Raw genomic sequence first — 72089 nt, forward strand, 5'->3', positions numbered from 1 at the left:
GTGTCGAGACACCAGCCTCCTGGGCCAGCAGCCACGAACAGCTATCTCCTTACTTGCAAACAGCCGACTCCAACACCAGCCACCCTACCCTTCATCCCTGGGAGTTCCTTTAGCCCAGGACCTTAATCAAAACCCCTCCTCCTCTGGATGAGAGTCCTAGGAGGCCTGTGACCACAAGAGGCTCTAGAGGAGTCTCTCAACCTGCTCCCACTGGGTACCCAGGCCATGACATGAAGCCCAGAATATCACCTTCTAAAAGTAAAGTTGTGGCCCAAAGTTTAGCTCAAACCCTTGAGCAAAAAAAACCTAAGCAAGAGCTGGAGGCCTTGAGTTTTAGCACCCTCCCCCCAATACACACGCACAAAGTCAACGGGTTAAATTATAAAGAAATAACCTTTAAAACTTCATAATAAAAATGCTACATCCTGGACCATAATTGCTGCGTACTGGTGGCTCCATCCTGTTATCCTTGCTACCCAGGAGGCTGAGATCTGAGGATCAAGGTTCAAAGCCAGCCTGGGCAAAGAAAGTCTATAAGACTCTTATCTCCAATTAACCAGCAAAAATCTTGAGGTGGCTCAAATGATAGAGTGCCAACTTTAAGTGAAAAAGCTAAGAATAAGTGCTCATACTTTAAATTCAAGTCCCTAAATTCAAGCACACAAAATAAACAAAACTAAAACCAAGGGCAGTTGGTAGTGAGCAGTGGACAAGCAGGTCATTTGTGGGTATCTGCACATCACCTTATAGATCACAAACTTATTCAACTTACAAATCCCAATTTTTCTCCTTGCAGCCCAATACTGAGCACTAAGAGATCTCTGGAGTGTGTGTGTGTGTGTGTGTGTGTGTGTGTGTGTGTGTGTCTCTGGAGTGTGTGTGTGTGTGTGTGTGTCCTGTGCACTGTCCCCAAGTTTTTTTGCTCAAAGTTAGCACTCTACCAACTTAAGCCACAGCTCTACTTCTAACTTTCTGTGGTTAATTGGAGATAAGAGTCTCACAGACTTTCTAGCCCAGGCTGGCTTTGAACTGTGATCCTCAGATCTCAGCCTCCTGAGTAGCTAGGATGACAGGCGTGAGCCTTGTGACTCGCCCAGACTTAAGAGATCTTTTATACACACAATTGGTTATGATGCGGAAGAGAGTTATAGCCTGTCATTGCAACTGTGGGATCCTTTCTGGACATAGCCAGTCCCCTCTCTCCCTCCCTTCACAATAAGGAACACAGTTAATTCAACGTCCTGGAGAGCCCAAACCAGCATGAAATGAGGTAAATTGTGGTTCTAAATTCATAGAATCTTATTGCTTGAATTGGGTGACCAGTCCTGAATACATTGTTTGCAATTTTCACCTCTGCCTAAGTTGCAGCCCTGCCCCATTTCCAAAGTATGCAAAAGGGGAAATGCAGCGCCACCTGCTGTCCATCCACGGGAAAGTCGAAGTGGCTAAGGATTTCTATTTTTCCAAAGCAATTATCTCCATTATAAAAATAACAAGATTTGTTTGCTACCTTATGAATTTGTATGTGCCAGTCTGGGGCTTGAACTCGGGGCCTATGCACTGTCCCTGAGTTTTGTTTTTTTTTTGCTCAAGGGTAAAGTACTCTACCACTGGAGCCACAGCTCCACTTCTTTTTGGTGGTTAAATGGAGATCAATGCTTGATAAGAAATGCACTCATTACCTTGCCCATGTAGTTATAATCCCTCTGTATGGTATTTTCATAATTTAAAAAAATTCTTAAAAACTAAAGGTATGGAAGCCAATAAAAAAAAAAGAGTATCATGGATTTTCCTGCCAGGGCTGGCTTCAAACTGCAATCCTCAGATCTCAGCCTTCTGAGTATCTAGGATTACAGACATGAGCCACTGACACCTAGCCTATAATAGGTATTTTAGTATACATATTTGTTTTTACTTTTGTCTGACAGTCTAGATTTTTATCAAGAAGAATACATTTGAAATATTAAATCTAGTTTGTAATACCTTAACTTATTTACTTTCTAGAAACAGGGCATATACATTTTACGATAAAGTATCTAACCCTAATTAGAATGCTTTCTTTTGCATTAATTTAAAACACCATAAAATCAATTATTATATCAGGAAAGCCAATATATATGCAAATATAAAGGGACTTATTGAACAGGCTAAATATATTCAAACAATGTTATAGAAGAAATAGCACTTTTGTGGTAAGAGAAACATTTATAAGATAGCACTGGAATGAAAAGCAATTGATTCAAAAGCAGTCTTGCTTTCTTAGAAAGGCGAGAAGAAAAAGAAAAGAAGAGAATGATTTGCACTGGTGGCTCATACCTAGAATCCTAGCTACTTAGGAGACTGAGGTATGGAGGATCACAATTTAAAGCCAGACTGGGCAGAAAAGTCTGTGGGACTCTATTTCCAAAACAATAAACAGAAAACCAGCCTGGAGTCATGGCCGGAGTGATAAAGCACCAGCTGAGCAAACAATTAGACAAACAAGTGCAAGGCTCTGCTTTCAAACCCTGGTACTGTCAAAGAAGAAAGAAAATGAGAGAGGGAGAAATAGAAACAGAGATAGAGAGAGGGGGAAAGAAAAGGAGGAGAGAGCACACACAGAGACAGAGAGAGGGAAAGAAAAATAGAGAGAGAGAGAGAGAGAGAGAGAGAGAGAGAGAGAGAGAGAGAGAGAGAGAGAGAGAGAGAGAAACAAAGATAGAGAGACACAGGGAGGGAGGGGGAAGAGAAGGGGCCAAAGTCATAATATCCCCGGCAAGGACACAACCTCATTGGTCTAACATCCTTCCACTAAGCCCTATCTCTGCAGCAGGGGTGGGAAACGTCAGCCCATGGACCGTAGAGGACTGGCAAAGTATTAGGTATAGAACAGGACACACACTCATGCTTAGTATTGGCTTCTCATCAGCTCCCCACAGTTGTCTGCTGATATCACTGTTTTCTATGACCTGTAAATGATGTAACAAAGACCTAAATGACCGTTGGCAGAGAAAAAGTCACTGCCACTGGGTGCCATTACCTCCTGACTATTTGGCAAGATGGTGGTGGAACCGCTAACACAGGGCCTTTGGGTTACATTAATCCAAACCATAATCAACCAGGCACCGGGTGGCTCACGCCTGTAGTCCTAGCTACTCAGGAGGCTGAGATCTGAGGATCACAGCTCAAAGCCAGCCCAGGTAGGAAAGGCCGTGAGATTCTTATCTCCAATAAACCATTAGAAAACCAGAAGTGGAGCTGTGGCTCAAGCCTTGAGCTGAAGAGCTGAGGGACAGCGTCTAAGCCCAGAATTCAAACTCCACAGGGAGCAAAAAAAAAGTTTCTCATCCTCCTAGACTAGTTAAGCATCTGTCAAGCTTTTCTTGATGTAATTGCTATGTAGATAAAAACTATAGATACAATTAACATTTTCATACATCAACTAATAGACATGCTTTGTGACAATAAGTCAAACTCCATTTTTTTAGTACTACTCCAGGCAATAACAGTGCACGCCTGAACTACCCTGCTATGCTGTTCACACATCTGAATTCTAAACCCAGAAATCAGAAAGAAAAAAAAAAAAAAAAGACCTGGGGCTCAAGCCTGCAATCCTAGCTATTCAGGAGGCTGAGATCTAAGGATCACCACTTGAAGCCAGCCCAGGCAGGAAAGTCTGTTCAACTCTTATCTCCAATGAACCACCAAAAATAAGGACAGAAGTGGAGCAAGTGGCTCAAGTAGAGCACTAGCTTTGAAGAAAAAATCTTAGAAACAGCTCCTAGACATTGAGTTTAAGCCCCAGGACCAGCACACACGCACACGTGCGCACACACACACGCGCACACACACACGCGCGCACACACACACACACACAGACACACACACAATCGTTTCCTTAGGATTGCTGAAAATAAACTTCTTTTCAAAGCTGTAAATAGTAACCACAGCTAAACATCAAGGTCCAATGAGGCAGAAAAGAAGAGCGATTTGTAAACTCTGAGTTTGGGCTTTCAGGACCCAATTACTGTAGCAGGGACAATCATGGTGTCTTTATCTGGAATTTGAGAGGGCTATTTACTTCAAGGTAAACCAATTGATGGCTCTCTCGGTGTAATTGAGGAGAAACCTCCAGGATCACAAATCCATCCAGTAATTACTTTGGGATTCCACTGAGAAAGTGTCTACATAATTTCCTTTGTATGTGTTTTCCAAAAGGACATGGGTCTCCTAGCCAGTGTTCTCGAAGTCACAAATGCACTCCATTGATTTTCTCCCATCTACAGTGGGTTGATTTCTAGCCCATAGTGTACAGAGTGAATGAAACAATGACCGAATTGAGAAGATATTGATTGGTGACCATTGATTTCAAGGCCCCAGGGTGTCAAAAGATTAGTTACTTTTAAGAGAAGTACGAAAGGTGACTTTGAACTACTTTTTTTTATTGACTAACACAGACCTGATAAAACATTCTGTTCAGCCACACACTTATTCAAAAGCCCCTATGAGCAGATCTTGTTACTTCCTTGTTGGAGCTCAATGTAACACTAGGCCAAAAAGCATTGTGTGTGTGTTCGTGTGTGTGTGTGTGTGTGTGTGTGTGTGTGTGTGTGTGTGTGTGCGCACTGTTGAGGTTCTAAGCTAGGGCCTCAAAAACACAAGGTAAAAATGGAGCTGTGGTTCAAGCGGTAGAGTGCCAGACTTGAGCAAAAAAGACAAGAAGAACATAAGGTCCTAGTTCAAGCCCCAGTATACATGTGTATACACACATGTGTGCATGCATACACACACACACAAACACACAAAGCAAGCACTTTACATATCATTGAGCTACATTCCCAGTCTAAGACCTGTATAACCCTATCAACATAATTTCCAAATATAAATGTATGATGCACTTTTTGCATCATGGTATTTTAATAAGAATGATAACATATATTTAGTGATTTTACACCTATTATCTTATTTAATCTTCACAACACTGCTCTGAGATAGGTACCAATGTTATCCATGTCTTAAGGAAGGAACTGAAGCACAAAAAGATAAGTGATCTAAAGTAACACAGCTAGAAGTTGGATGCTGGTGACTCAGACCTGTAATCCTAGCTATTCAGGAGGATGAGATCTGAGGATCGAAGTTCAAAGCCAACTTGAGCAGGAAAGCCTGTGAGTCTCTTATCTCCAATTAACTATCCAAGAGCTGGAAATAGAGCCATGACTCAAGTGGTAGATCAGCAATCTTGAACAAAAAAGCAAAGGAACACTGCCCAAGCCCTGAGTTTAAGCCCTGGAACTGGCTCCTCCCCCTTGTCACATGACCAGAACACAGGTAGGCCACTATCCTTGTCCAACTAGATATTCTCATAGCTCCAAGGCCATTCTAAATTAATTTCTCCACCCACTTATTTTAGAAGGAAAAAGAAATCAGCAGGCTGAGATACCCATTCAATAACTGACATGATTAGAAATTAAGATATAAATGGGTGACTCACAATTTCATTAGCTTACAAAGATGGTGGATCCAAGGCCATTCTTATGGCGTGGTTGACTCCTAAGCATTTTCAGCTTTGGAGCTCTTCATTTGCATCTTTTACAAGCATTAAAAAAGAGTTCGCCACAGTCTAATCCAATGGTTAATTAGCAACACCTGCATCACGGTGCTATTAGCATCTTGCTACTAGGTTACTGTCTACATTACAGGGGAAGTGATTATGCCTGTCAAGTTGTGACAGGACTTGCTTAGTTTGTCAGTTCATGTATAAATTTAAATGTCATCTTTTTAATAGCTTGCCCCCAAAAAATGTTTAGACATGACAATTGCTATTTTTGCATTTCACTCACAGATTGCCCTTGTCGATGACAGAATTGCAATTCAATTCCTAAAGATTAAGAAGCTATATTTACATGCATGAGTGTGCCTTTTTAATTGTGTGTGTGTGTGCTGGCACTTGAACCAGGCAGGGCCTCTTGTAGGTTTTTCACTTAAGACTAACTGGCAGACTGGGAAGGTGGCTCAGTGGTAGAGTGCTTGCCTAACATGCATGAGGCCTTGGGTTTGATTCCTCAGTACCACATAAAAGAAAAAGCTGGGAGTGGCACTGGGACTCAAGTGGTAGAGTCCTTGAGCAAAAAAAGCTGAGAGACAGTGCCCAGGGCCCAAATCAAGCCCCAGGACTGGCCAAAACAACAACAAAAAAGACTAACTAGCACTCTCTCTGTGAAGCCATACCTCCACTTCTGGATTTCTGTGGGTGAATTAAAGATAAGTCTCCTGGGCCTTCCTGCGAGGGCTGACTTCAAACTTGGATCCTCAGATCTCAGCCTCCTGAGTAGCTAGGATGACAGGCATGAGCTACAGGCACCCAGTTTAGGCTACAGTCTTCTACCTTCACAGATACATGGACATTAATACAACATGTTCCATTTTAACCTTTGCTCAAATGTTCTATTTTTGCAATGTATTTGCCCCAAGAACCACCTTTCACAATACCTTGAATATTAAATAAAATTAAAACAAAAACAAAACACACAAAAAAACTCAAGCTGGGCTCATGCCTGTTGTTCTAGCTACTCAAGAGGCCAAGATTTGACACGTATAATTTGAAGCCAACCCAGTCAAAAAAAAAAAAAAGGTCCATGATACTCTTATCAACTATTAACCAGCAAAAAGCCAGAAGTGGAGCTGTGGCTCAATTGGTAGAGTACCAGCCTTGAGTGAAAAAGCTAAAAAACAGTACCCAGGCCCTGAGTTTAAATCCCAATACCAATACACACACACATACACACAATCTATCTCCAAAATATTTTGTAGTCCCCTCCCCCTTTTTTTTTAGTTAAAGGTACTGATGGCTGGGTGCCAGTGGCTCACACCTGTAATCCTAGCTACACAGGAGGCTGAGATCTGAGATCACAGTTCAAAGTCAGACTGGGCAGGAAGGTCCATGAGACTCTTATGTCCAATTAAGCACCAGAAAACTGGTGAAGTGGTGCTGTGGCTCAAGTAGTAGAGCACTAGCCTTGAGCTGAAGAGCTCAAGGACAGCTCAGAGTTCAAGCCTCAGGACCAACCAAAACAACAAAAACAGAAACAAAATAAGATCCACACTGTTACTATGAAGATGGGAAAGCTGTGGTGAGGTAGGCCCCTCCCTGGGACCCCACTGCACCCTGTGATAAGGGTCCTAGTTTCCTGGGAGGCAGACTCAGGTTTTGCCTCCAGCTGTGCACTACAGAGCCCTGTAGACACCCTTTAATAAATTACTATTAAAAGTACAAGAATTGCCAGGTGCTAGTGGCTCACAGCCATCATCCTAGCTACTTGAGGAGACAGATCTAGGTTCAAAGTCAGCCTGAACAAGAAAGGCCATGAGACTCATCTCCATTTAACCACCTATAAAACAGAAGTGTCGCTGTGGTTCAAAATTGTAGAGTGCTAGCCTTGAGCAAAAAGTCTCAGGGACAATGCATAGGGCTTCATGCATGCTAGGCAAGCACTCTTCTACTAAGCCACATTCCCAGCCCTAAAAGTGTAATCTTTTTTCTTTTTTTGGTTGGTCATGGGGCTTGAACTCTGCTTGGGCGCTGTCCTGTGCTCTTCAGCTCAAGGTGAGTGCTCTACCACTTGAGCCACAGCGCCACTTCCGGTTTTTGAATGGTTTATTGGAGATAAGAGTTTCGTGGACTTTTCCTGCCTGGGCTGGCTCTGCGATCCTCAGAGCACAGCTGCCTGAGTAGCTAGGATTACAGGCATGAGCTTTTAAAATGTAATCTTAACTTGAAAGCTGTAATCATGCTTTCAAAGCCAGGCTGTTTTTACTTTGGAATCTTCAGAGGTTTTCAAGGATAGGGCAGTGTGTGTGTGTGTGTGTGTGTGTGCGTGCGTGCGTGCGTGCGTGCGTGCGTGCGTGTGTGTGTGTGTGTGTGTGTGTACACGCATGCGCGCGCTAGAACTGGGGGCTTGAACTCAGAGCCTTGCCTTGCTGTTGTTCAAGACTGGCACTCTACCACTTGAGCTATAATTCAACTTCAGGCTTTTTTCTAGTTAACTGGAGATAAGACTCAGATTTGTCTACCCAGGCTGGTTTTGAACCTCCATCCTCCAGATCTCAGCATCCTGAGTAGCTAGAATTTCAGGAGCCACCAGTGCTCAGCACAAATAGGACGTTTTAAATTTGCCAATCTTCCTGATATTAAGAAATTAATGATAATATGATTTTATAATACATTCAATGAAAACAATAGATATCTTGCCCTTCTCTGACCCACCCTTCTTTCTCTCTCTCTTCTGCAGTGCTAGGGATAGACCCACAGGCCTCATACACTATGTAAGCACTCTACAACTCCTGTCCCAAACTTACCTTTCATAAGAAAAAAGGCCAAGAGAAGAAAAGCAAGCAACAATTTCAATATTCCTCTCTTCTGGGTTAAGATTTCCAAATACCATAAAGGGGATCCAAATAGGGAAAGAAGAAATAAAATTCTCCCTCTTTGCAGATGACATGATCTTGTATTTAAAGAATCCCATAGACTCCACTCCCAAATTACTCAAGCTGATTCAAAACTTTGGCAAAGTAGCAGGTTATAAAATTAACCCCCCAAAATCAATGGCTTTTCTGTATGCCAACAATGAGAAAAGTGTGGCTGAAATTAGGAAAGCAACTCCATTTGTAATAGCCCCACAAAAAATAAAATACCTAGGAATTAACTTAACTAAAGAAGTGAAGGACCTCTATGATGAAAACTTTAAAATCTTAAAAAAGGAAATCAACACAGAACTTAAAAAATGGCAAAACTCCCATGCTCCTGGATAGGAAAGATTAACATCGTGAAAATGGCAATACTTCCCAAGGCTATCTACAAATTCAACGCAATACCTATCAAAATTCCAACCTCATTCTTCAAGGAAATAGAAGAGGCAATCCAAAAATTCATATGGAACAATAAAAGAACCCGAATAGCAAAAACGCTCCTCAATGGAAAGAATACTGCTGGAGGAATATCAATACCAAACTTCAAACTCTACTATAAAGCCATAGTAATCAAAACAGCTTGGTATTGGCATAAGAACAGACCTCAGGACCAATGGAATAGAATTGAAAACCCAGAAATGAACCTACAGACCTATAGCCATCTAATCTTCGATAAGGAAGCTAAAACAATAGAATGGAAGAAAGACAACCTCTTCAGTAAATGGTGCTGGCAAAATTGGTTAACTACATGTAGAAAACTTAAGCTAGATCCTTATATATCACCCTGCACCAGAATCAACTCCAAATGGATCAAAGACCTTGAACTCAAAGCAGACACTCTGAAAACATTACAGGATGGAATAGGAGAAACCCTAGGTCTCCTTGGCTCAGGCCGAAATTTTCTGAATAGAGACCCAGAAACACAACAAATCAAAGAAAGGTTGGACAAATGGGATTGCATAAAGTTGCAGAGCTTCTGCAGGGCAAATGACATAGCTAGCAAGATCAATAGAAAGCCCACGGATTGAGAGAAGATCTTTACTAGCCATACAACGGACAAGGGTCTAATATCTAAAATATACTTGGAACTCAAAAAATTAAACCCCCAACAACAAATCCTCAAAGAAACAACTGCCCAATAAATAAGTGGGCGAAAGACTTAAAGAGAAACTTCTCTGAAGAAGAAAGAAGGATGGCCAATAGACACATGAAGAAATGTTCAACATCCCTAGCCATAAAAGAAATGCAAATCAAAACAACATTGAGATATCACCTCACCCCAGTTAGAACAGCAAAAATCAAGAACTCTAACAACAACAGATGCTGGAGGGGATGTGGACAGAAAGGAACCTTACTTCATTGTTGGTGGGAATGTAAACTTGTTCAACCACTTTGGAAAGCAGTATGGAGGTTCCTCAAAAGACTTCACATACAACTCTCCTATGACCCAGCAATCCCACTTTTGGGCATTTACCCAAATGTTTACAAACAAGACCACACTAAAGCTACCAGCACAACTATGTTTATTGCAGCATTATTTACCATAGCTAAGATATGGAACCAACCCAGATGCCCCTCAGTAGATGAATGGATCAAGAAAATGTGGTATATATACACAATGGAATTCTATGCATCCATCAGAAAGAATGACATTGCCCCATTTGTTAGGAAATGGAAAAACTTGGAAAAAATTATATTAAGTGAAGTAAGCCAGGCCCAAAGAAACATAAGTCCCATGGTTTCCCTCATTTGTAATATCTAGTATATGTATGAGTCAAGCGGAAAAGGTCAGATAATGTGATGTCAGGAAAATGAACCCTTAGATGTGTATTTTAATGTTTTTTTCTTTCATGCATGTGTTTCTAACACATTTATAAGATTATCTCTTTGTTGCTTTGTATGTCCCTCCCCCACAGTATAACCCCTGCTTTCACTATATTTGATGTCAGTATAACTTATGGAGGAGATGGGGAAAAACCAGTTGATTAAGGATACAGGTGGACCTGTTGCAACAATGAGAAGTACAAGTTGTCATGTCCAAAACGAGCTTTACAACGTCTGTGCGGGGGGGGGGGGGGGGGGGGAGGGGAGGGGAGGAGAAGAGGGGGGAAGGAGAAGGACTGGGATTGGAGGGGGAGGGGGGAGGCTGGGAAGGGATGTGAAGGGTAAACAAAGGAGGAGGCTGCAATGCTTGGTAAGAAATGTACGCATTATCCTGCCCATGTAATTGTAACTCCTCTGTACAGTATGTTCACAAATAAAATTAAATAAAATTTAAAAAAAATTTTCCAAATACACTTCCCTATTGAGATACCTACTTTTTAGAAACAGAACAAAAAAAACATTGGCACAAAGTATAATCCATAGGGTTTGGACATTTTACCCGGACATGCTGACTCTATAAAATGTCCTTCCTTGTATATACTATAAATCATCTAACTGTATTAAAATTAAATGTAATTTGAAATTAATGATGTGAACAATTTATTGCAGTTATCATCGAATCAAACCACTTTGATAATGCAGCCATTCACCTTGGCTTCCCAGAAACGAAAGAAATAAATAGCTTTCCAAATGGCAGAGGAATGGCTGAGCATGTGGTACTGCATAATGCATCACTGACCTCCATATTCTTGACAAGTCCTTTCACCTCCCTGGGCCCTGGGTCTCACCTGAAAACAGCACAATATTACCTGCCCAGGTTATGGTCATCTGCAGGGCAAGTACTTACCAAAGGGCTCAGTAGGAGCAACTCTCCTGCATATTAGAAATCTAATGAAAAGTCAGGTGTTAGTGGCTCACATCTGTAATCCTAGTTACTCAGGAGGCTGAGATTGGAGGATCCAAATTTGAAGCCAGCCAAGCAGACAAATCCTGAGACTCTTCTCTCAAGTTAACAAAAAAAAAAAATAATAATAATCTGGAAAAAAAAAGGAAAAAAAATCTACAAGAGAAGGTATGGCTCAAGTCGAGTGCCAGCCTTGAGGGGAAGGGCAAATGAGAGTATGAAGCCCTGCATTCAAGCCCTAGTAATGGTATGTATGCATGTGTGCACATGTGTTACCTAGGCAACTGGAAGACATGGAAGGTCACCTCTAGATCTGATGTGACCACACCTTTCTCCCACCTGGTCCCACCTCCCTTCACCTGGCCACACCTCCTCCCCCTCCCACCCCTCCCCCCCTCCCTACCCTAGCTAAGGCAAGGGGAGGGCCAGGCACTCTCTTTCCAGCCTCCTGGAGTGCCAATCTAGCCTGGTGCCAGCTGGAATGATGAATAAACCTACCCCTTACCTGAATACCACATGCATGGTGGTGTTCTTACTCCGCAGCTTCTTAAAAAACCTAACATAAATGGTGAAAAACAAAAAAATCTCAAGAAGAGTACCCAGTCCCTGAATATTCAAGCCCCAGTATTGACACATGAAAAAAACAGACAAAAGCTAGGTGCAGCCCCCAGTTGTAAGCTAGCATTGAAAGCTCAATTTGCTTGAAAAAGCAGTTGTTGTTTTCTACTAACCAAAATTTTGGGTTTTAATAGCTGCTTAGGGACAGGGAACAGCCTGTGAACTTGCATAAGGAAGAAATTTGGAATTAAAGCCCCACATAGAACATTCACTGTCAGTTAAAGAAAAAGCTGGGGAAAGGCTGTCCATCCACCATTAGGGAGAAGGGGAAGAGACACAAAGAGGGAGGGAGGGAGAGAGAGAAAGAGAGAGAGGGAGGGAGAGAGAGAGCCAAGAGTGCATGCAGATGTGTCGGGCTTAACCCATATTCAGGGTGCTTAAAAATAAAGATCATGATAGAATTGAAAACCCAGAAATGAACCTACAGACCTATACCCATCTAATCTTCAATAAGAGAGCTTAAAAAAATAGAATGGAAGAAAGACAGCCTCTTCAGTAAATGGTGCTGGCAAAATTGGTTAACTACTTGTAGAAAACTCTCACCCTGCACCAGAATCAACTCCAAATGGATCAAAGACCTTGGAGTCAAAGCAGACACTCTGAAAACATTACAGGATGGAATAGGAGAAACCCTAGGTCTCCTTGGCACAGGCTGAAATTTTCTTAATAGAGACTCATAAACACAACAAATCAAAGAAAGGTTGGACAAATGGGATTGCATGAAATTGCAGAGCTTCTGCATGGCAAAGGACATAGCTACAAGATCAATAGAAAGCCCACGGATTGGGAGAAGATCTTCACTAGCCATACAACGGACAAGGGTCTCATATCTAAAATATGCCTGGAACTCAAAAAATTAAATCTCCCAACAACAAATCTTCAAAGAAACAACTGACCAATAAATAAATGGGCTAAAGACTTAAAGAGAAACTTCTCTGAAGAGGAAAGAAGGATGGCCAATAGACACATGAAGAAATGATCAACCTCTCTAGCCACAAAAGAAATGCAAATCGGGCTGGGAAGGTGGCTCAGTGGTAGAGTGCTTGCCTTGCATGCCTGAGGCCCTGGTTTCGATTCCTCAGCACCACATAAGCAAAAAGAAAAAAGCCGGAAGTGGCGCCATGGCTCCGGTGGTAGAGCGCTAGCCTTAAACTGAAGAGCTGAGGGATAGCGCCCAGGCCCAGAGTTCAGGCCCCACGACCAGACCCCCCCCAAAAAAAAAAAAAAAGAAATGTAAATCAAAACAACATTGAGATTCCACCTCACCCCAGTTAGAATGACTATAATCAAGAACTCTAATAACAACAGATGCTGGAGGGGATATGGACAGAAGGGAACCTTACTGCATTGTTGGTGGGAGTGTAAACTTGTTCAACCACTTTGGAAAGCAGTATGGAGGTTCCTCAAAAGTTTCCACATAGAGCTCCCCTATGACCCAGCAATCCCACTTTTGGGCATTTACCCAAATGTTCATAAACAAGGCCACACTAAAGCTACCAGCACGACTATGTTTATTGCAGCATTATTTACCATAGCTAAGATATGGAACCAACCCAGATGCTCCTCAGTAGATGAATGGATCAAGAAAATGTGGTATAGCCAGGCGCTGGTGGCTCACGCCTGTAATCCTAGCTACTCAGGAGGCTGAGATCTGAGGATCGCGGTTCAAAGCCAGCCCGGGCAGGAGAGACCGTGAGACTCCTATCTCCAATAAACCACCAGAAAACCGGAAGTGGCGCTGTAGCTCAAGTGGTAGAGCGCTCGCCTTGAGCTGAAGAGCTGAGGGACAGAGCCCAGGCCCAGAGTTCAAGTCCCACGACCAACCAAAAAAAAAAAAAAAAAAAAAAATGTATATATACACAATGGAATTCTATGCCTCCATCAAAAAGAATGACATTGCCCCATTTGTTAGGAAATGGAAAGGCGTGGAAAAACTTATATTAAGTGAAGTAAGCCAGGCCCAAAGAAACATAGGTCCCATGGTTTCCCTATTTGCAATATCTAGTATATGTCTGAGTCAAGCAGAAAAGGTCAGATAAGTTGATGTTAGGGAAATGAACCCTAAGATATGTATTGAAATGTTTTTCTGTCATGTGATTGTTTCTAACACATTTATAAGATTATTTCTTTGTTGCTTTGTATATCCCTCCCCCACAGTATAACCCCTGCTTTCACTGTATTTGATGTCGGTATAATTTGTGGAGGGGAAGGGGAAAAACAAATCGTTTAAATAGGGATACAGGTGGACCCATTGCAACAGAAGTGTAAGTCAGTATAAGAAACTAGGCTCCAATTGGAAATGTCAGATAAAGAACACAAAATAAGAAGGCACAAAACAAGCATATAGTTGCTCCAAACTGAAAATCTCAGCCAGGCACTGGAAGCTCATTCTAGAATTGTAGCACCAGGGCAGCCTAAGCAGAAGAGTCTGAGAGATCTCCCATCTGCACAGACGGAGCTACACATGGTAGGGCACATCTGTGATCCCAGCAACAACGGGAAGCCTTAAGTGGTCAGCTCACAGTCCAGGGATGTGCCTGGACAGAAAGGGAGGCCCTCTCCTAAAAAGAGCCAGCAAAAATCAGGGCCAAAGGTACGGATCAGTGGTAGTGCACCAGCCTAGCATGAGTGAGGCCTAAGTTCTACGGAGGAAGAAAAGAAGGAAGAAAGGAAGAAAGGAAGGGAGGAAGGGAAGGAAGGAGGGAGGAGAAAATAAGTCTGGCAGTGATTACACTGAAGTAGTATACTGAAGGAATATTTGAAGTAATTTAAATTGAAGATAGTCAATGGTTGATTCTAAAATACAATGAACCACCAGAGGGTGCCAGTGGTTCATGCCTGTAATCCTACCTATTCTGCAGGCTGAGAGCCAAGGATTAAGGTTTGAAGCCAGCCCAAGCAGGAAAGTTAATGAGACACTTATCTCCAAGTAATCACTGGCAAAGCCAGAAATGGCACTGCGAATTAAGTGGTAGAGCGCTAACCTTGAGCAAAATGAGTCCATAGACAGCGTCCAGGCCAAGTTTACACCCCGGGACCAGCTAAATAAATATTATACAATGGAATTGTCTGACATTGAGTCATTTTCCACACTGTATCTTACAGATAAAATTTATGTATAATAAACTTCAGAAAAATTAGGGTTTGAAAATAAGCTGTTGGAATAATCCCTCTTTTTAGTGAAATAAAGAATTGTGGGTCATTTTTTTTTTTTTTTCATCCAAGATCGGGATTTGAACTGGGTAGGATTCATTCATTGGCTGGTAGTCTACCACCTGAGTGAGCCACATCTCAAAACCCCTATGCCTTCAATATAGAATAAGAACATGTGTGAAATCTTAGGCCTTCATTGGGACTATCTTACATAGAAATGAAACTTTATATTCACTTTCTATGTTTGAGCAAAGATAATTTCTGCAAAGAGCCTCTTCTATAGGAAAGTATGGACTTAGTTTGTTTTCTGTTGCTGACATAACCAGGAGCTGTTGGCTCACGCCTGTAATCCTACTCAGGAGCCTGAGATCTGAGGATTCTGGTTCAAAGCCAGCCAAGGCAGAAAAATTCATGAGACTCTCATCTCCAATTAACCAGCAAAAAGCTAGGCTGGGGTATGGCTCAAGTAGTACAGTGCCAGCTTTAAGAAAAAAAAAAAGCCAAGAATGTGAGGGCCTGAGTTCAAGCCTCAGCACCAGCAAAACAAAACAAAAAACCCCAAATCAAAAAACTATCTAAGATTTGGGCTGGAGCTCAAGTGGTAGAGTGCCTACCTAGTAAATATGAGGCTGAGGTTAAATTCCAGTAGTGCCAAAAACAAAAATGTAAGACCTGGCTAACCAAACTGACAAGCACTAACCTAAAAGCTGCAAAATTAGCAGTTACTGAGCTTGCATTAGCCTATCCTCAAAGGAAAGTGGCTTTTCATGTTAATGTTCCTTTGGGAACATTCAACTCAGCCACCACCATGGTAATGATATGACAGTGTCTCACTGGTGGTATACTGGCTCAAGCCTGGAATCCTAGGATAGAGGTTCAAACTCAGCCAGGCAGAGAAGTCTGTGAGACTCTCACCTCCAATAAATCATCAAAAAGCCTGAAGTGGGGCACAGAAAGGGAAGAAGGGTAAGCAAATGTAACCATGATATTAAGTATATACTATGTAGAAGATGACCTATGTAACTTGTGGGCAGGGAATAGAGGGGAAAACTGGGGGAAAGCAAAGGAAGGGGTGACATTGTCCAAAGAAATGTACTCATTATTTGACTTATGAAATGGTAAGCCTTCTGTACACCTTAATAACAAAACTGTATTTTTTAAAAGGGGGGGCTGGAAATGTGGCTTAGTGATAGAGGGCTTGCCTTGCATGAGTGAAATCCCAGGTTTGATTCCTCAGTACCACATAAATAGAGAAATTTGGAAGTGGTGCTATGGCTCAAGTAGGGAAGAGCTAGCCTTGAGCAAAAACACTCAGATACAGCATCCAAGTCCTGAGTTCAAGCCCTTATAACTAGCATGCACACATGTGCATGTACATGTGTACACACACACACACAAATGACTCACACCAAGTGTTCAAAGCTCAGGTGGTCTGGTTAGTTCTGGCATCTCTGAGCTCCCATTTTCTGACTGTCCTACATGGAATGTAGGGCCATATTGGAATGAAGGTCGTTTTGCTTTTATGTGAGGAAAGTAGAATTAGGGACCAGTACTACTGACACTGGAGTTGAGTCATGGGCTGTTAAGACAAGCACAAATAGGGAGAACAGAGGCTCTCTGGATAGGAGTTGCTTGTGCTTATACCATTCACTACTAGGAAACTGAGGCAGGGAATCAATTGGCCCACTCCATAATGTATTATGCAAAGCAGCAAGACCTTCTGTGGAATCGTATTCCCACTGGCCAGTCCTGATTAGCCAGCTCAAACCTTCACTCTTCTTCCAATAACTATCAGTGAGTTGATATCAGTGTGGGCAAGTGTGGGAGTTCCAATCCATGAGACAAATGGTATCAGCCTCCCAGGTACCGCCCCATCATTCAATTATTCTAATTAGGCAGTTACCTAAGGGTCTGTGTATCGTGATAGAACCTCTGCCTTCTCCATTGCTAATCCCAGAACCTGTGATTTACCACTCATCTTCCTCTTGAACTTAAATGTGCAGTTGGGTGCCTTGATATTCTGTCCTGACTCCCTGCATCTGAGGTTGTAAATAGGAAAAAAAAAAAAAAAAAGAGCGCTAATTCTTTTGTACTACTAAAGAAAATAATTCATATTAATGATAAAAATTTAAAAAAATTTTAAGCCAGGTGTCAGTGGATCATACCTGTAAATCCTACTCAAGAGGCTGAGATCTGAGGATCTCTCGGCCCTCCTACTCACCAACTTTATCTACAACTTGAGTTTCTCTTCCTCTGAGCATCCATGCTGAAATAAAGGACAGTTTGTAAGTCTAGAGGTAGCTCTTCATGGTCCAGCCAATCAGGAGAGCTTTGTTCTCTTGACAAAGTAATTTTTTTTAATTCCCTAATCTTGGGCAGGAACCCAGGCCTGGGTGCTGTCCCTGTGCTTTTTTGCTTAGGTTAGCATTAGTGGTTACTTAGAAAAAAGAATCTTGGGGCTGGGAAGTTGGCTCAGTGGTAGAGCGCTCTCCTTGCATGCTTAACGCCCTGGGTTTGATTCCTCAGCACCACATAAGCAAAAAGAAAAAAGCTGGAAGTGGCGCTGTGGCTCAAGTGGTAGAGCGCTAGCCTTGAGCTGAAGAGCTGAGGGACAGCACCCAGGCCCAGAGTTCAGGCCCCACGACCGGACCCAAAAAAAAAAAAAAAAAAGGAATCTCACAGACTTTTTTGTTCAGCTGGCTTTGAACTGTGATCTTGAGATCTCAGCCTCTTGAGTAGCTAGTGTCATCGCTGTGAGCCAACCGACACCCAACACACACTGATTAAGACAGCTACTGCTGTAACTGTGAGGACAAGCAAAACCTTGCTCATGCAAAACTATTTCTACTTCTTTGTCACTGACATCTGGAATTTACCCCGCCCACTGGAGCCATGAAGGAAGACCAAGCTTAACATTGTGAGAAGGGAACTTCCTCCAGCTTAAGACTCCTATTATCCAGCATCCTGGTCTAAAGATGACAGAATTGTTCTTTTGTCTTAAATAGTGGTACAATGGCGGTTTCACTTCCACAAGTCCGATTATGAGTACAATGCATCTTGATCAACATCACCTCTGCCATCATTTGTTTCGGCGCTAGGAACTTTGCTCCTAAAACTGTGTATGACTGTTAAAATAATTCAGACACATACATTTGAAAAAATTAAACATTTATTGAGCACATGTTTGTTTAGTAACAGCAACACATACTTTCTCCAGAAAGATGAGTCAAATCCCTTTAAACTGAAGGAATAATTCTCTGTTCTTCCCAGGTTAGACCCAAATCTACATTTTTATACTCTGTAATAACTTTCAAATAATACATACACACACAAAATAACTGAAGGAACAGACTCACATTATTCCAAAATCAAAATAGTATTTAAGGTAACAAGCAGTTAAAGGGCATGTCACAGTGTACACAGCCCCGTCGGCAGCTTTAGAACTACTGCTACTCGAAATATTTAACTGTTTATGCAAAACACCTGTAACCTTTTCCAGTTTCAGATTTTTATTATCTCCTTCACAGATCCTGTTACAGCATCTATCAAAACCTATGGGTCCAGCTCTGAAATACTGTCAGCATATAATGCCTGTGTGCTCTGTTAAATTCTTAATGGATAACATTTTCTGCAACAGTATAAGCCCTGGATTGTTTCTGCACAAAACAATATTCCAGTATGTCCTGAAGAGACCCCATACAAAGGTTGAAAACAGCTACTGTCTATCACATTTGGGTTTATGTTTTAAAATGCTCTGTACACTGTTGCATTATCTTAATCAATTTTTTGGGGGGGGTTGCTGGTTTTGGGGCTTGAACTCCGGGCCTCAGTACTATTCCTGAGCTTCTTTTGCTCAAGGCTAGCACTCTACCACCTGAGCCACAGCTCTCCTTCAAGCTTTTTGGTGGTTAACTGGAGATAAAAGTCTCACGGACTTTCCTCCTAGGGCTGGGTTCAAGCAGCAATCCTCAGAACTCAGCCTCCTGAGTAGCTAGGATTATAGGCATGAGCCACCAATGCCAGGCTTAACCAACTTTTAAAGGGACTCGCTATGGTATTGTATCTCACACATCCCAACTGCATATATGAACTAAATATAATCCAAGGCTCCATACTGGTTCTTAAGTTTCATAGTAAAATGTCCAGACACAGACCCTTCAAACAGTATTCACAGTACTGGTAGAGACAGAAATTGTTAGCAAGGATAATTTTTGTTTGAAAATTTAGGATTACAGAAAATGCTAAAGCAATGATCACCTTAGAAAGGTTGGGGGAGTGGCTCAAGTAGTAGAGTGCTTGCCTAGCGTGCACAGGCCCTGAGTTCAACGGGCCACCAAACAAAGGGAAAGGAATCTCATCAGACACTTAGAACTTAATAGACATGAGGTGACAGGTTTTCTAACACAAGTATGACATTGATCTGTGACTGTCCATTGTCCAGATCAACATGCTATTCAGTTTTCTCCTACTTCTGTAATTGCTTGTTATTTGAATGACACCATATACATTTCTAGTTTCTAATCTCGCTCTTGTCTCTTCTTTTCATGCTTTTTTTTTTCAAGACAGGGTTTTGGCCTTGAACCCCAAATCTTCCTGTCTCAGCTTCTCAAGTACTGAGATTACAGGTGTGCACTACTACATCCAGCTTTCTTTCTAATTCTTGTAACAGTTTCTAGTTTCTGTCTTAAGTTTATGTAATTTAGTTTTTAAAAACCTATTTTTAATGTCCAACTAAGAAACACCAAACATCAAAACAGTTCTGTCTTTAACAGGCAAATTGGTTGCTTTGGCAATGTATGAAACGATAACTATTATAGTATAAATCATTTTAATCTACTTTTATTAAATATTCAAATGCAATAAGGCAATTATTACTTTAAGAAGTTTAAAACTGAGTTTAATAAATGGATAAACTGGCCCCACACCTGACGTATTACACCCCTGCTTTTCTTCTCTACTCTATGAAACCAACATTGTTTTTAAGAAGTGGTCTCTCTGAAATAATCTCAAAGAGGTTCTGATCGCAACTACAGTATTACTTTCAATATAAGCATCCAAAACAAAACAACAGCAACAACAACAAAACCCAAATGAACAGTATCTTCTGTGGCTTTCCTTTCATGTGTCTACCATGAACTTCTGTATCCAGTCTTGACAGCACAGCCCAAAGCATCCCTCCTAAGAGCAAGCACACACCATCTACTATGCCGTCTGCCTCTGGAGGGGGCAGTGATTCCCAAACCCCACTTCCTGTCAGGACCATTTGGGGAACAGAGTCGCAGGCTCCCCCTCAGACCTAATGAAGTAATCTTCTTCCCAGGAAGATGTGGTTAGTCTTACTTAACCTAACATTTGGAGTGACTAAAGGACAATGTTATCACAAAGTAGAATCCAAACAAAAAGACAAAATGTGGGGTTGTTGTTGTCCTAAATGAGCAGTGAGTAGGGTGACTGGAAACATGCCTAGTCTAGTAGTAGTGGATCCAGCAAAGCCAGCTCTGTTACCCACTGCATGAAAGCCAGCACCTTTCTTGACGCTGGGCAGTGGGCAGGCAGATGTCGGCCTAGAGAAGGCACACACCACTTCTCCATCTCTGCTTCTCCATTATCTCAACCTTCTTTTCATCTTTCCTCTTACTCTCACTTCTGCCGTCCTCCCATTGTTCTCTCTCCTCTCCTCATCTCACTTCCTCTCTTTTCCTTCTTGAGTTATTATTCATGTACACCATTCTTTTCTTCTCTACTTTCTCTTCCTTGGAAACTCTCCCTTACCTAACAGAAGCAAATTCATCCTGGAGCTCTACGTCAGGAAGCATTCAGCCAGAGGACACTGACCACCAAGGCAAATGAGAACCTCAGCAGCAGCGCAGCTGTGGCAGGACGAACCTCACGGAGGATTTTCCAGTCCCTTTCCTCTGCTGAGTCAAATCTTCTGATGGGGTTTGAAGGGCACACCAACTGTGCTTAAAAACCTAAGGCACGGAGAAGGTTACGTGACATGCCTGAGGTCTCTAACCAAGAGAAGAATCCAGATCTGGTTCACAATCTGGTCTTCCTGTGGCCACACCCATACCTGACCAAAGGCAAAATGAAGAGGCCAGGAGTGGGCCAGTGTTGTTCCAGGCTCAAGGGTGTCCAGAGATAACTTAATGACCATGTAGTTACCATATATATATGCACATATATATATGAAATACTCTTCATAAAATTATATATTTTCTTAAAATATAAATCGAGATTCTCCCAATTCTTTTAAGATGACTACTTCATACAAATAAAGTTTGACTACATTTTAAAATCTTTCCACTTTGGCAATACTATAGCCCAGAGATAGTTCCGAGGTCAGAATTGTTCTAACACACAAAGAATATAATTTATATAAAATGCATAGGCACATTATGTTCTGTGAAAGACTACTTACACTGAAAAAGCATGCAATATTTTGTTATTTAACCTTAACTCTGGAAATTGCATTTCTTAAGACTTCACAAGGAAATTACCTTGTCTAAAGATAAAATTCAGGAAATTCACTATTAAGAAACATTCTGTTGATAACATTAATCTTATGTAAAACAGTAGACAGCCTTTACCATAACCTGATTTATGATAAAATGATCAATTAGCTCAGTCTGAAGAGACCAGAGGGGTCTTTTGGCTCATCTACAATGTACATGGTGGGACAGTATGAACTGACCTACAATACAAAGGAGACTGCAGCATTTAGCCCTGTGACTAAAGCATGGACACTACCATCAATGCAATCACGTCAGAGCAGAGTCTCATCACTGACTGAGAAAATTAAATCTTTGGGATCTTATGGTCATAAATTTGTAACTTGTCACTAACACCAATTAACTCCTCTAATTTCAACAAATGTGGCATCCTAACTTCAATGTTAGATTTGGTTAAAAAAATAATAATCCATGAGTCCCAAACCAGTTGATATCAAAACTATCTAAGCTTATTTAAAAAACCATAATCATCACGTGCTTGCATTTGCACCTTGATTCTATAAACCATCTATGTGATATTTGAAACAAGCAAGGAAATTTGTGTAAGGACTGGCTATCAAAAGGAGTCAACCTACTGTTGCTACTTTTATCCTCATGAATACCAACAAAGTATTCACACCAGTGAAATAACATGATGTCTGAGGTTTTAAGGTATTTCTTTAAAAAAAAAAAAAAAAGGGAACAAGGGAGGGAGGAGGAAGAAGAGAAGGCAGCAAATATAGTAAGATACTGGGTATTGGTTAAATTTTATTTATTATTTTTGCAGTGCTGACGTTTGAACCCAGGAGGGCCTTAAGCATGTTAGGCAAGCACTCTACCACTGAGCTATACCCTCAATCCACTCTTATGTAATTTTTTATCTCTTCCTCTTCCCATCTCTCCTTTGGACTCCTTCCTAGACAAAGTATACTGTACCTCCAAAGGGTGAAGCTCAGGCCATCTATTTTTTTAGCAAGCTACTTACAGTCTTACATAGCCAGGCAGAGGTCATTGTCATTCATGGACCATTTGAATGAATATGTATGTGTGTGTATGTATGAACTTAAAGTTTTTAGGCTTCTCACTTTTTGCTCACAAGGGACACCATAAGGATTCTCATTTTCTACTGAGCAAACTAAATTTCAACAGTTCTTATTTCACTACAACACTGTGCCAAGAGTATACAGCTCTTGATTCCTAACCTACCTGTTTTAAGAATAGTAAGCTGGTTATTAACTTCTCTTTTGGTGGGGGAAAGGGTGTCAACTTCTACTTTACCTTTTTAAAGCTTCTCTCAGTCTGTCCCTGGTTGAAACACAGAGGACAGTGCCATGCTCTCATCACTTCATCCTGTATACTCCATGCTCACACTGGGTACTGGGTCCCACAAAGCCAGATGTTACAGTGTTCACATGACTGATATTTTACTTCATGATTTCCTCTTGTCCAGTTAAGCATTAAACAGCCAAGATGGACTAAGAAGGCAGCCATGCAGAACTGGTAAGCCATGTGCCCTAGCGTACATGCTAAGTAGTCAGAATGTAGAACTATCGCAGATTAAGAATGGCAATACAGGTAATCCTTTTCTCATCTTCAAGATGTAAAAAACTTGTCTTTAGGGAAGATAGCCAGGTGCTGGTGGCTCATACCCGTAAACCTAGCTACTCAGGAGGCTGAGATCTAAGGATGGTGGTTCCCATGCCAGCCTGGGCAATAAAATCTGAGAGACTCTTATCTCAAAAGAGCCAGAAGTGGCACTGTGACTCAAGAGGAAGAGCACTTGCCTCAAGCAAAAGAAGCTCAGGGATAGCGCCCAGGCCTAGAGTTCAAGCCCCAAGACCAACAACCAAAAAAAACACCTAAGAAGGTATGCACACTACCCTAATCAAAACAACTATAATTCTGTGTAAAAGACTTCTTGATCCAAGCATCCACTGAAGATGTCTAACTTGAAGTAAAGCTCTATATATTTGCTTCTTCAAAAAATGTCTTATAAAGCCATTTTGAGGTAGAAGAAAAGTCTAAATGGACCTCTTTTTTCTATGCTGGCAAAATTAAACTTTCTGGTCACAGAAGTACTTAGCTATGCTTTTGGTCCATTGCATTTCCCATTCCCACTAGGGCTTCTCACTTTATTATCAACACAGTATAGTTTGCTTCCAGAATGCCCAGCAAAATTTTTAAATTTTTTCACTTATAGTGATTTAGAAACAAAGTCCCAAAATATCCTAGAGCTGTGTTTTGGCAAGACAGTTTGACACATACAAAATGAAAACATTGTATTTCTCAACACACACACACACACACACACACACACACACAAAATGAAAACATTGTATTTCTCAACACACACACACACACACACACACACACACACACACACACACACGTATGCCTCAAAGTGTTTACCTGTTTCTCTTCTCATACAGCTCAATTTTTTTTTAATGTGCAGCTTACTTAAAATCTAAAAATAAATTTAAACACGATTGTCACAAAAATATCGTAGAAGAGAGATGAAATGTATAAGGGTACACACAGATTGTCAATGGTTACATTGGTTATATCACATTTCTTGAAAACAGAACTTTTCTGCTCCTGTAAACAACTTTTTCCCACATGTGTAAAGTGAGGTTAGTGCTGACATCATTATTGCTATACTCACAGTTTGAATGTCTCCATTGTGTATGAGGTACATTTTCTCCATCCATACACACACACCGCTCTTACTCACTCAAGAGTAGGAGCCCACACAGCTACAGGCTACAACCTCTCAATGTTTTCAACACTGGAATGACAGGAAGTCATGCTACAAATATCAGAGATCAAATGTCTTCTGGTTGGAGACCCAGATTTTAACTTATTCTTCATTACATGAATAGACTGCTCTGTTAACTTCTTCAGGAAAATAAGATTACTCAGAAGATAAACAATCTCATGCTAAATACTTCATCCAAGAATACTCCTTCCCATTTGTCCTCTGACACTTTACTGTTTTAGCCACTGAATTTAGCAGCCACCAGAGTCACCTTTCCTCTCGAGGTCTGTCATAGCGTTCTCTTATGCTCTTCGCTAGTTGTTTGATAAACACTCTGTAAATTTTCCCACAGTATGTATGCACTGTCTTCTGTAGTTCCAGTTCTAAAGGCTCTAATAAGGAACGAACATCATCATCTTCAAAAGAACACTAGAGAAAGAAAACAAAAAGGCAAAGAAACATATAAAAATTACCTAAATGATTTCTTCAATCAGTTTAGTATTAACGATCTCCATTTAATATCTAAAAATAAAATGCTCAAAAAAATCACAATTTGAAGATAGCTTGGGTAGAAAAGTCTGTGAGACTCTTATCTCCAATTAACTATCATTAAAAAAAAACGCCAGAAGTGGAGGTATGGCTCAAGTGGTAGAGCCCTAGCCTTAAGCAAAAAAGCTAAGTAAGCCTCAGTACCAACACAGACAGGCCACTTCACTTGAAAGTCAGTGGAAAATGCTAAATCACAAAAGAAACTCATAATCTGAAACTGAGAGCTGCAAGGGACCCTATGGGATACTTCCTGCAGATACTTTGTAGGAAGCCAGTCTTCCAAGAGTGCCAGGTGCCCGTAGCAAATGCCTATAACCCTAGCTACTCAGGAGGCTGAGATCTGAGGATCATGGTTTAAAGCCAACCCGGGCAGTAAAGTCTGTGAGTCTTTTATCTCCAAATAACCATCAAAAAAGCTAGATGTGGAGCTGTGGCTCAAGTGATAGAGTGCTAGACTTGAACAAAAAAGCTCAGAGATACCACCGAGGCCCTGAGTTCAAGCCTGAGGACTGGTACATACACAGACAGGCACATGGAGTCTCTTGATATGAGATGTTTTCTGAGATAAAAACAAAACCAATTCTTAAGAAGTAGGCCTCCAAACATCATGATTCTCCTATCCTCACCTCCTAAATGATGAGATTACAGGCATGTGCCACCCTACTCTGGTGTGAGATCTTTCTCTTCTAAAACACTGCAAGAACAAACTTGCATGCTTTGTTGGAGGCTGTGCCTTTACCTGACTGCTCCTTTCCTTTGGGACCTGGTATTCATCAGCCTGACAGCTGGGGCAGAGGTCAACTCCTCAGACAAGCCATTCTCACACAGTTCATTGTCACACAAACCTTTTGGAAGGTCCTACTTTATAACTAAGGCTGTTAGTTAAAACTGGGAGTAAGTAAATTGTAAGGCTGTGATGATCACAATTAGGCACTCAGGAATTTTCAAACAGCTGAAGTTGTATGAAAAATACAGCAGAAGAGCAGTTCAGTATCCAGCAAAACCTGAGTGTTGAACACATACACACACACAAACACACAGAGGTACGGTGGTAGAGAATATTCAAGGCTCCTTTGCAAAGACAGCTATGCAAATATAAGCAGAGTATGAAGTAAAACAAAATAACACAGGAACACAAGGAAACATAGTAATTCAGAGTGAAATACATGAAGCAGAAAATACCCTACAGAGCCATAAAATGTTGTCCTGTTTTTAATTTGTAGTTTTTAAACTTAATATTTTTATTTACTGAGCAACTAATATTTAACCAATATGTATAGACTGTAAAAACTGATTTGCTGACAAAAATCGCTATGCATTTTAAAAATAGCTTACATTCTTTGTAATTCATACCATTTATTGTATTCTCTGGTTATGACTAAGTTTCTTCTGAAAACTGAATAAATAGCCTTGTATGAATGCAATTCTTTAAAAAATTACACTTCTCATTGAATTATAGATAAGAATATAAACCAAGAGCATCATAAAAGACTGATTAAATTCATTAAGCTGAAAAATGAATAGATATAAGCTGTAGTTAATATAGACCCAAAACAAACACCAAAAATCATTAATTCAGTATTCGAAACCATTTTAAAAATAAGTTCTATTGTTTTTAAATCAAGTACAATTAATCACCTTAAAACTTACTCAGATTTTAAAAGGCATGTAATTCTAAGCCAAAACAGGGAGAAAAATCAAATAAAATCAGAAATACTTCACTAATAACAGATATTTTTAAATGCTCAAAAAGAAACAATCTCATTTTTATAGGAATGCATTTCTTTTCTATCCCGCAGTCTCAGAACCCCAAAAGTACTTTTCTTCATTTTTATCACCTTCTGAAAACCCCTAATAAAGCAACGTTAAAATATGATATTAATTTCTGAAGGCATACAAGGCCTGTTACATTAAAATGGAAATCAACATAAAGGTGTAATTCTTCAGTGAGTATAGTTATATCATGATAACCTGATTTACTTAATAACTTTATCTGTCAAGTTTATAAGACAAGAAACTTAGCAATTATTCCACAAAAATATCAGCCTACAATGCTGAGTATTTCTGGTCTACTGCTGAGTTGAGAAACCCTGATCTTGGGAGAAAACAATTCCTTCTCAAGGTGGGCCATCCCATCAACATAGTTTACCATCTACTTCCATCCAGCCACCAAAACCTTCATCTCTCACTTGACAATGCCAGGTCTCTCTTTGGACCTTTGCCTGGCCTCGCAACCTTTCTCTCAGTCCAACTAGCTCACTCATCTAGCAAATGCTTACTCATTCTTTGGGCCCATTTCAAATAGCACCCTTCCAACAGGGCTTTCCCTAACCTGTCAAGGCAAATCTTCAAAACTCTTTTTCTAGTGAAGTCTCTCTCATAATCACTTACAGTGTCTTTATTTGTACTGCTCTCAATGAGACTATACTGTATACTAGTTCCAGGTTTTCATTAGCAAAAAATGTCAACCCAGCAGAGGAGTCATCAGCTCTTCTGACCCCAAACCCTTAGGCCAAACTAACATTTCTATTGTGTTTACTCTTCACATCTACTAACATTAAGCAATCAAGCTGAAGAGAGCACATGTGAGTGGCCCTATATGCTTCTCGCTGGACAGCAGTGAATTAACTGACTGCTCCCTTGGATTTGTCCTAAGTCAGGGCCAGAAAACAGTCAAAGCTCTAGTTCAAGTGTCCATCTAGAGGTTTTGAGGTATAATTATTCGCCCTATTAACTGACTGTAATCATACAAAAAATTTCTTGTAAAAACAAGAAGAGAGAGAACAGACACCAAGGTGAGGAGAGAGGAGCAATGTAATTGTTTCTAAAATCATTACAAAGTAAATGCTTAAAAGAGAAAGATTTCAGCTGGGTGCTGGTGGCTCACACCTGTAATCGTAGGTACTCAGAAGGCTGAGATCTGAGGATCATGCTTCAAAGCCAGCCCAGGCAGGAAAGTCCATGAGACCCTTATCTCCAATTAACCACCAGAAAAACCCTAAGTGGCACTGTGGCTCAAAGTGGTAGAGCACTAGCCTTGAGGAGCTCACGGACAGTGCCCAGGCCCAGAGTTCAAGCCCCACAACCAACCAAAAGAGAGGGAGGGTGGGGGGGAAAGGGAGAGGGAGAGGGAGAGAGAGAGAGATTTCACAACAGAGTAGGGTGGAACATGCCTGTAATCTCATCATTTAGGAGGTGAAAACAGGAGAATCATGTTAGGGCCAGCTAGGACTATACAAGAAAACATTCTCTCAAAACAAAGAGAAAGCCCTATTTATAAGTACAATAAATGAACAAACAAAATAGTTAAATTTAAGACATGTCCAAAACATATAAGAAAGCTGTAAAACATGTCTAAAAGCCGTTTTTTCTCCATTACAATATCTCGGCATCATTATTTTAGTCTGTTTTCTGCTGCTTTAATAAATACATATAGGTAGTTTATAAAGAAGAGGATTATTAGCTCACAGCCCTCAAAATCCAGTATGTTCCAGTACGTGGTAGGCTTCTAGGGCAGAAAGTGGAAGAGAAGCAGGCACATGCCCAAGAGGGCCTAGAGGAGGTGCCCAGCTCACTTTGTAACAGCCTACTCTCCATAACTATCTATTCTCAATGGAACTCTATGAATCCCTTTATGGGAATGAAACCCCTTCACCTTAATTTCTTCTCAGAAGTCCCACTACCTGTTAAATTTAACAATTAACTTTCCACATGAGCACCAGGATTTGAACTCAGCCTCATCCACTCTCACCTTGCTTCCCCATAGCTGGTGGTCTACCACTTGAATCCCTCCTCCAACCTGGCTTTTTGCTGACTAATGTTTTAAAGACTGACTCTCATAGACTTGTCTGCCTGGGCTGGCCTCAAAACATGATCTTCTAGGTCTCAGCCTCCTGTGTGCCATGAGCAACTGACTCCAAGATGAGTTTTCTTTCTTTCTTTCTTTTTTTTTTTTTGGTCGGTCGTGGGGTTGATCTCTGGGCCTGGGCACTGTCCCTCACCTCTTTAGCTCAAGGCAAGCTCTCTTTTGGTTTTCCAGTGTTTTATTGGAGATAAGAATCTCACAGACTTTCCTGCCCGGGCTGGCTTTGAACCGCAATCTCAGATCTCAGGCTCCTGAGTACCTAGGATTACAGGCGTGAGCCACCTGTACCCGGCTCAACATGAGTTTTCATGGAGATAAAGTACATCCAGCCCATGATATTAGTCCCTGACTTAATATGAATTAAAATAAAATAAAAAAAATTATCAAGATGATTTTTACATTGTGTATTAAGGAAATACACAATAGCTAGGATATTACTAAAAAGGATAAGCCATAAAAAGGGAATGGCCCTACCAGATATTAAAACATAAGAGAAAGCCGTTACAACTAGCATTGTAATAACCAATGGGAAAAACAGAAAATGCAGAAATTACTCCTGGGTAAATGACTCACATTTATAATCCTAGCAACTAAGAAGTAAAGGTCACTTTGAGAAAGAACCAACTGAGAATACAAGACTTAGTAGAGAAGTTTTGATAAGAAGCAGAGGGTTTACATGATTTTAGACTATCCCCACCCACTGCTTACTACATAAAAGGGCAAACTAGATGAAATTCTTTGCATTATTTTTGCAAACCCTCCACAAACTTGCAAGGTTTTTCAAATAAAAAGTTCCTCCACAGTATGGAAGACATAACATCACATATGGATGATCAGAAGCAGGCTAACCTGAACTAATCAAAAGAAAAGAGGCCAAAATAAAAAATACAAAACAAGAAAGAAAGAAAGAAAGAGAGAGAGAGAGAGAAAGAAAGAAAGAGAAAGAAAGAAGGAAGGAAAAGAGGCAGAGATGGTAACAGATTTTAAGTACCAATATTACATTTTCTGAGCTTAGTATCTATATTGTGACTGATAAGAGAATGCTGTTATTTTTACAAAACCCACCAAAGCATTTAGGGATAAAAGTAATGCATGCAACAACAAATAATTCAGAAGAATATACAATGTAGAAAGAGAACAATAAAGCCAACAGGGCAAACTGTTAGTGACTGATGAAACTAAGTAAAAGATTTGTAGAAATTCTTTGCATTATTTTTGCAAACCCTCCATAAGCTTGCAAAGCTTTTCAAATAAAAAGTTAGAAAAAGAAAAAAAAGGCAAGCTTACATTTCTTAGGGCTTCATAAACAGCTCTGAACGCTGGCTGCTTCTCATCATGGTAGACGCCCCTGTTCCCATGAAGAATGGAGATTCCTCCTTCCTCGGCTTCCAGACAATTGCTCCCATATATACAGTGATCCGGTCGATAATTCCAGTGACACGGAAAAACAAAAAGGCTTTCTACATGAAGAAAAATCAAACAATGAAGCACCCATTCCTAATTCTAGAAAACTTAACATTTTGTAAAATTGTAATGTATGAATATAGCTTTGACAGAATAAGACTTTACTTGATTAAGACAGTAGAAAATATTCCTTGGCTTTACATTTTTTCTAACTAAATCATTATTTGAGGGAAGACTTACTCTGTCTCAAATGTAAATAAATAGTGACAATCATCAGTATAAGCCAAGTCAAATGAATGAGTCTTCCTTTCTGACTAATTATTGTCTATGATTGTTTCTACAAATGCCAAGGACAAAAGGAATTTACATGATTACCTGGATTATGAAAAAACATGATATTCAATAGGTCTTGATCACCCCAGGTGATGTTTAGCTTGTATTTTTTAAGCAGTGGCATAAGTATGTCTCCCCATTGTAGGCGTACAGTTGTCATATCATTCTGTTGATAAAAACATCCAAGAGTCTCAGAATTTCAAGTTCACATTCCTCCCTTAACAAATCTCACAGAAGCACAAGAAATGTGAACTCCTTTTGTTATTTAGAATACTAAAAGTGAAAAGCATAATACATAACAAAAGAGCCAGGCACTAGTGCCTCACACAAACAATCCTAGCTACTCAGGAGGCTGAGATTTGATGATTATGGTGAAAAGCAAGCCCAGGCAGAAAGTCTGTGAGTCTCTAGTCTCCAATTAACCACCAGAAAACCTGAGTGGAGCTGTGGATCAAAGTGGTAGAGCAAAACATCTCAAGGACAGAGCACAGGCCCTGAGTTCAAGCCCCTTGACTGACCAAAAAAAAAAAAAAGATAGCAAAGAATCTGAAGCTACATTTAATAGCGAAAAAGCTACGAGGCAACAAAGAAAGGGAAAGTAGCAATTGGTGCTACATCTTCATTTTAAGATGTATTTTGAAAACATGAGACAATCTTAGTACAGTGTATTAGTATAATTTTCTATTGTCTCATTATTATTGTTAATCTTCTCCTGGTCCCAATTACAAACTGAACTCAGCTCTGCCTGTAGTTTGGTATGCCCCAAACTTCCAGGTATGCACTTAAGGGTCTTGGTTATCAATCCTCTTCTTATTACTCATAAAATCAGTAATGCACAAAAGAAACGATTATAAAGTTTAGAGATTACTTCAACTCCTACATCTCTATCAGTAGCTAACTTAAAACATGCCACAGGGCTGGGAAGGTGGCTCAGTGGTAGAGTGTATGCATGAGGCCCTGGGTTCCATTCCTCAGCAACACATAAGCAGAAAAAGCTAGAAGTGGTGCTGTGGCTCAAATGGTAGAGTGCTAGACTTGAGCTAAAGAGCTGAGGGACAGTTCCCAGGCCCAGTGTTCAAGCCCCAGGACCAGCAAAAATAAATAAATAAAAAGTAAAAGCCACAAACAAAAGGATAAGAGGAGAGGAAAAAACTACTGAGGTATTTAAGAATGACATATAGTTCAAAAAGCTAAGTAAAAAGTAGAATAGACTATACAGACCGTTATATAGCTATTTTTTAACTTTTAAAATCCAAATGGTGTTAAATTATCTCTATGGTTTTATGCAACACTAAACTTCTCATAATTCTACAAATTTCCATGCAGTTATTGAGAAATATTATTTCTTAGTAGATAATCTTATAGCACCATCTTCTGGTATAATATTACCAAGCATAGTCTAATAATAAGAAAATAAGAAAATCATGTTAGGCTGGTTTTTACTTGGTCAAACTTTTATGACCTATGTGATGTTAAAATTTAGAATGCAATAACAAACTAAAGAATTGTGAAGCAAGAATAGCTATTACTTAACACTCATAACACAATCAATTCTGGAAGAAAAAACTGAATTAAAACCAAGATTTGCAAAGGTTCAGAAAATAGGAGTTTATTAAAACAAGGTTCACCTAGTCATTAGGATGCAAGGGCCGCAGGAATGCTGATACTCAGCGACGGTGGCTGCATGTGGCTACCCCTCAATCATTTAGCCCTTCTAAATGGTGGGGATTTAAGCAGGTATGTAGGGGAATTTTAATTACTATTATAATTATGTAAATTCTGATCTACCATACAAAAAATATAACAAATACAGACTCCTAGGACATAGTATCCCTTAATGTCTAATATACTTTTAATAGACATTCGGGAATGCACAGTGAAGAGAAAGCCAACAGTGGGTGTTTGCCCAGGAGTCACATTTGTTTTTAGTTACTGTTTACAATCTGTCTGTTAAGTGTCCAGATCTGTACTAAATACTTTAGATGGATGACTTCCAAATTAATTTGGTTAAATCAGCTTTCTATTTTTCAGTTGAGAAAGTTGACAATGAGAGCTAACTAGATGGTCAGCAGTTAAGCATTTCGCAGGAGGCAAAGCTACACATAAGCCAGTCTGACCACCACCCCAATCAATGCCTTCCAACTGACCACATCCAGGTAATCGCATGGTAGATAGTAAAGCATAGCGACAAATTCAGAATGCAATCAGTGAATTTCCTGTCACTTCCACTGACCCTGCAGTTTGAAAGATTAGAAACAAGATCATTTTAAGTTAACTTCCAACACAGCATTATAAGAGTCAACATCGATATGTGCAAGCCCGTCTTAACTCACTTAGTCCTCACTGAATCATCAAAACTTGAAAATATTACTATTGTTATCATTCCATTTTACAGATGTACAAAATTAAGCTTGCTTATAGCCCACGCCTATCCAAGTTCACTGAACTACCAAAAAGGTAAGGCAGGTATGGCTGGAAGCAGACCAACAGGCTGGAAAATCTACAGTCTGATCCATGGGTCTGCTGTCCTAAGATAGTGCATAATTTAGACTCAACTATTCTGTGTGTGTGTGACTACTTCTTGCATTAATACCCCAGAGGGGTGAGGTTCACTACTTGTGCAGATTTCACTTCCTGGCTGTGATGCCATTTGGTTTGAGCTATGCTAATGAGTTGCAAAGAGAATACTATAAACATGCTTTTCTTCACATAAAATTCTGAATAATTTAGCCTAAACTTTAACAGAACACCAAATTGAAAAGCAATTTCAAGAAGAGAAACAATAACCAACTACTTTTACCTAGCAACTCACCTTGAAATACTTCCTTCTCATTCGAGTCATGTTCATCAACATGACCCCAGAGTTCACTCCAGTTTTCCCATAGTATGGGTGTCTAGCAAAGCGATTGTACCATCCTATTCGAGGTTCCTCATGTTCTGGTGCCATTGCAGCAATTTGTGTGGAATTAAATTTCTTCAGTAAAGACCAAATATCATCAACAGGTCGTAAAAAGAGGATATCAGTGTCAACATACAATAGGGAGTCAACTTCTTTCAGGATTAACTATGAGGAGAGAAGATAATTCAAACATTACTCCTAGCTTAATAAAAAAACAAAACACACTTTACTCACAAACAAGCAATACTAACAGTTAGGAGAATCAGAGCATTATCTTCAAAGATCAGGAAGGAAGCATTTTACATAATGGATAATAACGTTTAAGAGTGGATTCGGGGGGCTGGGAAGTTGGCTCAGTGGTAGAGAGCTTGCCTTGCATGCATGAGGCCCTGGGTTCAATTGCTCAGCACCACATAGGCAGAAAAAAGCCAGAAGTGACGTTGTGGCTCAAGTAGTAGAGTGCTAGCATTGAGCTGAAGAGCTGAGGGACAGCGCCCAGGCCCAGGCCCCACAACCAGGGAGGGGGAGAGAGGAGGTGGATTCCTATCTTAAACACTAATTTCCTGAGATAAATGAAGAGGCCAACACTAAGGAAGACTTTCTGAACTTGTTCCCTCAGCCTATAATACTGGCACTTTTCCAGCACCAACTAGTAAGTAGAAGAGCTAAACTGGAACCCAAACCACAGGTTGTAAACTTATCAAGAGAAATCCACATTTGGCAACAGTAGAGTGACTTGTCATAGGTGAAATCTGGCCACATAGCACTTTTTAAATCTTTAAATTTTTAGCATTTAACATTTAATATGTGGATAATTTTTTTTTCTGCCTTATCCATAAACTCCAGAATCAGACTCCTGTGAATTTACATTTGATTAGGCTCACCTAAACTTTTTTTTTTTTTTTTTTTTAGTGCTTGCCCAGGGCTTGAACTCAGGGTCTGAATACTATCCTTGAGTTTTTGTACTTTTATCATTTGAATCACTTCTTGCTTTTTGGTGGTTAACTGGAGATAAGACTCTCATGGACTAGCAGGACACCAGAAGCTCATGCCTGTAATCCTAGTTACTCAGGAGGATGATATCTGAGGATTGAGATTTGAAGCCAGAAAAGTCCCTGTGAGATTCTTATCACCAAGTAACCACTCAAAAACCAGAGTGGCACTAGCTCAAGTGATAGAGCTGGCTTTGAGCACAAATAGGCTCAAGGACAGCACCCAGACCCTGAGTTCAAGGCCCACAACCAATTTAAAAAAAAAAAAAAAAAAAAAAAAGAAGAGTGTCAAGGGCTTTTCTGTCCTCACTGACTTTAAACCCTGATCCTCAGATCTTAGCCTCCTGAGAAGCTAGGATTGTAAGTGTGAGCCACTGGTTCCTTGCTTATACCTAAACTTTTCTAGTTAAGAATACAATGAGAACAAAAGCTTCATTCTTGATCTGCTAATTTTTCTAATCTTTATTATTGCTTTCTACAGCAGAAAGAAGACTTAAGAAAGATACTAGGACAAATTTTTTTTTGTCAGTTGTGGGGCCTGAACTCTGGGCCTGGGTGCTGTCCCTGAGCTCTTCAGCTCAAGGCTAGCGCTCTACCACTTGAGCCACAACGCCACTTCCGGCTTTTTCTGCTTATGTGGTGCTGAGGAATGGAACCCAGGGCCTCACGCATGCAAGACAAGCACTGTACCACTGAGCCACCTTCACAGACCATATGACACAAGTTTTTAGGCATAGCATCAAAGATGCTGTTAAGGCAGATTTTGCTATCAAAGTTACAACTAAAGGTACTTGATATTCTGGAGTCAGTAAACTACATTCTTACTATGTATGCTAAGATTATGTATGCTAAGATTACCTTGAATCCTCTTAACAATAATTGAAAATGTTTCTACATAGTTCATACTCTTTCTAGGAACTTATGTTCTTTTAAAATCAGCATTTCTACTACCATCCTAAGAATTTATTGTTTTAACTGACAATAGCATAAAATTTTTAAATGTCATAGTTGTTTGAACAACTATGAATTTTTAAGTTACGAGTGAAATCAACTCAAAATGGAAGAAATAGCCTTGTTTCAGATAATTAGGACCTTTTTTGAAAAATGGATTATCGGTGCTGGGAAGGTGGCTCAGTGGTAGAATGCTTGCCTTGCATGCATGAAGCCCTGGGTTTGATTCCTCAGCACCACATAAGTAGAAAAAGCTGGAAGTGGCGCTGTGGCTCAAGAGGTAGAGTGCTAGCCTTGAGTTGTTGAAGTGCTGAAAGACAGCACCTATGCCCAGAGTTCAGGTCCCATGACTGACAAAAATAAAAAATAAAAATAAATAAAAGGATTATCACCAGAAACTACCACCAAACAAGAGTTCCTATTTTTTCCTGTAAGTTCATATATTTTAGATTCTAGGTATGCATTCAGGTATCAGTTAAAAATGTTAATAGGATGGTAGGGGAAAACAATGGAGGGGGTAACAATGCTCAATAGGAAGGGTACTCATTACCTTATGTAACTGTAACCCTCTGTATAGTATCTTTACAATAAAAAATAAAAAAATATTTAAAGAAATGTTAATGGACTTGGCCTAATATACAAATGTTATTTAATTATGCAGTTTACCTAAGTTCCCAAGAAATCCATGCAGTCTGCAACTTGAAAGTGATACTACTGCCGGGCGCTGGTGGCTCACGCCTGTAATCTTAGCTACTCAGGAGGCTGAGATCTGAGGATCGCGGTTCAAAGCCAGCCCGGGCAGGAGAGACCGTGAGACTCCTATCTCCAATAAACCACCAGAAAACCGGAAGTGGCGCTGTAGCTCAAGTGGTAGAGCGCTTGCCTTGAGCTGAAGAGCTGAGGGACAGCGCCCAGGCCCAGAGTTCAAGCCCCACGACCGACAAAAAAAAAAAAAAAGAAAGTGATACTACTTACTACCCACTATACTTATGCAGGAGACTGGCTCCATCCACATCTGACCACTACCCCTTCCTAGTGATAAAACAGCTCACAGCATCTGAATTTAGTTAAAATGGAAGAAGGATTATTTTCAACACAAATTATTTTAAAATGTTCCTTTTTGTTTTTATGGTCCTGCAGGGTCAAACCCCGGACTTCACACACACTAGGGTAGCATTCCCTCCCTTACTCCCTTCCTTCTCTCTTCCTTTCTTTTTCTTCCCTCTTTTCCTTCCTTTTTATTCCCTCCTTCCTATCTTTACTCTCCTACTCCCCTCTCCTTTCCTTTCCATTCTTCCCCCGCTCCCCCGCGCCTCCAGAACTAGGGATTAAACCCAAAGCTCTCTACATGCTAGGAAGCACACTACCAATCTAGCTATACCACCAACCTTTCTGGGTTTGTCAACTGTTTTTGAGATCGGGTCTCTCTAACTGGCTGGGCAGGCCTCAAACTTGCAATCCTCCTGGCTCTGCCTTCTTAGTTGCTGAAATTACAGGAATACACCATCATGCCTGAACAAAATTTGCATTTTTAACATGCTTCCATTATAGCTTTAATTTGTTCTATAATTTTGTTGTTGTTGTTTGGTCGCAGGGCTTGAACTCTGGGCCTAGGCGCTGTCCCTCAGCTCTTCAGCTCAAGGCAAGCGCTCTACCAGTTGAGCCACAGTGCCACTTTCGGTTTTCTGGTGGTTGATTGGAAATAAGAGTTTCATGGACTTTCCTGCCTGGGCTGGCTTTGAACTGCGATCCTCAGATCTCAGCTTCCTGAATAGCTAGGATTACAGGCATGAGCCACCAGCGCCCCGCTGTTCTATAATTTTTCTACTCATACATAAAAGGAAAACAGTATGTGTTTCTGTGTAACTTTTCAAAAATTAATCTGCATAAAAGTTTCAAATTAAGAAGAAAATCAGAAACAAAAACACCATGGGGTCGGGCTTAGGGGGGACAAAAACTTACTGGCAAGAATAACCTCTGGGAAGCACATGGTTTAAAGAGTTTTTTCCACTCTGCTGCATTCTCATTCGGAAAGGTAATGGGATACAATGTGTAATTAAATCTTTGTAGAAATGACCAGTTGTTGAGCTAAAAAATTAAAAATTAAAATTAAAAAGCTTGCTTCATTGTTAATTTTCACTGTAATAGAAACCAAGTTATGGCACAGAAAAATTGAAATAAAGGTCACACATATATTCTATGTTATACAGGTAAAAGACTCTTTTCCATCATTTTCTTTGTTTACATTCAAAATCTAAAATCCATTGTAGTATCCCAGAAAGACTTTACTATAGACATGTAGGACACAGTGGAAGTTCTCAACCAAAGACTAATAATTTTATTTTTCCTCCCAACTTATAAATCACTTAGAGCTCCTTTCAATACCAACTTTAAATGACATCTTTGACATTTTTTACTTAGCAATATTGCTGTATTTGGAAAATAAAAGGATGTTCTTCCAAATACTTTCCATTTCATCAAAAAGCAAATCCAAATATCTCCACATTGATTAGTCAAAGTCTAAACTTAAAAGCACAGTATAGAAAGTTGGGCACCAGTGGCTCATGCCTATAATCCTTGCTATTCAGGAAGCCGAGATCTGAGGATTGTGGTTCGAAGCCAGCCCAGGCAGTAAAGTCTATGAGACTCTTGGTCGGTCATGAGGCTTGAACTCTGATCCTGGGCACTGTCCCTGAGCTCTTCAGCTCAAGACTAGCAATCTACCACTTGAACCACAGCACCAGTTACAAGTCTGTGAGATTCATATCTCCAATTATCCACCAAAAAAGGCAGAAGTAGAGTTGTGACTCAAATAGTAAAGTGCTTGCCTTGACCAAAAAAGTTCAGGGATAGTACAACACACACACACACACACACACACACACACACACACACACACACACACACACACACACACACACACACACACACACACACACACACACACACACACACACACACACACACAGTATCAAAACTAGTACAACACACACACACACACACACACACACACACACACACACACACACACACACACGTGTCTGCATTAAAAAATAAGTAAATAGGGCTGGGAAGGTGGCTCAATGGTAGAGCGCTTGCCTTGCATGCATGAGGCCCTGGGTTCCATTCCTCAGCACCACATAAGCATAAAAGGAAAAAGACGGAAGTAGCACTGTAGCTCAAGTGGTAGAGCGCTAGCCTTGAGCTGAAGAGCTGAGGGATAGCGCCCAGGCCCAGAGTTCAGGCCCCACAACCAGACCCAAAAAAAAAAATTTATCAGAAGGTGTATTCACAGTATTGTCATGTTGGACAATGAATTAGAAGCCTCATGTTGAAATGGCTTAGCAATATAACTTGCACTGCCTACTTTTATGTGAGAGAGAAATAAAGTCTCATAACCACGTTTCAATCAAGGCTTCCTGGAACTAGTCAGTAAAGTAAAATCTTGATGCTTCACAGTAGACTTTAAGTTGCTTCTTTTTGTTCAAAAAGATTTCTTCATCTTACACTCTATGTCTAGACTCACATGGAAGTGGTTACAAGAATAATCTCCAATCTAGAAAAGCAGTTATATTATAGTTTTGTTGAATGAAGGAACAAAATAACATTTGATTATAGTGTAATAATAAATATTCAATTCCACAACCTTGACTAAATCTCAAACTCACTCTCTCTTTAAAGCTATCATGTAGTTGATCTTCAGCGAAAATGTGGAACTGTAGAGGTTTGATACTGAAAATTATAGCAGACTTCAACATGGTCATAGTTTCTTCCAGTCTTTCTCCGCAGGCCACAACGGCAAGGTGCATCTTCTCCACAGGCTGTGTTTTCATGCTATACCTAACAGGAAAGAAAGACACATTTTCCAGCTGTTTCAGCATGTCTACAAATACATCGTTATTTTTACTACATGCAAAAATACAAGTTCAAAACTTCTATTGAAAAGGCCAAGACACATCAAACAAAGCAATAAATGAGGAATCAATTATTCTTACACACACATATGTGGTGTGTGTGTGGTATGCTGGTTGGTGTGGGAACTTGAACATAAAAGTCTCACATTTTTTCTGCTCAAAGCTGGTGCTCTACCACTCGAGCCACATCCCCACTTCCATCTTTCTGTTGCTTAACTGGAGAGAATCATCTCTCAGCTTTGTCATTCTGCATTTCTTGGATCTCAGCCTCCTGATAAATGGGATTATAGATTCGAGCCACTAGCACCAGGCTCAATCAAATCTATGTTTTCCATCAATCTTGTTCCTATCCTAGAACTCCAGAATATAAACTACTTTCACAATTTGCCTAAGTATATATAAACAGCTGCATTGTAGCCACAGAGAAGTTAACTCACTGCCCATACTAGATTCCTTAAGCCCACCCATGGATACTATGAAGGAAGGCAGTCACAATTCTGTCCACAATACTGCAGTATTACACCCAGTCTTAAACTATGCTGACAAGAAATTTCTTCATGTAACTTTGTTCAATGGGAAACATTCAGTTCCACATACCAAGTGAATGGCAGGATGTAAGCATCTCTAAAGGATCTGAAACACTATCGGAAGACTAGTATGTTTGGAGGGCAGGACTTCCTAGTGCCAGCTCCTAGCCTATGCTAAATTAGAACCCACAACTAACAGCGGCAGTGTGAAACACCAGACTTAAGGGGTAGTCACAACTCTGTACAACTGCTGTGCCACCTCCTTCACTCCTCTGAGAAGCAGCAGCTCAGGTCTTCTTAAGCTCTCCAGGCCTTTCACTGGCAGAAGCAGGAACTCCTCCCTGTTTATTCCCTTCTCTGCCCTTCACTTCTGTGAAGGGAACCTTATCAGAGGAGGGGATTACCTATGTTTTTATATCTAGGACAAGGACACATTAACTTGGTTCATCTATGATCAGAGAGAATCACAAAAACACAAGTTAAAAATAAGGAAATTTGGGGCTGGGGAAGGTGGCTCAGTGGTAGAGTGCTTGCCTTGCACGCATGAGGCCCTGGGTTCGATTCCTCAGCACCATATAAGCAGAAAAAGCCAGAAGTGGTGCTATGGCTCAAGTGGTAGAGTGCTAGGCTTGAGCTGAAGAGCTGAGGGACAGCACCCAGAATTTAGGGGCCAGAATTCAGGGGCCAGAATTCAGGCCCCACGATCAGAAAAAAAAAAAAAAGAAAGAAAGAAAAAGAAATATAGGCACAGTGCTCTACAAAACTCTTGGCAATTCCTCTTCTAGTAAATGTCTCCAGATCCCACTTCTCATATAAAGACTATCTTTAAAATATCTAGCACTCTGGAAGGTGGGGCAGGAAAGAATGATACTTATGGGGGGGGGGGCCCTAAGCTACTACATACATAGCAAGACCCTATCTCTATTAAAATGGTTTAAAACTCATGATTTGAGAATTTCTCATAGGCTGTGCTGCTTTTTTGGCCCATTACTAGACTGTACCACAATATCAAGAGGCAAAACAATAATTTAAAAGTAAGCCAAGCGATTACATAGTTCTGCTCAAAATTCTAGACACATAAAGAATAATAAATGTTAAGGAAAAAAGCAAAATATTCCTCAAGGGCAGGAAAAAATCCTCTAAAATCAGTCCCAGGGCCAGATTTCTCTAAGGCCCCTCAGTGAGGGCTGTTTAGCCACACTGCCTGTATTCTGCAGTGATGAAGCACTGTGCTGCCACTGCACTATGCTGGCTTCTCTGCAGTGTCTCTGCAGCAGAGCAGCATATATGGTGCATACTCCAACATACCTCAACTGACAGAACAAAATACACTCTGAAAACACTTCTGCCTACCAACCTGTCCCTACACACCAGGGACAGAAAAATCAGTTGGAACCAAAAAGAAATCTAAAGTCTACTGTAGGACGTGATCATGAAAACTTTCTGAGCAGTACAGCATCTGTATGCCAGGCTCCTATCAGGGTGTGTAAAAATGTGCTGTTTTAGTTGCAGTGTGTATTAAGGTTCCTGGAGATTTAAAAGCATGCTAGCAAAAAGGACATTTTCATGCCAGGACTATTTTCCACATGAAGAGGAGACATCCTTAGTTCAAACACCAGACAGCTCCCGTGGTTAGATGTGCATGACCCAACTAGCTGCCTGACAGCTGCAATCCCTGCATGGAGTGAGTGTAGCTGGCCTGCCAGGTCCTGGAGCAGTAGTACAGGAATGGGTGATTCTGTGGAGTTGCAGACTTTTGTGGACTTTTTTGCATGAAGAGGCTGTCACACTCACTGCTGGTCACACTGAGAGGGTCTTTGGGCCACCAGGTGGCGCTTTTTGACAAAGGCTTGTAATTCCTTGGGCAAGGGGAAGGGCTTGCCCACCCACCCTATAGTGATTCCAGGAAGCCCTCAGAAGCTATGCCAAAACTATAATCTAGGTAAGCCTCACTTCACAGTTCAAGTGGTGCTGGCCACTTGTACACACAGGTGTGGTTTAAGTCTCCTACAGTGACACTGTTGTTTGAAGGCTTCCAGAACCCAGATCACAGCACTTACAGAGGGCTCTAAACCAGGTCAATGTCCATGGCTTTCCTTAATTGAGCACTGAGAGTTTACATAGCTTATTTCTTACTTCCTAGGCTTTTTTTTTTTTAATGCCAGTAGTGGGGCTTGAACTTGGCGCCTCAAGCTCTCTCTGCTTTCACATGGCTGGTACTCTATGACAACTTGAGTCATGCCTCAAGTCTTTCAGATGTCTGCTCAAGCTGACATTGAACCAATACTCCTATCTCAGCTTTCCACGTAGCTAGGATTATAGGCATAAGCTACTGGAGCCCAGCACATATAGCTTTTTATATATTTGTTTCCCTTTTTTGTCTTTCTGTTATGCAAACTCTTAATGTTAGTATCAAAAACACTGTGCTTTACTGGAAGTGCAGCTTATCAAAATCACATTAAAAAAAAATTCAAAGGGCTGGGAAGGCGCTTGCCTTGCATGCATGAGGCCCTGGGTTCAATTCCTCAGCACCACATGAGCAAAAAGAAAAAAGCCGTAAGTGGCGCTGTGGCTCTAGTGGTAGAGCACTAGCCTTGAGCTGAAGAGCTGAGGGACAGCACCCAGGCCCAGAGTTCAGGCCCCAAGACCGGACCAAAAAAAAAAAAAAATTCAAGCTGAGAAAGCTGAACCAGGGCTTAGAAGAAAGCTGCCCACTCATGGTACCTGGTGGCAGGCAAGAATGTGACACCAAAGGCCACAGTAGAAAGCAGCTTTACCAGGGTATGCAGATAAGCTCCTGAAAGTCCAGCAAAACTGACATAGTACTTAAAGTGAATACAGAGTATATAGCAAACACAGTGACTAAAAGTAAATGGATCACAAGAACAACAGTTAAAAAAATCATTTCTGAGAAAGGAATTTCAAGGCTACTCTGCCACTAGCTCAGGAGAGTCTAAGAGCCACTGCCAATTCCATTCCGGTCAACCCTGTTTCTTTCACAGATTAGAGAAGGGAGGGAAGAGAGGTCAGTCCCTCCAATACCTTCTTTATTCAGCAGTGAACAAAGCCAAACTATTCAGTAACTTAAAAGGTCAATAAACAACGTCTATCTTTGGCTCCTTGGAGCCAAACTATTTACCTTACTTTCCCTCTCCCATTCCTCATCAAGCAATCACTCAGGTAATTTCTTACACAACTCTTGAGTTGTATTTTTAAACTACACCAGCTTTGAACTGGAAAACAGATGTGTGTAAGTGTAAACGTCCACTTGAAATCTGTCTTTATCACATGCATGTATGTTACTAACACATATTATATTACTAACTGCTACCAAAAGTTGGATTATAAATTCTCATAAGACTAATGGTTTACAACTAAAAAACAACTAAAAGCAAAAAATTAGAGCATTCACACATGGTGTTAAAAATTGGTGGTAACAATTACAAAAATAGGAAAAAGGAGAAGACCTAGTCAAAAACTGAAATTATTTACCTGTAGGGTAACACTAAATTTCAGGAAAAGAAGCGCTATTACAGTGAAAAGCTTTACCTACTAGCTAATCTTAGCTACACTCATCTACCAATTAAATATTAAGTGCCTACCTAAAAGCCGCTTCCCAAAAGCAGTTCATTCCACAAACATCAGAGGGCAGCATCCAATAGGGATTCCAGTAACACAGACAGAAATCTTTACACCTAACAGTAAGACAGAAATAACAGTCCTGTATGAACATTTTGGTTGGCAACTAACAAGAAGTTTACTGAGCAACACAGTAACTTATTGTTGTTTTAAAGCAACAAAATGACAAGTCCAAGTTTCTAAGTTTTAGAAAACTGATTTCTCCCCTTACTTAGGGCACTACTGTTTTTAAAAACGTTTAGGTTAAACTACACTACAGACTGGAAAACTTTTCTAGTTAGGAGTTCTCTTGGCATATTAAAATCCACTCCTTCGGGGGGAGGATGGGAGGGGGAAACAAAGGAGGAGGCTACAATGCTTGATAAGAAATGTACTCATTATCTTGCCCATAATTGTAACACCTCTGTACAGTATTTTCACAAAAAAGAAAAATAATAAATAAAATTAAATCCACTCCTCTAACAGTATAAAATATGTCTAATTGTTTTTGTGAACTCCAAATATTATCCTAGAGCAAAATTCATTTCATCCAAAAACATTTTTTACTTAAAAGTGTCACAAAAGCTGGGGAGGAAGGGAAGGTCATTAAATGCTTTTAATCCTCAAAAACAAGTAATTTGTATTGTGTTTCAACTAAAAATTGAGAAATGATGCTGACAGTTGTGGCTCAGTTTCACTTCTACATTATCTCCAGCTCATTCCATTACACAAGTTAAAATGGAGACTAAACTGTGTTCTTAAGACTGCTAAAAAGAAAAGTGTTTTTCACTGTTATTCCCTTTCAACAATCTTCTAAACTTCACTGCTACAGTGGAGGCAACACTGATCTAAGCATAGGTCAGGGTGAGTCACTAAACTACAGACTTCATATCTCTTGACCCAGAAAAGCTTTGTTTTCTCTCACTATGAATCCAGTAAGTTACTGCTCGTACATCAAAATGGCTGTGAAATTTCAGATTTGCAAACTTCTTTGATCAAACCTCCCACACATCAAGGATCTAAGGCCGGGGTTCTTAGCCTGGAGGCATAATGAAATCACTGGATACCCATGCCAAACCTATTAAATCAGACTCTCCAGTGACAGGATCTGCCACCTATGAAATTCTATAAAGAACAAAGCCAGGAGCTTTTTAAATCCCTAGAAAGTTGGAACTTTTAAATGTCCAGACAAAGTTACACAGCAATTTTATTTTCTTTGAAGAATAGGACAAGAAGTTCAAAGTATTTATTTACTTATACAGGGTCTGGGCACTGTCTCTGAGCTTTCACTCAAGGATAGCACTCTATCACTTTGAGCCACAGCACCACTTCTGGTTTTCTGGTAGTTAATTGGAGATAAGAGTGTCACAGGGACTTTCCAGCCTGGGCTGGCTTGGAACTGCAATCCTCAGATCTCAGCCTCCTGAGTAGCTGGGATTACAGGCATGAGACACAGGCACATGGCCCACTCAAAGTCTTAATTTAAAGGGTCCAGGTATTAAGAAAAAAAAGAAGAAAATGTGAGCCAGGCATTGGTGTAATCCTAGCTACTCAGGAGGCTGAGATCTAAGGATCGTGGTTCAATGCCAGCCTGGGTAAGACAGTCCACAGAAAACCAGAAGTGGGGTTGTGACTCAATGTAGTAGTGCCTTGAGCAAAAAAGCTCAGGGACAGTGCACAGACACTGAATTCATGCCCCATGATTGACACCCTCCCCCCACCAAGGGGAAGGGGAAGGGGATACAGAAGGGGAAGGGAAGGGAAAAGAAAAGAAAGAAAATGTGTACACATCAGCCAGATGTGATAGTGCATGGCTGTAATACCAGTACTTGAGAGACTTGAGGCAGGAAGGAAGCTCTTGTGTTCAGGGGCAGCACTGGCTACCCAGAGAGATCCTATCTAAAACAAACCACAAGAAAAAGTAAACCTATTAGTGACACTTATCAATTTGTACCCTCCTAAGACAATGTTATATATGCTTAAAATCTTATATTTCCTATCAGGTAGACAAACTCTGTAAGACTGGTAACTAACACATAATTCTTTCAAGTTCAAGTAATATCTATTTAAGCCTCAACACAAACCTTTAAGGAAAAACAGTAACAAAACTATTCCATCTCCCTTGTCAAACTCTACAACAGAAGAAAAAGGAAAAACGCAAAGAAAAGTTCAATTTTTCCATAAAAATTACTTGAGGGGCTGGGAAGGTAGCTCAGTGGTAGAGCGCTTGCTTGCCTTGCATTCCTGAGGCCCTGGGTTCGATCCCTCAGCACCACATAAGCAAAAAGAAAGCCGGAAGTGGCGCTATGGCTCAAGTGGTAGAGTGCTACCCTTGAGCTGAAGAGCTGAGGGACAGCGCCCAGGCCCAGAATTCAGGCCCCACGACGGGACCCAAAAAAAAAATTACTTGAAATGGTGTATCCGTAACAATAACAATTGCTGCCTCAGCTTTTACTTGATGTTAAAAAAAAATCAGTTATCGTGACCATCCTAAGACCACTCATCTGATATACAGATATAGGATCCTACTGAAAACCTCATTAATATCATTAATAGAAGAATCTCCAGACAATTGGCTGAGAAGCTAAATGTGCCCAATGCCACAAGGTAAGTCTTAGGATCAGACCTGAGTGAGAAAACAGTTACCAAGGCTTATCTAGAGTCAATTTGGGAGTGGTAGTCCATGCCTTAATCCCAGTACTCACAAGACTGTGGTAAAAGGATTATGAGTTCATTCAAGACCAGCCAGGAATACTTAGTGAAACCCTGTCTCCAAAAAAATGTTAATTTGGATTTTTTTTTAAATAAAAAATATTGTCTAGCCAGGAGCCGGTGGCTCACACCTGTAATCCTAGCTACTCAGGAGGCTGAGATCTGAGGATCGTCTGGGCAGGAAAGTCCATGAGACTCTTCTTTTTTTTTTGGGGGGGGGGGGGGTTGGTCATGGGACCTGAACGCTGTCCCTCAGCTCTTCAGCTCAAGGCTAAAGCTCTACCACTTGAGCCATAGTGCCACTTTTGGCTTTGTCTGTGAGACTCATCTCCAAATAAACCATCAGAAAACTGGAAGTGGCTCTGTGACTCAAATGATAGAGCACTAGCCTTTAGCTGAAGAGCTGAGGGACAGTGCCCAGGGCCGGAGTTCAAGACCCATGACCTACAAAAAAAAAAAAAAAAAAAAAAGCCAAAGGACAGCATCTCGGTCCTGAGTTCAAGTCTCAGTACCATAGGAGGAAGGGAAGGGAAGGGGAGGGGAGGGGAGGGGAGGGGAGGGGAGGGGAGGGGAGGGGAGGGGAGGGGAGGGGAGGGGAAGGGGAAGGGGAAGGGGAAGGGGAAGGGGAAGGGGAAGGGGAAGGGGAAGGGGAAGGGGAAGGGGAAGGGGAAGGGGAAGGGGAAGGGGAAGGGGAAGGGGAAGGGGAAGGGGAAGGGGAAGGGGAAGGTTGATTTGTTGTTATAAACTGCTGTGAGGCTTGGAGTTGTTACAAAATAAAGAACATAAGCCACAATTCCCTTCTAAAAGTACACAATTTATTCACTCCTAGATATATTCTCAAAGTAATGGAAAACATTTATCTTTACAGCAAAATAGTACATGAATGTTCAAAATACCATCATGTAATAAGTGAAAAAAAATGTAGTATATCCATTTAATTAAATATTATTTAGCTATAAGAAATGAAGTATAATGGTAAATGCTACAGCGGATAAACCTTAATACAGCAGCTAGGTGAAAAAAGCCACAGTCAGAAGGTCATAGTTTACAAGATTCATTTCTGTGAATGTTCAGAACAGGCAAACCTGTGAAGTCAGAGAGCAGTTTTCTGCCTGCCTGGTGAGAGAAAGGGGCTGAGAAATGAAGTGGGAGTCATTGCTAGTGAACATAGGCTTGATTTTTGGCAATACTGGGGTTTAAGCTCAGGGTCTTGAGCCTACTAGGCAGGGCCTCCACCTATTGAACCATGCCTTGCTTCCTGCCCTTTTTACCTGAGTTATTTTTAAATAGGGTTTTGAATTTTTCCTGGGGAACGCCTTCTAACTACAACCCTCCTACTTACGCAGCCCTTCCCTCACAACTAGGATTACAGGTCTCAGAAACCACACCCTGGCTGATAGTTTCTTTCTGGGGGTAATGACTAACTCTACACAGCAATTAATCAGATTTGCGCATAAATTTGGACAGGCAGAGTCAGGTTTTAGATAATTTCTTGGCCATACTTCCATGCCAAAAATATAATATACAGAGAGGATATCTTTCTTTGGTCATTTATGGCAATATAAGAACATGGATACTAGTCAAATAAACCTGCGATTTTCCTTTTTTTTTTTTTAATTGAAGTCTTCTGTCAAGAAATGGAATTCTTTTGGTTTCTGAACTTCCATTCTCTGATTTATGAAAATCTAGAGACTGAGGGCAGAAGCTCACACAGAATTCACCTTATACTAGACACAGTTAATAAAATAAAAAAAGACTATTAAGTTAAGGAAAAAAGCAACCAATTTGAAGACAGTGAAAGTTCCAAACTACTGGACAAGTAAAATCTGCCCAGCTTTGGGTAACATTCACTTATAAAGGCTCAACATTGAAAGCAGTCCCTCTGCTCACTAATCACAATGGAACACACTTAGCTGAGCTAAGGGGTATGCCTCCAGTGAACACTGACATCCATGAGCCAGAGGTCCATAAATGCAATTATACTTTCTGTGGACCAAACTGAAACTAAGCTTCACTGCGGTTCCTGGTCAAATTACCTTCCACTTGTTATGTTCAGCTCTAGGAGGTTTTCTGTAATATATACTGACCAAGGGATAGCCCGAGACCTTTGCCCTAACACATAAAACTGGGGATGATCTGAATAAGGTCAGTGGGTTGGACACTGGTAGCTTTTATGGTTATTATATACTATACTATTGGAACATACCTATTTTAGATACAGTCTACAACACTCTTCATGTAAAACGTTAAAATTGGGAAAAGCTAAGTGAAAAATACATGTAGTATCTCTTATTTCCTGTGAATTTATAGTTATTTCAAAATGGAAGGGTTGGTTTTTTTCTTAAGGGCAAAGTGGTAAAAAAATAAACATTGTCAAAATTTTCAGCACTTGAAAAATGCTTCAAACATTGAGACAATTCATGCATTGGGTTAAAAAAAAAAAAAACAAAGATGGGTGTGGTATCATGTACTTAGACCGGACTGCTTGGGAGGCTGAGGCAAGAGAATGGCTTGAGTCCAGGAGTTCAAGGTTGGCCCAGACAACAAAGTAAGACTCGTTTTTAAAGAAATTTTAGAGCTTTTAACAACACAATAGCTCCTAAACAAAGTACTTAAATCCAATGACAAAAGATCTATATAAGAGCGTTTACATTTCAAAATATCCATGACAGCCATGAGGCTTTAGTAGAATATGTGTACAGCTCAGAGACTGGTAAATGTGTATGCGCAGCCCACAAATGTGGGAGTCTGAGGGAAGGGCTGGGAGGCAACAATTCAACTTCAACTCCTGGCCATCTGCTCTGGGGCTGGGTAGGTGAAACCCAGGCACTTACAGACATGTCCAAGATCATTCCCAAGATACTACCAGGCCTTAGCGATTTTATAAAGCACTGCCTGGATAACTCATTTTCAATACACTGTCTCGAGATGACTTAGATTAGCTAACTCTACTCCAGATCTTTGGTTCTTTTCTTAAATCTCTAATTTCATGAGTACTCAGAAAGTGAGAAAAGAGCCACTTTATGCAGAAATGGCAGTAAAAACAATTATCTAGCCATTAAAAAAAAATTATCAGGCTAGGAAAGTGGCTTAGCAGTAGTGTTTGCCTAGCATGCATGAGGCCCTGGGTTCAATTCCTTGGAAATAAATAAAAATTTTAAAAAATATCCAGTATACTCCCTTCTCTACCACACCTGAGTTAAAAGATGGGGGGAACACAATAAAGGATCAGATAGTTTTTATATACATAATAAAAGAAAAAACAAAGAAAAACAGCTCATGTAAAAACAACAAGTTTAAACTTCCTGTAGTTAGACATGTTATGAACAAAATTCAAGTTAGCATGTGGGGGAAGGGCCTATTTCAACACCTAAAACACTTTAAAGAATAATCTATTCTTTAAGATTCCCAAATCAAAAGTATACATTTGTGGTTACTCAAATGTTCCCCCTAAAAGCACAGATTATCTTAATTATTAGCATTTACGAAATAATTAATATATGTCAGCGATTGTGTCCCCAAATTCTTTTGTCAGAACCTGCTCACTAATGAGATGATGTGAGGAGTAATGATGTTTGGGGTAAGTGATTAGGAAAGGAAGGTGGAGCCCTCATGAATGAGATTAATGTCCTGTTAAGAGACAAAGTACTACAGGCCTACAGGCCCCCACACCAGGCTAGAACACAAAGAGAAGGCATCCTCTGAACCAGGAAATGGGCCCTCACCAGACACTAACTGCATTGGAGATATGATTTTAAGATTTTCAAGAGCCAGGTGCCAGTGGCTCACACCTGTAATCCTAGCTACTCAGGAAGCTGAGATCTGAGAATGGAGGATCAAAGCCAGCCCAGGCAGAAAAGTCCATGAGACTCTTTTTGTTGGTAGTGGGGCCTGAACTCTGGGCCTGGGCACACAACCCCTCAGCTCTTCACCTCAAGGCTAGAGCTCTACCACTTGAGCCACAGCGCCACTTCCAGCTTTTTCTGCTTATGTGGTGCTGAGGAATGGAACCCAGGGCCTCATGCATGCAAGGCAAGCACTCTACCACTGAGCCACCTTCCCAGCCCCAATTTTTTTTTTTTTTTTTTTTGCCAGTTGTGGAGCTTGAACTCAGGACCTGGGCACTGTCTTTGAACCTCTTTGTGCTCAAGGCTAATACTCTACTACTTGAGCCACAGCACCACTTCCAGCTTTTTCTGTTTATGTGGTACTGAGGAATCAAACCCAGGGCTTCATGCCTGCTAGGCAAGCACTCTACAGTTAAGCCACATTCCCAGCCCTTCCATGAGATTCTTTTTTTTTTTTTTTTTTTTTGGGGGGGGGGTCCAGTCGTGGGGCCTGAACTCTGCGCCTGGGCACTGTCCCTCAGCTCTTCAGCTCAAGGCTAGCACTCTACCACTTGAGCCACAGCACCACTTCCGGCTTTTTACTTATGTGGTGCTGAGGAATGGAACCCAGGGCCTCAGGCATGCAAGGCAAGCGCTCTACCACTGAGCCACCTTCCCAGCCCCCTTCCATGAGATTCTTATCTCCAATAAACCACTAGAAAACCAGAAGTGGTGCTGTGGCTCAAGTGGTATAGCGCTCGCCTTGAGCTGAAGAGCCAAGGGACAGCACCCAAGCCCAGAATTCCAGAGTTAAAGCCCCACGACCGACCAAAAAAAAAATTTCCAGCATCCAGACAGTGAAAATAAATTTCTGCTGTTTATAAACTGCCCAATCTACTGTATTTTCTTATAGCAACCCAAACAACACTTTACAAGTATGTTTGAAGTAGGTACCACTATGTTATTCAATAAAGTAAGATACAAGATACAGTGTACTGGTTTTGCATAACATGTTTTTGTATTAAAACAGGAAGTAAGGAAGCTTTATTAATTCAATTTTCTTCTCTGTTCACTGTCCCAATTCCTTGCCTTCAAAAATAACTGCATCAAAAAAAAAAAAAAAACACAGAAAGAAAAAACTCCATAAACAACAATACAGGATTGGGATGTAGTTCCTTGGAAATAAGCACTCACCTAGCAAGTGCAAGGCTCTGGGTTTCCCATCAGAAAGAAAGAGAGGGGGGGAAGGGAAGGAGAGAGAAGCAAAAATGATAAAAATCCCTCTCAACAGAATCCAGGTTCATTGGCCTTATAACAATAGACACCAGGATCTAAAATGCAGATATTTGGACTCTCCAACCATCCATTCTGATTTTCAGCACTCCACTGGTGCCTAAAAAGAACAGTTTTCCTCCAAAGTCAGAAATTGAAGAAAACTGCTATAAACTTAAATTATCAAAACAATCATCAACAGCCAGGTATCAGTGACTCATGCTTGTGGTTATAGCTACTCACAAGGATGAGATCTGAGGATCACAGTTTGAAGCCAAACTGCAGAGTAGAAACTATGAGACATCTCTAATTAATCACCAAAAAGCAGTAAGTAAAGCTGTGGCTCCTATGGTAGAGCACTATCCTTGAGCAACAGAGCTAAGGGGCAGCTCCAAGGATGAATTCAACCTCAGGATAGTGCACGCATGCGCAACCGCACCCCCACACTCCTCTCCCACCCCCATCACCACATTAGCTATAATTTTATAATGCCAGATACTTATACAAGCTGTCTCATTTTTCAGTTCTCACAGTATCATACTAACATCACAGATAATCTTACCTAACTACTAGTGAAGAAACATGTTCTAGGTCAACCAAACCAGGAGGACACACGTGACAAAATGAAGTCTGTGACCCCCAAATCGCTTCCTCCTTTCCAGTCTTTAAATTCTCAGTACATCCTACAAGTGTTCACAGGACCCAGCAGAAATCAAAACCTGAGACCAAACCAGAGAAAGGAGGGAGGTGACAACCACTGTACAACTCTATGCATACCAAAACTTGAAGTTATACATATCTGAAAAAAGTATAATTTCCATTTGTCAATGACACCCCAATGCAACTGAAATTTTGTATGTCTCATCTATTTTACAGGTGAAGAAATCAATGCAAGCCAGGCCCCGGTGGCTCACGCACCTGTAATCCTAGCTACTCAGGAGGCTGAGTTCTGAGGATCTCAGTTCAAAGCCAGCTCATGCAGGAAAGTCTGTGAGAGTCTTATCTCAATAAAAACCACTAGAAAACTAGAGATGGCGCATTGGCCGAGCACAGGGACAGTGCCCAAGCCCAGAGTTCAAGCCCCATGACCGATTAAAAAAAAAAAAAAGAAATCAATGCATAGAGAAATGTCGTAAACTAAGTTATTAGCTGTAACTGCAGCTAGAGTGAGGACACAGGCTTGTCTGTCTCTAAGACACACATTTTTTGATAACTAAGTGTTTTCATTTTTTTCTTTCTTTGTGGTACTGAGGATTAAACCCAAGGCCTTATGCATATTAAGCAAACACACTATCATTGAACTAAGTTCTTTAAAAAAAAAAAAAAGACAAGAGCTTGCTACATATGACAAGTTGGTCTGGCACTTGATACATCTTACCAAGTGCTGGAATATGGAATATCAGGCATGTGCTACTATGCTCAATTTAAAACAGTATGTTCCAAACAGAATGCACTGATAGATTTCACTAGAAAAAAACAAATGTGCGGGGCGCTGGTGGCTCACGCCTATAATCCTAGCTACTCAGGAGGCTGAGATCTGAGGATCACGGTTCAAAGCTTGGCAGGAAAGTCTGTGAGACTCTTATATCCAATAAACCACTAGAAAACCGGAAGCGGCGCAGTGGCTCAAGTGGTCTAGTGCTAGCCTTGAGCTGAAAAGTGAGGGACAGCACCCAGGCCCAAAGTTCAAGCCCCACAACTGAAAAAAAGAGAAAAAGAAAAAAAAATTGTTCTTATCATTTTAAAGTTCTTATCTAAGTAGGTGAAGGATTTTTCCAAGTATTTGCTTTCATGAAATTCTATGGGATGAAATTTTGTAAGATTTGACCAATCTTCTGCATATAAATCTAAGGCTACATTTTAGATGAAGGAGAAAATTAATAATTTTAATTTGACATTGAAAAAGTAAAACTGCAAGCCAGGTATGGCAGTGCACATCTATAATCCCAGCACACAGGAGGCTGAGGCAGGAGGACATCAGTAACTTGAGTTGGGAGGTCAGTCTAAGATACAAAATGTGGCCCTGTGGAAAGAGAGACAGGGACAGAAAGAGAAAATGAGTGTGGTGGCTCATGTCAGTGATCCCAGCTACTTGGGAGGGGGGAGATCAGGAGGACAGTGCCTGGAGGCTAGCCCAGGAGAAGGCTGGCAAGACTCACATCTCAATGTAGCACACACATCATCCCAGCTATAACAGTGGTATAAATAGGATTGCATTCCAGCCCAGCCCAGCCCAGCCCAGGCCAAAAAAAATGCAAGACCCTATTCAGAAAATAATGAAAGGAAAAAGAACTAGGGGCATAGCTCAAGTGGTAAGAGTACCTGCCTAGCAAGCATGAGTGAAAGTTCAAACTCCAAACTGCAAAGACGGGAAAAGGAAGGGGGAAAAAAAAGGAGGAAGGGAGGGAAGAAGGATGGAAAGAAGGTTGTTTTAGCTGGCCAAGCAAATTCGTAATAAAATCTGTCACAAAATAAGATAAAGTACAAAAAAGAATGTTACTCTATTAAACAGAAATGCTAACATTATAGTCTCTTTTCAGTTATCATTTGACTGAAATGTTGCTCACTTACAATTCTATCAATATAAAAAAAAAAGAATTCCTTTTCTATAACTTGAAAAGCTTCACAGAAGAGCTGAGCTTCCATCAATCACTTTTTCATGAGCTCATTCAAAGCTTCAGTCACTACCTCTACCAGGACAGATAACAGGAGCTGTTGAAGCCTGCTTGAACAGGCTTTCAGGAATATTAAGTCTTGAGATTCTAGGCAGTTCTGACTGTAATCAAATCAGAGTTTTAAAAAAAATCCATTTTTTTCAGGCTACTTCCCTGCTCAAATGTCATTAGATTTGTCATTTCATTCTAGAAATGATGATCAACTATTAGAGGATGCTCAACGATATCTTGCAGGGCTAACCTGCGCTCCCTCCTCCTACACCCTTCTCGGGCGCAGATCCCCAGCAGCTGCTCTTTGGTAGAGTGACTGGAACTCGTTGCCCAGCAAGGCAGTGTGAAACGCTCACTCTGTTTTAAGTATGGATCATATGTTGCTCAAATACCCTTTCTCCCCGCACTGAAATCGGATGCTTCAAACTGTGAAAACGATCGGGGCGAATCCACCTCAACCAGGATGCTGCTGTATAATTACCAATTAGTCGAGAGAGAGGAGGACTCTCCAACCTCATCCACAACGCATTTCAACCTTGGTGAAGTCTCTCTTGCTTTTCTTAACTTCCTCTGTGGTTCAAGAACCAAACAGTTGTTTCCAAAAGAAAAAAAAAAAAAATCACAGCTCGGACAAACGCCAAGTCCAGAGGACCCTAGGCGCGGGTATTAATGAGAACTTAGCGATAACACCGAAGTTAGACCCGGGGAGAGGGGCTGGGAGGGGAGGAGAGCAATGAACTGAAGGCGCCAGTCTCGTGTTTAAATATCTCAACTTGAACTCCATGGAAACAAGAGGGAATTCCTCCTGGCCAGACAGCAATGAGGGTGTATTTTTTTTTCCTTTTCTTTTGTGTGTGTGTGCGTGCATGTGTGTGCATGCATGTGTGTGCTGCATGTGTATGTGTGCATGTGTGCGTATGTGTGTGCATATCTATGTGTGCATACATGTGTGTGTATGTATACGTGTAAGTGTGTACGTGTGCGTATATGTGTGCATGCATGTGTATGTGTGTGTTGTACGTTGTGTGTGCGTGCGTGTGCGTGGAGCACCACTTTATTTTCCACCAACTTTTCAGCTGCGAGCTCCTTCGATCTGTAACTGCCTGGGAGCGCCGGCTCCGAGGGCTCGGCGGCGGGCGCGGCTCGGCGCCCCGGCCCCGCGGGAAGCCCGGGAAGGCGGTCGGTCGGCGAGGACGCGCGGGAGGCGCGGGACTCAGCCGACCCCCGAGCCCACGCCTCTCCCCCCGCTCCCCACCACATCCCGCACCGCCGGAACCCCCCAAACCCCAGGGACCCCTACCTGTCGGCCCCGCCGGGACGCACCGCGGGGCCCGCGCCTCCCGCCGCGCCGCGTCCGCCTCCCGAGAGCCAGGAAGCCGCCGCGGCCTGCGGCTTCCCGCCACCGCCGCCCGCTCCTTCCTCCACCGACACGGCGAGCTGGCTGAAGGCGTAAAGGAGCGAGCAGAAGCCGCAGGCCAGACACAGCACTACGAGGCGCAGGTAGCGCCGCATCGCCCCGGCCCCGCGCGACCGGCGCCACAGCCGCCACAGCTACCGCCGAGCCGCGCCTGCCCGGGCGAACTAGAGTCGGAGGAATGCCACTGCGCAGCCGCCGGAGCAACAAGTTCCTCCTCCGCCCCGCCCCTGTTCTCCTCTCCCCTCCCACCCCTTAGACCAGATGACAGACAACTCGCCCGGAAGCCAGGGCACCTTCCCCGCAGCTTCGGGCCTTCAGTCAAGAGATGTAGCCCCGCCCCGCTCCGTCCAGCTCCTCCCTGACGTGCCCTTCCCTGAGGCCCATAGGGCCCCGCCCATTCCTACTGTGTATGGTTGCAAAGCATGAGAGGCTCCGCCCATCCTGTCTGGCCCCTCCCCCTCCACCCACGCGGTCCTCCCTAAGGCCCCGCCCCTCCTCGCCCCGAGGTCTTATAGACCCCGCCCACTCTTTCAGGGCCCCGCCCAAGACCCTCTTGGCTCCTCCCATCCCCTTGGTGCCCCGCCCCAAGGCCCGCCTGGCTTCTTTTCTCTCCGGGAAGGGTCTGGATCTGGGGCGGTTTCTGTCCTCTCTGAAGCCCGCTGGGTCCGAAGCGCCTGCGCGCTGAGCGCAGTGGGTGTTCCCCAAACCCGAGGTCAGTAATCCGGGAGTTCTGTGCTCGGTGGCGCCAAGGAGGGGAGTGGCAAGAGGAGTTGGGCTCAGGACATCATTGACCTACATTCAATCGGAAGGTCTGTGAGACGTAAAAACTAGGTTCCCTTGAGGATGTTTTTCTCGTCTCTAAAATGGAAGATATGAACCCGCATGCAAGGTGACTGTGACAAGGAAATTGGGGAAAGACTAAAAACACCTGACAGTAGGCACTTCTAGAATGCAACAGAAACTTCCTCTGCCTCTAGAAATTTTTTTCCTCTGACATCAGTAATGGGGTTTGAGTCAAGGACTTGCACATGCTCAGTGCCCTACCTCTTGAACCATGCTTCCAGTCCAGTCTTTTCTGGTTATTTTGGTAATGGAGTCTCAAAGACTTTTCTGCCTGGTTTGGCTTCAAACCTCTATCCTCTGGCTCGCAGCCTCCTGATTAGCTAGAATTACAGGCATGAGCCACCAGCACCTGATTTCTCAGCTGCTAAATTTCTATAATACCATTACACAATCAATTTCAGCCACTGCAGGGTATAGCCTCATAATGTTCATAGTTCCCATGCCTACCTTGTCCCCACTTCCCATCAGGCTGTAGGTAACTGTAAGGCAGGGGACCACTCTTTTATATCTATTTGATTCCTTACAATTCATTTCTATATGCAAAGCAAAATTAGGATTCTCCACTAAAAAGCTTCTCCTTGGGCTGGGAAGGTGGCTTAGTGGTAGAGTTCTTGCCTAGCATGCATGAAGCCCTAGGTTTGATTCCTCGGTACCACATACACAGAAAATCCAGAAGTGGCACCATGGTTCAAGTAGTAGGAGTGCTAACCTTAAGCAAGAGAAGTTCAGGGCAGTGCCGAGGCCCTGAGTTCAAGCCCCAGGAATGGTGGGGGAAAAAAGCTTTCCTTTTTCCACTCTCCCTGTTCCTCATCTGTTTCCATTCTACTTATTCATAGATGGTTTATAGAGCCATGCATGAGTGCTTTGGGGTGTAGGGAAGCAGCCTAGTGGGATATGGATGGGAAAAGTAGATTACTCATAAATGTGACCAAGCATTGGTGGCTCACATGTGTAATCCTAGCTACTCAGGACTGAGATCTGAACATCACAGTTCTACACCAACCCAGGCAGAAAAGTCTTGGAGACTCTTTTCTCCAATTAACCAGCAAAAATGCCAGAAGTGGAGTGTGATTCTAGTGGTAGAGCACTAGTCTTGACACAGACATTAGGACACAGACCTGAATGTGTGTACACACATACCCAAAGGTACAACCAGTCCTCACTTCAAGTGTGGTCAAGAGAAACTTCATTGCAAAGGTAGCCCAAGGGGGCAGAAGAGGGGTATGGGAAGTAATTCTAGTCTGAAGGATTGATGAAACAGGCTCTTGTGTTCCAGAGTCTGTGAGAATTTTGATACCACCAGCTAAGTAAATTCAAGAGCAGATATGTTAACAGATAAAAGCTAGGAAGGGGCCAGATTGAGTGCCCTGGGTTTGGCATACCAAGGAGTTTGAACTTAATCTGTTAGACAATGGTGAAGCATTAAAGACTGTTAACTAAAGATGTAACATGATGACATTTGAATTTTAGGGAGCATATTCTAAGACCGAGATTGGAAAAAGTCGCTCCAGTGCCAAAAAGTTAGGCTTCAAAATACATGCATATTGGGCTGGGAAGGTGGCTCAGTGGTAGAGTGCTTACCTTGCATGCATGAGACCCTGGGTTTGATTCCTCAGCCCCACATAAGCAGAGAAAAAAAAAAAAGCTGGACGTGGTGCTATGGCTCAAGTGGTAGAGTGCTAGCCTTGAGCTGAAGAGCTGAGGCACAGCGCCCAAGTCCAGAGTTCAAGCCCCACAACAGACCAAAAACATGCATATTTAATGGATAAAAATGATGCTCATAAATTGTCCAAATTGCATCTTAAGTCATTGAATTTCATCACAAAATACAATATGGAGGAAATGTGTGTAAAAAATGCAAAGTCTGTGGCCCTGAAAAATTTAATGTTCTGGTTTCTCAATAAGGATTAAATTTCTTTCCCTATTGAACAAAAACTTTAAAACAAGCATTCTATCAAGATGTATGAAGCTGTGGCTCAAGTAGTAGAGTGCCAGCCTTGAATGAAAAAGCTAAGGGTCAGTGCCTTGGCTCTGAATTCAAGTCCCACTTTCAGCATGCACAAACACGCACAAACACACACACACACACACACACAAAGAGAATAAAGACATTTGTTCACTCAGCAAAACATTTATTGAATATTTTCTACATGCGGAACAAGGGGCTCAGATACACGGTATTCTGAAATATGGGTACTTTCCTCAAAGGGGAGTCAGACTACTAAAACATGAATACTAAATAAATCTGCTATACCTTATAATTCTTAGGGAAATGAAGATAAAACTTAGTGAAGTACAGAGAAGGATACTAATAGCATTGATAAGAAAAGTTTTTGAGAAAGTTAAAGGATGTAATACCAAGAAACTAGAGTAAGAGCTAGTACTCAGTTTAAAAGATGCTGACTACAGTTGTTCTCTATTCCAACAAAGAAGTGACATGGCGTGAAAATTAACAATAAATCTTTGATTGTTCACACATGGTTAAAATACTGGAATGGCATAAAGGAAAGCCAGGCCATTTTTGTTTCTGCAACAATCTATGGGATGAGCCCATCCAAAAGAAGAATAATTCATATATTTGACATCAAGGTTCTGTTGGACATCATTCCATCCCTTTAAGTCTCTTTGTGTCCTGTAATTATAAATTCTGTTGTCAAAGAATATAAGGCATTCTAAAAGTAGAAGTGGTTTTTGTATTACTCACACACCATCTTTTTTTTTGGTGCCATTCCTGAGGCTTGAACTCAGGATCTAGGCACTGTCCCTTAGCATTTTTGCTCAAGGTCAAGACTCCCAACACTTGAATCACTGTTCCACTTCTGGATTTTTGGTGGTTAATTGTAGATAAGAATCTCCCAGACTTTCCTGCCCAGCTCACTTGAAGCCTTAATCATCAGGTCTCAGCCTCCTGAGAGGCTGAGGATTACAGAGTCACTGGCACTCAGCTTAAGTGGTTAAAGTATTGAGAATAGTATTCATGTTGTCATCACCTCAGATCATTGCCACTAATCACACCTTGCACTTCTGTATTCCTAAAATTGTGCTTGAAAATTATTTTCAATAATTACTTTCATGTATTTTCAATAATTACTTTCAAGGTATTGTCCCTTTATTGTATGCATATATTCCTAAATCTGCTTCTCTCTAGAACTAGTCTCTTGATTTTCTAATGATAGGCTGATTATATAAATGTTTTTCCCCCCCTCCACCTCTTGAGTAGCTAAGTTTATAGGCATGAGCCACCAGTATGGCTTTATATATATATATATATATATATATATATATATATATATATATATATAATTTTCACTTTGTAAAAATATGTGCATAATCTAATCTAGTCATACATCCATTTCTAGGAAGAGATGTTATTTTATTTAAAAATAAATAATTCCCATGGTCTGTAATCTGATGCAGGAGGATCAAAAGTTCCAGGCCAATTTGGACTATATAACAAGACCTTGTCTCAATAAGAAAAACAGAAAGAACTGAAATTCAGAAAGGTTCCTTAGTCATATGGCTAATGAAGACCATAATTAAATCTTCTGAACAAATATACGTTGTACTGAGTGGTACCCATCAGAACTGAAAGCAGAAAGGGAAATTCTGAAACATAAAAATCTCCTAGACTGATTTTAGAGATTAAAAAACAACTTTAAAAGTACAAGTCAAATTAGTTGGACAACACAAGGACTCAGAAACTCAGACCAAAAGTGAAAATTATTCTCACCTGTATTTGGCAATATAGTGTATGTCTCCATTTTCCACTGTTTTCCAATTCTTTTGGACCTTTTTGAATTGGAGAATTGGAAGATAATGCTGACAAAAAGTATTTGAACAAAAAGTATTTTGTTGTGTTTGTTCAGATCAGTGGCAAGGAGCCCATCAAAGGAAGGACAAAAGAGTAATTTTCTTCATTCTGAAGAAAGTAGCTATAGACCCCAAGATTAGTAGAAGAGGCAGTAGAGAAGCAAACATGGTGGTCCACACCTGTAATCCCAGCACTAAGGAAGCAGAGGCAGAAAGGTCTTGCGTTTTCAGTCAGCCATGACCATGAAGGTGGATTGGGGAAGGTCTTAGAAATCAACAAAAGTGTATACTTCATGTTCCTCCATATCCTGAGGCTGCAAATTGCCTTGTGTTTCTAGCTACAAGGAAGAAAGAAGCAGCTGGCCTGGTGGGGAAGGGTGGATGTTCTATGGACATCTTTTATGTCACCCTGGCTTCATCTTCACAAACCTTCCATTCTATGAATACTTTGTTTGCAGTACTGGGAGTTGAACCCAGGGGCTTATGTATGTTAGGAGTGTGATCTGCCATTGACCTATGTTCTCAGTCCTCTGATCTATTTTAGAAAAATAAAACTCCCAAACAACATCTTTCTAAACCTATCATCAATCAAGGCTCAAGTTTAACCATATTACGGTCCAAATAACAGGACTCTCTTGGCCCATGGTCTAGACTGGTCTACACAAGGACACTACAAAATAATGAAAGTGATTGGGGATGGGATAATGGCTCTAGTGGTGGCCTATCTGGCGAGGCATAATAAACACCCCTGTACATTGCCCCCCCAAGCTGAAATTAAGAATTACAATTCCATCAAAAGTCCAATGCTGGCTGAGTGCTGGTGGCTCACTCTTGTAATCCTAGCTTCTCAGGAGGCTGAGATCTGAGGATTGTAGTTCAAAGCCAGCCCAGGCAGAAACGTCTGTGAGACTCTTATCTCTAATAAACTACCCCAAAAGAGCTGGAAGTGGAGCTGTGGCTCAAATGGTAGAGTGCTACCCTGGAGCAAAAGAAATGCTGGGACAGTGTCTAGGCCCTGAGTTCAAGCCCAGGACCAACAACAATAAATAAAGTCCAATGCTTACCTGAAACTGAATTCAGCATTATTCTTGTCACACATATTCCTCTCTAGAATCAAATAACTAGGCAATCCTATGTTATGTTTGGCTTCTGTCGTTCTTCCAGTAAGTAAAGTTTTAAAAAAGTTCTTAGCTTAGGGGTGGTGGTGCACTTCTCTTACCCCAGTTCTCAGAAGGCTTCTAGAAGCAGGAGAAATGGAAGCTAAAAGCCATTTTAGTCAATATAGTGAATCCCCCAAACAAGAAAAAAATACTTGCTCTTCAGCTTTTGTTCTGCCATTGTGGTTACTGTGCCTTCCAGAGCTTCTCATCATGTCTTCTCCCAAGACTTTCAGAATCAAGCAGTTTCTGGCCAAGAAACAAAAGCAAAATCGCTCCATTCCCCAGTGGATTCCGATGAAAACGGGTAACAAAATCAGGTACAACACCAACAGAAGACACTGGAGGAGAACCAAGCTGGGTCTGGAAGGAATTGCTTCAGATGCCCACATAATTTATACTCTACCATGAACCAGTCAAGCTGAAACGTCAATACTGCCAGGACTGACAGTTAGGAATTTTTTAAATTGATTTTTCTTTGGTTATTTTAATAATAGGCACAGTAATAAACATTAGATTTGAATCATCAAAAAAGAAAAAGAAAAAAATACATTTTGATCCTTACTAATCAAGTAGAAGTATCCCTCAGACTGTTTATCTTATTCTATGCTGGAAATATAAGCTTTTTAATTTTTTTGGTAATAAACACCCCCCCTAGAATCTGAAGCTCTTCAGGGAACTCAACTTATTCAACATCATGTTTACCAATTTTCTTTGTCCTTTGTCTTCTCCCAAGCTAGTTTTTCAGTCCTTCCCATTCTTGCTACTCTCCTAAGCAGACAGAGGGCCATTTCATTGTGCTATAATTAGGAATTAAAAGTGAATAAAGACACATATTAATAAGTCAACAATGATTAAATCTTCCTTGGTTCCCAGTTTAGATTTGTGTATGTGTATGTTGGTCCCTGAGCTTTTGTGTTCAAGGTTAGGGCTGTACTACTGGAGCCACAGCTACACTTCTGGCTTTTTTGGTGCTTAATTGGAGATAAGATGCTCAGACTTTTCTTGCTTGGGCTGGCTTTGAACTGTGATCCTCAGATCTCAGTCTCCTGAGTAGCTAGGATTACAGGTTTGAGTCATCAGTGTGCCTGGCTAGTTTCTGAATTCTTGCCAACGGCATTTACGTAGGTAAAGATGAGATGGTAGCTTTTATCCACTCCCTCCCTCTATGGAGGTCAGCAGATGAAGGCTAGGTTGTCATTCCGAGGACATGTAAGAACCACAGGCATTTCTCTGGAATTCCAGTAGGACTCTTCTGTTTCATCGGATCTTTGCCACCCAAACTTCCCTTTGGGGCTTATCCTCTTTCCTTGAAATAAAGTTTTGAAAAAATAATTACTGTTTAGTTTTAATTACATCATAGAGATGAGGCAGTTTATAAGAACAGAAAGGAAACATAAACTCAGGATCGGGAAAAACACAGGTAAATCAAGAATAATAAATTAGAAAGAAGTGCAGCAGTGGTCCTCACTAGACACTATGTTGAAAATGAATATAGAACTTGTGGGTAGGGATGGGAAAGAAAAACCGGAGGGAGCAAGAGAAGGTGTGACATTGTCCAAAAAGCAATATACTATACTCATTACCTGACTTATGAAACTGTAACCACTCTGTCTATCACCTTTATAATAACAAAGAAAAATTTTAAGAGTAAAAACTTAGGATATGGGCAGGAAGAACACTGAGTCCTAGTAAATTCGTACAACTGAACCAATTTTTTGTTTTTTGGTTGGTCATGGGGTTTGAACTCTGGGCCTGGGCGCTGTCCCTCAGCTCTTCAGCTCAAGACGAGTGCTCTGCCACTTGAGCTAAAGCACCACTTCCAGTTTTCTAGTAGTTTATTGTAGATGAAGAGTCTCACGGAGTTTTCTGCCCGGAGTTGGCACTGTGGCTTAAGTGGTAGAGCACTAGCCTTGAGCTGAAGAGCTGAAGGACAGCGCCCAGGCCTTGAGCTGAAGAGCTGAAGGACAGCGCCCAGGCCCAGAGTTCAAGCCCCACAGCTGACAAAATAAAAATAAAAATAAAAAAGAGGTCTCAACATTTTCAATGTCTTTTTTTTTTTTTTTTGGGTCAGGTCGTGGGGCCTGAACTCTGGGCCTGGGCACTGTCCCTCAGCTCTTCAGCTCAAGGCTAGCGCTCTACCACTGGAGCCATAGCACCACTTCTGGCATTTTTCTTTTTGCTTATATGGTGCTGGGGAATCGAACCCAGGGCCTCAGGCATGCAAGGCAAGCGCTCTACCACTGAGCCACCTTCCCAGCATTTTTTTCAATGTCTTGCAGTGAGATACTTAGGTGGAGGTAATTTTCTAGACACCAGTGCTATTGCTGTATCATATACATATTTTTATTGTTGCAGTGATAGAACTACAGATCCCCAAGATCTGAATTCCAAATCTTTACACTTTGCAACCAGATGCAAGCAAGTGCAGTGCCTCACATCCAAAATGATCTTTATAAATATTCACTGAATTAAGCAGCACTGATACAAAGAAAATCTAGATCAGGGAAATACAGAAAAAGAATACAACATTAACCATTATTCTGGATACTTCCACTAATGGAGGAAGATAAGACTTAGCATATGAAATGTGAACCAGAGCACTAGTCTTGCAGAATTCGAATTGATCTTTCCATTCCAAGATCTGTTCTTATCATGGTATTTCCTATGCTTCAGAACTGGCCCATTTCACAAAGCCAGGAAGAACTGCACTGACTAAACACAGAGCCTAATTAAAACATTAAAAATAAAACATTTAAATGACCTGGGCAAGTGACAATGTGAGTTGGGGAAAGTCAAAGAAAACTTCTGTATGATACCTTCCTAATGGCTTTTGATGAAAAGCATCAAAAAGGACTTGATTCTAAAAATCATCATAAGCATTTCACATACTGTTCCCTAATGAAGAGTCTAGTACAAGTTAAACTTTAAGGACTGAGTCATGATGACTTATCAGAGCACATAACCAAAATGTCCTCCAAGACTAACACGCTGCCAGTTCTACTTGTGTGTGTGTGTGCGCGCGTGCACGCACGCACACACACACGGAAGTCAGAATTTCTTGCATGGATTGGTTTTGTATGATCCTCAGATCTCAATCTCCTGAGTACATTTTCAAAGTACAGGGCAGAAATTTGTGTCAGTGGCTTACTAGTTCCTGCATTAGGTCCCTTAAAGAGTCTAAAAAGAGTTAATTTGCAGACCAAAAACCTAAAATAAGGGCCTCAGTTTTCTGAAAACTTCTAGACCATTTAGCCTCAATGCATATAATAGTCAAAAGTACATTCTTTTGCACAAGATTTGTGGCTAAAAGAAAGTTAACATGTTCTATCAACTTACAAGGCTAAGGCTTTCCTTCCTCTTATTAATATTTTTGCTTTGTCTATTACCACTGTAATTTTAGAAAATAAAATAGAAGTAGAATAAAAGTAGAAAATAAAGCATTTAAATTGTTAAGCCAACACTTTATTTTGTAATACAGAAATTTTAGGGTTTTTTGGCCAGTAAGGGGGCTTGAACTCAGGGCCTGGGCACTGCCTCTCAGCTTCTTTTGCTCAAGGCTAGCGTTGGAGCCACAGTGCCACTTCTGGCTTTTTCTGTTTATGTGGTACTGAAGAATTGAACCTGGGGCTCATGAATGCTAGGCAAGCACTCTACCAGTGAGCCACATTCCCAGCTCCTGCAAAAGGTTTTAAGAATATGATTGTGTGTATGTGGCTCAACAGCGCTGCTTTAGGCTTCTTCTGCCAGGGCTGGCTTCAAACAACCATCCTTAGAGCTCTCAGCTCCTGAGCAGCTAGAATTACAGGAGACACTGCATCCCTCTGTGATAAAATCTTAAGTCTTAATAACAGAGTTTTAAGAACAAAGAATATCCTCACTGTATTATTATTTTAATTCTTGATATCCCCTAAAATGAATATATATAACATTTTTTTGTGGTGGTGGTGGTTGTTTTGTTGGTCGAGACTTGAACTCTGGGCCTGATTACTGTCCCTGAGCTCTTCAGCTTAAGGCAAGTGCTCTACCACTTCAGCCACAGCACCACTTCTGTTTTTTTTCTGATTTATTGGAGATAAGAGGCTCACGGACTTTCCTGCCTGGGCTGGCTTTGAACTGTGATCCTCAGATCTCAGCCTCCTGAGTGGCTATGAGTATAGGCATGAGCCACTAGTGCCCAGCTATATAGAACATTTGAAATGTTTCAGAGTATGACAAAAAAAAAATCATGTCTCAAAAGAACATGCTTATAGCAAAGGTAAAACCCTGAAAAAAAAATCCAAATTTCTTTTGTATGGAATTTGGTTAAATGAACCCACGGCTAAAAACCACACTGTAAGTTTACAAAACAGAGTTAAAAATGTAGCCTAAGTTGAGATTCTGAATATTTTTGCATATTTTAACATCAGGTGCAAATATATATGGAATTTGCATGTTTTCCTGGTATAGAAGTATATTTGAGGTAGAGTGGAAGGAAGGCGGGTGGGTGGAGAAGACTGTGACTTATGAGAGGAAAACAAAATTCTGAACTGGGCAACTCAAGTTCATTTCTCCAGACTCACACAGTATACCACCTGGCTCTTCATGCACATGCAGTCTTCCTGGGACCACAGCCAGCATCTGTAGAACCTACACAACACTTTTCTTTCACATCACCCCAGAAGACATAAAAAACAATTGTGCATTTGTGTAAATGGAAGGTTACCTATGATGGTAAAGGCTCACATTGACTGAGCAACCAGCTTTTGTCATACTTTTCAGAAATCTTCCATGGACTGATACTTAGTCCAATAATCCTATTGAGTTAGATATTACTATCATTCTCTCTTTTATGGACGAGAGATTATTCACTCCAGCTTATATCTGAGTTCTCCACCCCAGATTCAAAACTGATACTTCAGGTGGCACTTTTGTTTTTGTGCCAGTCTTGGGGGCTTGAACTAAGGGCTTGGGTACTGTTCCTAAGCTTTTTTGCTCAAGGTTAGAGCTCTACCACTTCAGCCATAACTCTACTTTTGGCTTTTTGGTGGTTAACTGGTGATGAGTCTCAGGTTCAGACTGGCTTCAAGACTCAGTCCTCAGAACTCAACCTTCTGAGTAGCTAGGATTATAGACTCCAGCCAGTACTCAGCTTCAATTGGTACTCTCAAATCTGCCATACTACCTTCCTACCTATGGAGAGACCGGAGAGACCGGATGCCTTGGCTCAGGATAAAAAAAAAATTTTTTTTTTTAAAAACCCTTCTTCTGGTAAGATTTTTAGTCTCTTGGGGCTGGGAAGGTGGCTCAGTGATAGAGCGCTTGCCTTGCATGCATGAGGCCCTGGGTTCGATTCCTCAGCACCCCATAAGCAAAAGGAAAAAAGCCAGAAGTGGCGCTGTGGCTCAAGTGGTAGAACTCTAGCCTTGAGCTGAAGAGCTGAGGGATAGCACCCAAGCCCAGAGTTTAAGCCCCCTGATTGGACCCCCCCTTCCTCCCCCAAAAAAGATTTTTCTCTCTTGCAGTCCATTTAAAATAATTCTGAAAATGTTTGATCATCATGATGTCTTTTTTTTTCTGGTGTCAGTCCTGGGTCTTGAACTCAGGGCCAGGGTGCTAACCTTAAGCTTCTTTTGCTCAAGGCTACCACTCTACCACTTGATCCACAGCGCCACTTTCAGCTTTTTCTGAGTAGTTTATTGATTATAAGAGTCTTGTGGACTTTCCTGCAGATTTGGTTTCAAACTGCAATCCTCAGATCTCAGCTTCCTGAGTAGCTAAAATTACAGGCGTGAGACACCAAAACTCTGCTATGATAAAATGTCTTAATAGCAGAGTTTTAAGAACAAAGAATATCCCTACTACTGTACTATTATTCTTATTTTCTTGCTATCCCCTAAAATGAATATATAGAACATTTGAAACATGAAAAACAGATGAAAAAAATGTTTTGAAAGAACATAATCAGTTTGTTGGTATCCTATTTGAAGTATTATATCTTATAATGAACAGAAATTTTAATTCATTTAATACCACTAAATAATGAGGTATATGAATGTCTTAATCACAGACTTTTACTGTTTGCAATTAACTGTACTTCACAACTAGCATCTTACAAAAGACAGTACCACTGTGCCTGTAAAAAGTACTGCAATTAAACAGAAAATCACACTATCACGAGAAACCACCAAATACCACAACTGTCAGGGTCTACAATTTTATTCTTTAAAATGTTATCATGATGCTTTTTATGTGTTATTTTGTATCCAAGATATAGTCTTAGGTTGATTTACATTTCAAATGTCTCCTATATGTGGATATTTACTAAGCAAATAGAGGAAGCACAAGACCCTTGGAGAGTTTAAGAAGTACTGTGTGGTTTCCAACTTGGAATTTTAAATACAACATAACACACTTTATATTTAGTTGTAAACAAAAATGCAAAATCTGTAGTCATAAAAAATATTTTATTGGTAATTGTACATAATGGTGAGTGGGGCTGTAATATCTTTTTATTTCTGGGTATTGATAAATGCATAAATTGGCAGTTGTGTCTGAAAATAGAGTATTATGATTTTCATAGAACTGTTATATTCCATTAGACGCCAATTAAACTGACTTAAGATTAGTTATTTCCAAGCTCTGTGCAACAGTTCCCATTTCTGTATTAGATTCATAACTCTATGACCCTGGATAAGTTTGAAACAAGAAAACAGTGATAAAACCCTCATTAAGTTAAAGCTTTTCCAAAACTGCAGCTTTTAAAATATGGCAAGATTCTTTTTCTATTTTGCCAAGTGCTTATAATTACTTGAATTTTAATGTTTTATATAATACAGAAAATACCAGTGTTCAATGACAATAACACTAAACCTGAATTATAAAACTAAATAATCAGTTTTACTGTTTACCAGTCTGCTAGTAAACATTACAGCAAATGAATGTTTTGAAAAATAGGCAAACTAACAAAAACAAAAATCACAAAAAATGGAAAAAACCAGAAACATAATTCAGAAAGAATAATTTAGAAAAACGTGTCAAAATATTGGCAAGGTTCATAGAAATGCTTTATTTAATAACAACCTTCCTATTTATTAACCACACCAAGTACCAGCAGGTGTCTTTAAGAGGATAACCATTAAGAAAATCCTGTTGCAGTAATAGTTGATTAAGTTGATCTTTGACTTGTGTACATATAACTATTTGTTTCACAATTCTCAAATAATACATATTTAGGCAGCTTGCACTATGTAATAAAAAATTTAAACTCGTTACATGCCGATAGTAGAGAATTCAAGAATTATGTGTTAGAATTCACTAAACTAAAAGTGAAAACAGACTTACCAGTAACACTGCATAATGAATAATTCGACCACATTTTCATGACACTTAACTGCAGAGACCAAAATGTTAAATCGGGAAGTGTTTGGTTGGCAGAGATTGCAATAAACTCTTAACAAATTCTTGACCAATTTGTATATTATGTAAAACTCAAGTTATACATTGTGCACAAATGTGTTTGTCATGAAAATGTGGTACTTCTTGGCATACTCTTGTGTATTTGCATGGTAGGACAGAAGTGACTAAGAAACCCGAGAAAATAATCTTTAATGCGACTCTCCGTTCACTGACGAGGCTTCTCCTCTTGGGGAGGACGATCTGGACATTCCCCTCTCTGTGTTATCAGAGCTGGAGCCACTCTGACTGTGCTGGTCTGCAGAAGCAGCACTAGATGCAGGCGGTGACTTTGTTTTCTCCTTAAAGTCTGTAATAATGACTGTCAGATCTCCAACTGTAACTTCCAAGTGTTGAGCACTACTCCGATCCACATTTTTTAATCTTGGCCTAAACACAAAACATGATGAATTTTTAAACTAGCTTTTCCTTCTACTAAATTTTTAAGTAATGCTAAAATAATATGTTAGGCAAAAGTAACAAAATGAACAAATTTATGCTTAAAGGAATTTCTGTGTAACAGCCACAAAAATATCATTAAATATTTCAAATTATTGACATTAATCAAAACACCCATTTATAAATCTTCAATGTGACAAAAACCAAATAAGCAAACAAAAACTGGAAAAAGCCAGGAAGTAATGGTTTTTTAAATTATGCTTTAATTTATTCTACCATTTGGTTGGTCAAGGCCCAAGCAATAAATATCAGCTCAATATTTTGAATACCACTTCCCTAGATTTCAAGTACCTGTTTTTTTTTTCCTTTGTGCCATCCTGGAGCTTAAACTATGAGCTTTTGTGGCTGTACTACATTGAGCCACAAGGACCATTTCTAGATTTTTAGTAGTTAATTTGGAGATAAGAGTCTATTGGACTTTTCCTGCTTGGGCTGGCTTTGAACTATAATCCGCTGATCTCAGCCTCCTGAGTAGCTAGGATTACAGGCATTAACCACCAACACCCAGCTCAAGTAGCTCTTTTTTTTTTTAAAGAAGAAAAAAGAAGGGAGACCATGTCTTTAAAAAAATTTAGTGAAGGGCTGGGAAGGTGGCTCAATAGTAGAGTGCTTGCCTTGCATGCATGAGGCCCTGGGTTCGATTCCTCAGCACCATATAAACAGAAAAAGCCAGAAGTGGCACTGTGGCTCAAGTGGTAGAGCGCTAGCCTTGAGCTGAAGAGCTGAGGGACAGTGCCCAGGCCCAGAGTTCAAGCCCCATAACCAACCAAGAAAAAAAAATTTTAGTGAAAAGCAAAAAAAAAAAAAAAAAGAAAGCAGTCTCATATTTAAGCTTCTATCTGTGACCTCTGGTTTGACTTCTGATATATCTTTCAAACTCAGGAAGAAAAAGAAAAAAAATCATTTTTGTGATACTTCATAATAAAGGACATGAAATATTTTATTTTCACCTGTGTATATGAGTATGTCAATGTTAAAAAAAAAAAAGACTAAATAGTTAATTTGATTATTTCAAAGTTGCCAGAAATACACTCTTCAAATTTACCTGGTTTTCTTATGACTGTTCTTTTTGCTAGTTGTTTCCTTTTCACTTTTTTCTTTTTCTACTTTATCTTTTTTCTCTTTCTTTGACTGTGTAGGGGGCACAAACTGCTGGGTAACCTGCTGTGCCACCAACTGGGAGACAGGCCGAGGTTTCCTGTGTGCATGTTAAAAAGAAAGGTTTAAATTATAACATGAAAATGTTTTCATGGAAGAATATCTCATGTTATATGAACAGGTATATATTATGAAGGCTTCCAAGTATAAAATTCCTTCTATCTAAAATATAAATTATCTTTCCTGTTCAACAAAAACAACTATAATAAATAGAATTTTATGATGCAAGTTATAAGGTCAAGCCATTAAAATGTAACTGTATAAACATACAGCAGATATTATTTATACTGTATATCAAGGAAAATGAGGAGGCACACATTATTAAACATGAATTTTAAAGGTTAAACTTAAAAGTTTACATTTCAGTAGTATTTTGTTTTATTGGTGCTGCTATTGATTCTAAAGCCTTGCATATGTAAAGCATGAGGTCCCCCAACTAGCCTACACACCAGCCTCTGAAACTCAATTTTAGTTTATCCTTTGTCCTTCAGAGGAGATATCTAAGAACCTGTGACAACAACTATTTGTGCTGTCCATTACAAATTTCATTTCTTTCTTCTTTTTGTTTTTGTTTTGTCAATCATGGGGCTTGAACTCTGGGCCTGGGCGCTGTCCCTCAGCTCTTCAGCTCAAGGCAAGCGTACTACCACTTGAGCCACAGTGCCACTTTCTCATTTCTTTCTCTTTTTTTTTGTCGTTTGTGGGGCTTGAACTCCTGGCCTCACTGCTGTCCCTCAGCTCTTCAGCTCAAAGTTAGTGGTCTACCACTTGAGCTACAGCACCACTTGTGGGTTTTTGGTGGTTTACTGGAGATAAGAGTTTCACGGATTTTCCTGCCCTGGCTGGCTTTGAACCATGATCCTCAGATCTCAGCTTCCTGAGTAGCTAGGATTACAGGCATAAGCTACCAGCGCCCAGCCCATTTATTTGTTTAATAAATATTGAGTGTTGTATTTCTGACTCATTATCATTCAAAAACCCTTGAAAACTCCTTATGCGAGCAACCACAACCTCACCATGCATTTCTGACATTGGAGATCTACTGACTGCTTTAAGATTTACCTGCTTATTGATTTCGAAAGTATTCAGTAAGAACCTACTGCAGAACTTCCACAGGCCTATCTTTCAAAATGTTGCCTGGCTTCACCTTTTGCTGCTAGTATTAACTATCACCCTATTGGCCCATCTCAAGGACCTCTCCAGGTCTAAGACAGAATGGTGCAACTGAGGTCAAGATTCAGAGTAAACAGTCTCTAAGTTCTGAAGGAAGAAATAGGGAGAGTAAGATAAAAATATAAAAGGGCTACGCTTTTTGGTGCCTTGCTTGGTGTTGGCCAAACTCGGGAGTCACTGACTGGTTTGACTTGGATACGGTGAACATGCGCCTGTAATGATTATGGAATAAACACGTCTCTCTTTAAAAAAAATATAAATATATATATAAAAGGGCTATAAATGACAGTAAGTTCCCTGACTAGAAAATCCTTATCCTATTTCAGATAGCACAGGTTTGTTTTGCTTTTATAATCTTTCATTTCTGTTGTGTTCATCTACTGCAGGATGAAATAGAAAATAATGAGAAAATGTTGTATCACTGAGCATACACAGCTGCAAAGCTGGGAGCAAATAGGATGTCAAACAATTTTAGGAGATGGATCATGAATTCTGTTTACAGCTACATAGTATGTTGCTCTGGAAGGATATGCAGGACAGGTAGATATTACTATCCTAGTTATTTAACTTTTAAAAATAAGACTGATAGAAGAATCAGGGTTCGAGATCTAGACTGCTTAAGAGTCACACAAATTAAATCTATATTGAAAGTATGGTAATCAGTGACTAGACTTGTTAAAGTAATAAAGATAAAAAGGTTCTCAGAAAATGGTTCTCGGAAGTGGAGCTGTGGCTCAAGCAGTAGAGCACTCGCCTTGAGCTGAAGAGCGCAGGGACAGTGCCCAAGCCCAGAGTTCAAGCCCCACGACCGACAAAAAAGAAAGAAAGAAAGAAAGAAAGAAAGACCACACTGCAGAGT

General features: G+C 40.7%; 3 protein-coding genes across 5 annotated transcripts in view; 1 reads left to right on the top strand and 2 right to left on the bottom strand.

The window, feature by feature from the left end:
- Nucleotides 1-18155: 18155 nt before the first annotated feature.
- On the bottom strand, nt 18156-55339 carry Gxylt1 (glucoside xylosyltransferase 1). Of its 2 annotated transcripts, XM_070039123.1 has the most exons (8): nt 55080-55339; nt 43287-43379; nt 38912-39083; nt 37206-37331; nt 33214-33465; nt 30444-30567; nt 29952-30124; nt 18156-24679 (listed from the first exon to the last, which is right to left on the bottom strand). In XM_070039123.1, exons 1-8 carry the CDS (start codon nt 55289-55291, stop codon nt 24518-24520), a joined length of 1314 nt encoding a protein of 437 aa, XP_069895224.1. In that variant the 5' UTR covers nt 55292-55339; the 3' UTR covers nt 18156-24517. The 2 variants fall into 2 exon arrangements, with proteins under 2 accessions (XP_069895224.1, XP_069895231.1); XM_070039130.1 differs by lacking the exon at nt 43287-43379.
- Nucleotides 55340-61219: 5880 nt separating this feature from the next.
- On the top strand, nt 61220-61417 carry LOC138837723 (large ribosomal subunit protein eL39-like). The gene has a single exon (XM_070036668.1). It carries the CDS (start codon nt 61220-61222, stop codon nt 61415-61417), a length of 198 nt encoding a protein of 65 aa, XP_069892769.1.
- A 6016-nt stretch (nt 61418-67433) lies between these two features.
- The window catches only part of Yaf2 (YY1 associated factor 2), an 89365-nt gene continuing 84709 nt past the window's right edge, over nt 67434-72089 (bottom strand). For both annotated transcript variants that reach the window (XM_070039137.1, XM_070039145.1), the window contains 2 exons: nt 69945-70097; nt 67434-68830 (listed from right to left, as the gene is read on the bottom strand). In XM_070039137.1, coding sequence (XP_069895238.1) covers nt 68593-68830; nt 69945-70097 — 391 coding nt within the window. In that variant the 3' untranslated portion in view covers nt 67434-68592. The remainder of the gene's footprint in view (nt 68831-69944; nt 70098-72089) is intronic.

Source organism: Dipodomys merriami, unplaced genomic scaffold (assembly GCF_024711535.1).
Source record: "Dipodomys merriami isolate MVZ:Mamm:240054 unplaced genomic scaffold, mDipMer1.0.p SCAF_10, whole genome shotgun sequence".
NCBI lineage: Eukaryota > Metazoa > Chordata > Mammalia > Rodentia > Heteromyidae > Dipodomys > Dipodomys merriami.

Excerpts from the sequence above, each read along its gene's own strand:
- Gxylt1 (XM_070039123.1), bottom strand. The coding sequence starts at position 55,291 with ATGCGGCGCTACCTGCGCCTCGTAGTGCTGTGTCTGGCCTGCGGCTTC. Across the intron at positions 30,568-33,213 it reads TGAGAAGGAAGTATTTCAAG|AATGATATGACAACTGTACG; the intron begins GTGAGTTGCTAG and ends TTTTATCAACAG. Across the intron at positions 24,680-29,951 it reads TTTATGAAGCCCTAAGAAAT|TGTTCTTTTGAAGATGATGA; the intron begins GTAAGCTTGCCT and ends TTCTTTCTCTAG.
- LOC138837723 (XM_070036668.1), top strand. The coding sequence starts at position 61,220 with ATGTCTTCTCCCAAGACTTTCAGAATCAAGCAGTTTCTGGCCAAGAAA.